The 72,089-nt window shown below is 44.4% G+C and overlaps 2 protein-coding genes and 1 non-coding gene across 3 annotated transcripts; 2 read left to right on the forward strand and 1 right to left on the reverse strand.

The window, feature by feature from the left end:
* Positions 1 to 11,313: 11,313 nt before the first annotated feature.
* Positions 11,314 to 12,440, forward strand: LOC125533039 (uncharacterized). The gene is made up of 2 exons (XM_048696840.2): positions 11,314 to 11,469; positions 11,799 to 12,440. The coding sequence occupies exons 1-2, from the start codon at positions 11,440 to 11,442 to the stop codon at positions 12,204 to 12,206; spliced, it is 438 nt and encodes a 145-aa protein (XP_048552797.2). The 5' UTR covers positions 11,314 to 11,439; the 3' UTR covers positions 12,207 to 12,440.
* A 534-nt stretch (positions 12,441 to 12,974) lies between these two features.
* LOC125537418 (sugar transport protein 8-like) lies at positions 12,975 to 14,863 on the reverse strand. The gene is made up of 3 exons (XM_048700734.2): positions 14,720 to 14,863; positions 13,661 to 14,616; positions 12,975 to 13,563 (listed from the first exon to the last, which is right to left on the reverse strand). The coding sequence occupies exons 1-3, from the start codon at positions 14,856 to 14,858 to the stop codon at positions 13,123 to 13,125; spliced, it is 1,536 nt and encodes a 511-aa protein (XP_048556691.1). The 5' UTR covers positions 14,859 to 14,863; the 3' UTR covers positions 12,975 to 13,122.
* A 3,895-nt stretch (positions 14,864 to 18,758) lies between these two features.
* Positions 18,759 to 18,830, forward strand: TRNAT-CGU (transfer RNA threonine (anticodon CGU)). The gene has a single exon. It is a non-coding gene; the product is annotated as a tRNA-Thr (tRNA).
* The last annotated feature ends 53,259 nt before the right edge of the window (positions 18,831 to 72,089 follow it).

The raw sequence follows: 72,089 nt of genomic DNA on the forward strand, positions 1-72,089 counted from the left end.
GTGTATATTTTGAATGGTGGGGCAGTAAGCTGGTGCAGTTGCAAGCAGAGCGTAGTGGCGGGATCTACATGTGAAGCGGAGTACATGGCAGCCTCGGAGGCAGCGCATGAAGCACTTTGGGTGAAGGAGTTCATCACCGACCTAGGAGTCATACCCAATGCGTCGAGGCCGATCAAACTCTTCTGTAACAACACTGGAGCTATTGCAATTGCCAAGGAGCCCAGGTTTCACAAGAAGACAAGGCACATCAAGCGTCGCTTCAACTCCATTCGTGAAAATGTTCAAGATGGAGACATAGATATTTGTAAAGTACATACGGACCTGAATGTAGCAGATCCGTTGACTAAACCTCTCCCTAGAGCAAAACATGATCAACACCAGAATTCCATGGGTGTTCGATTCATCACAATGTAACTAGATTATTGACTCTAGTGCAAGTGGGAGACTGTTGGAAATATGCCCTAGAGGCAATAATAAAAGGATTATTATTATATTTCCTTGTTCATGATAATTGTCTTTTATTCATGCTATAATTGTGTTATCCGGAAATCGTAATACATGTGTGAATACATAGACACCAACATGTCCCTAGTAAGCCTCTAGTTGACTAGCTCGTTGATCAACAGATAGTCATGGTTTCCTGACTATGGACATTGGATGTCATTGATAACAAGATCACATCATTAGGAGAATGATGTGATGGACAAGACCCAATCCTAAACATAGCACAAGATCGTATAGTTCGTTTGCTAGAGTTTTTCCAATGTCAAGTATCTTTTCCTTAGACCATGAGATCGTGTAACTCCCGGATACCGTAAGAGTGCTTTGGGTGTACCAAATGTCACAACGTAACTGGGTGACTATAAAGGTATACTACGGGTATCTCCGAAAATGTCTGTTGGGTTGACACGGATCAAGACTGGGATTTGTCACTTCGTATGACGGAGAGGTATCTCTGGGCCCACTCGGTAATGCATCATCACAATGAGCTCAGAGTGACCAAGTGTCTGGTCACGGTATCATGCATTACGGTACGAGTAAAGTGACTTGCCGGTAACGAGATTGAACAAGGTATTGGGATACCGACGATCGAATCTCGGGCAAGTAACGTACCGATTGACAAAGGGAATTATATACGGGGTTGCTTGAATCCTCGACATCGTGGTTCATCCGATGAGATCATAGAGGAGCATGTGGGAGCCGACATGGGTATCCAGATCCCACTGTTGGTTATTGACCGGAGAGCCATCTCGGTCATGTCTACATGTCTCCCGAACCCGTAGGGTCTACACACTTAAGGTTCGGTGATGCTAGGGTTGTAGAGATATAATATGCAGTAACCCGAAAGTTGTTCGGAGTCCCGGATGAGATCCCGGACGTCACGAGGAGTTCCGGAATGGTCCGGAGGTGAAGAATTATGTATAGACAGTGCAGTTTCGGCCATCGGAAGAGTTTCGGGGGTCACCGGTATTGTACCGGGACCACCGGAAGGGTCCCGGGGGTCCACCGGGTGGGGCAACCCATCCCGGAGGGCCCCATGGGCCAAAGTGGGGAGGGGAACCAGCCCATAGTGGGCTGGGGTGCGCCCTCCTTGGCCCACCCCATGTGCCTAGGGTTGGGAACCCTAGGGTGGGGGGCGCCCCACCTGGCTTAGGGGGCCTATATAAAGGGGGGGAGGGGGCAGCCGCACCCTTGACTCTTGGCGCCTCCCTCTCCCCTGCTACACCTCTCCCTCTCATAGTAGAACGGCGAAACCCTGCTGCGGTGACTCCTGCATCCACCACCACGCCGTCGTGCTGCTGGATCTTCATCAACCTCTCCTCCCCCCCCTTGCTGGATCAAGAAGGAGGAGACGTCACGCTGACCGTACGTGTGTTGAACACGGAGGTGCCGTCCGTTCGGCGCTAGGATCTCTGGTGATTTGGATCATGTCGAGTACGACTTCCTCATCCCCGTTCTTTGAACGCTTCCGCGCGTGATCTACAAAGGTATGTAGATATAATCCGATCACTCGTTGCTAGATGAACTCATAGATGGATCTTCGTGAAACCGTAGGAAAATTTTTGTTTTCTGCAACATTCCCCAACAGTACAAACATCATGGCCAGGAATATATTTTTTAAAAATTTACCCCGGTAACTTCTATGTAAATACCTTGATAATATGCACAGTACCGATATGATAATTTGCACACGAACACCTTGGTAACATTTTTGCCCCGAAGGAAAAAATATCGAAAATATACTCCCAGTAACTTCTGTGTAAATAGGATGATTATATACACATTGTATGCCTAGTAACTTACTTAGGCTATGTATAACTTTTGGCTTTGGAAAAAAATTGTTCAAGACCCCCCACCTTAGTAAATTTCGTGTTAATACCTTGATAATATACACACCACAGATATGATAACTTGCACACGAACACCTTGGTAACCTTTTGACCCGAGATTTTTTTGACAATATAACCCCGCTAACTTCTGTTTAAATAACATGATAATATATGCACGGTAGGCGTGGTAACTTACTTGGCGTAGGCGTGTAAATTTTTGGCCAGGGAAAAAATTTGTTTAAAAATGTATTACGGTAACTTATGTGTAAATACATTGATAATATGCACACCACATATATGATAACTTGCACATGAACACCCTGATAACTTTTTAACCCTAGAGGGAAAAATGTTTGAAAACATACCTCGATAATTACTATGTAAATTGCATTCTAATATACGCATCGCAGACTCGATAACTCACGGACAAACACAATGGTAATGTTTTTGACCGAGAAAAAGTAGTTGAAAACATACCTCATAACTTATGTGAAAATAGCACGATAATGTACGAAACACATACTCGATAACTTACATACAAACGCCACAATAACTTTTTTTGATAGGGAGAAAAACTTGTTGAATAATATAACCTCAGTAACTTATGTGGAAATAACATGGTAATATACAAATCACGTACATGATAACTTAGTACAAACACTGCGGTAACTTTTTAGACCGGGAGAAAAAAAAGTTGTTGAAAACGTTTACCCCAGATAACTTATGTGAAAATAACACGATAATATATGAACTGCATGCTCGATAACTTATGTATAACAACGCGGTAATTTTGACCAAAGGGAAAAAAGTTGTTGAAAAACATACCCCCTTCCTCATGGTAGCTTATGTGAAAATAGCATGGTAATATGTGAACCGTATACCCGACAACTTACCAGAAACACCGCGGTAAGTTTTTTGACCGGGAGAAAGAACATACCCCGATAACTAATGTGAAAATAATATGGTAAATATGAACCGCATACCCTGTAACTTATGTACAAATACCGCGAAAACTTTTAACCAAGGGGAAAAAGTTTTTGAGAAACATCCCCCGATAACTTATGTGAAAATAGCATGGTAATATATCAACCACATACCTACTAAATTAAGTACAAACACCTGCGGTAACTTTTAAACGGGGGGGGGGGGGGGAGGGGTTGCTGAAAAATATAACCCCGGTAACTTATGTGGAAATAGCACGGTAAGTTGCATACCATAGGCTTGGTAACTTATGTAGCCGAGGCGTGGTAACTTTTGACCCGGAAAAAAGATTCGTCGAAACACACCAACATGGGATCTAGTTTCAAAGATCTCATCGCGACAAATCTTTTATGTGAAGACGGTTTTTGCATCGGACCAACGGTTTAAGCTACAAAACATTTTGAATTTTTGAAATAGGAGAGAATCTAGGATGACATCAGCTTTTTTGTCCTCTAGTGCATGTATTTAATTAGAGAGAGGGACGGGCGTGGAAAGAGAGTTAGTCACACCCTAATCTATATCCTAATGCATGCATGCATGTATTTATATGGGAGGAAGGAGGAGTGTGGTAGTTTTGCTATCCATCACACATGTGTCAAATATCACGGTCCAATATTAATTGTATATTTTACAATCATGCGATTCATCTCATATTTTTAAGATCATAAAAAGAAAATGCATGTGTAAGGCATGTGAATAAGCTACACACATGAAAATTGATATTTTCAAAATATTGTGGTTCAATCAATTGCTTGAAGGATGGAACGGAGTCGCTAGCAAATCCCAAACAAGATATATTAAGGGTGTGTATAATAATTCAATCAGTTTTTTTCTAAAAGATAATTGTCCAAATGAAAAACATGGTATGTGAAGGATAGATTTGGGAGAAAGGTGTCGTAGTTGGAGTCCATAGAAATGCAACAATCCCCTTAGAAAAGGGTGGGTTGGAAAGATTCAAGCCCCTGATAAGGAATGGGACGAAGCATACCCACTCATTCTCTCAAGGATTGGGAGAGCGTTCTTGAAAGAAATCTTGATCGATTGCGATCAGCCATGGACGCGCGTAGGAGACTTCTGGTGGCGGCAGGTAACCAGCGCGAGATAGCCGGTCTAGTTGGCCTTGGGTCATGGTGCAATGCTCCCCCCCTCGATGATGTCGTCTGTGCGCGAGGATGAGGTAGTGGCGGAACCCATAGTCCGGAATCTCTTCTGTTGGCGGCGACCTGCCATTTGCGAGAAGCAAGGGTAGGAAGCAAAGAGATGGGGAGGACCTGAGAGAGCTCAAGGAGGAAGACCGGGGCCAAATAATTCTAAGAAGGTGTAAAATAAATTCTCCTCGCGGCCACACCCCTCTTATGCAGGGATTATTTGCGAAGCGGTGGCGGCACGCCCAAGCTTTGGGGCATTATTCCATAGTTTTCCCAAGCGTTTACATGGAAAATCGAGGCGACAGTAGGTTAATTACTGCATTGAAGCTCAATATCACTTTTTTGATAAGACGTAACAATGGGTGGGCCCCTTACCCACGTCCGGATTATGTTTCCCGTCGGGACGAGAACGCCTAGCCGACACATAGGCTGGCAAACAAGATTGTCCTGTGCTATCAGAGTGGGACCATATAAAGCGCAGGAATAGTTCACAGATAAGGATAAAACCGCGCGGGAAGATTTCCGACATCTAGACCGGTGCAAGAATGATGAGGTACTCATTGGAAGAAAAGCCGAGCATAGAAGCTCTTCGGATACACTTAAACGATCAAGAAGTCGGATATAAGGATAATCGTTGAACCAATTTTTAAGACCGACGATTGAAAATGAAGAACAGTTTCGAAGATCCGAGGAGCCTCTTTAACTTGAATACTAGTTTAGGGGCTACTAACAGTGTCCTGGATTAGGGGCATTGACCATCAACTCTCAGACAGGTGGGCTGAGCCAAGGCCTTTGATGGCGGCTCACTGATGGGCCATATTAAGGAGGCCCATGGCGCATAGAAGGAAGGGTTCCGAAGACTTGTCATATACTTCAAGACATTTAGAGGTTGTCTATAGTACTTTTTCCTTATACGTAACCGACTCGGTTGTAACCCTAGACCCCCTACCTATATAAACCAAGAGGTAGCGCTCGTAGACGACACGCAACGATCTCGTGGTAGATTTGTTGTACTTTGTACTCCATCTCAAATCAATACAACAAAAGCTTTTATCTCTTATGAGAGCCAGAACTTGGGTAAAACCTCATGTCTTTATTACCATCTTGTCAAAACTACTAGCTCAGGACCCCCTACCCCAGGTCGGCCGATTCGATTCCGTCACCATTGTCCTTGTCTTCTCTTAAACTTCCAGAGATCCGATGTGACTCTCAACAGAGCCCTCTCGCCTCTGTTGTTTCATAAAAGTGTAAAAGTTCCTCCACGAAGGAGCAAGCTTAGAAAACAATACTCCTGACAACAAACTTTTCTTGTGATACACACTTAAGAAGCTCGAGTTTGTTTGTCATCTTGTGTACCTCATTTGCTTGTTCAGCCACAGAACAGTTTTCAACCATTCTGTTGCCATTGAACTGCTCTATAACATACAGTTTACCACCATCACCAGTGGAGCCAAACTTGGATTCAAGTGCGTCCCATGATTTTTTGGCACTTTGGATATGTGGATATGCATCAACCAACATGTGACTCAACTCATTTTTTCTTTAACACATTACCAACACGGAGGTTTACTTACACGATAGCGGCCGGTTCTTAAGATGAACGAAACGCGGCCGGCAGCCCTGCACGTACGGCGTGGTTGGCTGGTTGCTGCTTTGTTCCACTTCCCGGTGCGAATTCTGAAACCTAAAATGGATAACCATCCTACCGCGTGCACCACGACAGTACTAACGCCGGCCATCCATCATCACAGAAAGAAAAAGAAAAAACGAACGCCGGCCATCAGGAAGCAGCAACCGAAAGGTGTCTCTCCGTTGGACATAGAAGGGCGCACCCATTCCGGGCACGGAACGCACGCGCGCGCGCGCGTACGGCACGGTGCCGGTGGCCGGTGGATGGTCACATGGGCAGGCGAACGGGACGGTCGGCGGCACAAAAGCAAACCGCTCCGGCCTCCGGGCGCGCGCCCCGCTGTTTGTTTCGGCCCCGCCGACCCTCGGCCGCCGGCGGCGGGCGCACGTGCGTCCAAGTGCACGGGCTAGCCAGCGCCTCCGGCGGCCGATCGAGGCAGTGGCATGGCAAGAACCCCATGATGCGGCCGACGGCGGAGGCGTCACGCACGGCGGCCGCGAGCCGCAGGAGGCCCTCGAGCTCCGTGACATGGTCCATCTTTCCCGTGCTTCGGTGCGTGAACCCCATTGATTGCCTGGAGCGTGGCGCGTACGCGTACGCGTCGCGTCTCAGATACGCCCCACTGACTGGGTCAGGCGTACGTAGTGATGCACCGTACCGCGAGCTGTACGGGCGAGTTAGTGCCATGCATCATGCATGCATGCTTCTGGACTCTTCTTCTTCTTTTCTTTGCCGATGGATGGTGCAATGCGTTCATGTTTCTGGACTCTTCTTTCGCCGAGCAAAGCACCCGTATACGACTAACTACTCCGATGATAAAAGTTCAGCGATACATGTGAACTAAACATAGTTAAGATGTTTTGATAAATTTGATTACGAGCCCGTCGTGGTTCAAGTGCTAGACTTGACACTCACACATACATTTTTCGTTGATATTCGTTCAGTCTTGTATTGTGTTACAATAAAGTTCACCAACACGTAATAGGAGCCGGATCCCCTGACGTACGCCCCCGCTGTTGGGCCGCTGACATGTGGGTCCGAACCCACACGTCAGTGTGTGGGCCGTACGTCAGACGAGCCGCGTCCCACGTAAATATGGGATGGAATTAATCTAAGTCAGACAGGCGCAGAGATTTCAGTGCCAAACATTTGGGCTATATCTAGGCCATTGCACGTAGATATCTAGCTAGCGTTAAACAAAGAGAGAGGAGAGGCACTTTGGGCCGACACCTTGTTTCCACAGCCCACTGCCTTCTGGCCCAGTGTGCAAAGTGGAAACTTGCCGGTTTTCTCCCAAGACGGTTTTATGCTTCTTTTGCGCGGACAGCTTTATGTTTTCTTATTGGTTGGGTTTAGCAACACAAGAGCACCTCATTTCCTTGCATCTCTTATTCCTCTGCCTCCAAGTTGCAAAAAAGGAAAAGAAAAACAGTTACCTTTTTTATTCATTGTGCAGTTTTTTTCGGGCATAAACATATATATAGGGAATAGGAAAAACCCATCCTATCACCGGGTGTAGCTACACCCATTTCTCATAGACTACCATGTGGTAGTATATACTTTACTTTATTATTTTTAATATGTTCATATGCTATATCTAAGATACTCCAAAGTGAGTTATATGAATCTTTTTTGCAAGTGAGCTCATAGTTTTATTGTATTTGTGAAATACGTACATATTTGTACACAAAATGGAGTATGCACAAAATATGATATATACTACCAAAAAAGCAATATATATACTACCTAAATATTCTTATATACTACATACTACGCGTACATACTCTCCGATATGATAGATACTACCTATAACATACGAAACAAAAGTGGGAGTAACTACACCCGGTAGTAGGAAATAATTGTCCTATAACATATGGTGTATCTCGTGAACCTTCTCAACGCCATTATGTATGTTCCGCACGTTAAAATAGAAGTCATGTGTAGTGATGATATATTTGTATCCATCACATGATACTTATTGTCGATTTTCTTCATGCTTTAATATTTGCGCATAGAAAAGTTTCGGCGAATGACCCAACAAATATACGTCACTCAAATAAAAGGTTTGGTACATAACCCTTGTCTATTTGAATTTGACAAAACCTCCCTTCTATGCGCCGGTGGCGGAGTGGCACTGGTGGTCCTGCCCACCTTTGTATATGTTCATGATATGTTCCGTAGGGTAAAATATGAGCTATATTGTTGAGACATCCTTATTGTAGTCATGTATGTTCATGTTATTTGTATCTATTACATGGTACATCTCATGAACATTTTCTATGCTTTATACTTGTGCAAGAAAAGGTTCCGCAGATCACTGCAGCAAATATACGTCACTCAAATGAAAGGTTTGGTGCATGACCCTTGTCTCTGAATTTGATGAAACTTCACGTCTATGCCGCGGGTGGCGTAGTGGCACCGGTGGTCCTTCCCACCTTTATATATGTTCATGATATGTTTCGTACGTTAAAACATGAGTTATATCGCTGAGACATCTTTATTGTTGTCATGTATGTTCATGCTATTTGTATCTATCGCATGTTACATCTCGTGAACATTTCTCGATGCTTTTATATTTGCGCAAGAAAAGGTTCTACAGATGACCACGACAAATATAGGTAACCTAAAGGAAAGATTTTGTGCATGACCCACGTCTTTCTAAATTTTACTAGATTTCCGTTTGTTCTTGACTATCGGTTTCAACACAATCTAGCCTTGATTACTACAGAGACTAAAATGTCTAAAATATCTAAAATATCTCCCGGATCCACCTAGATAGCAACATTTAGGACAACAACTCAAAGATACTATGGGCTGTCACTCGAAACATTGTAAGCTTTTTTGGAAGTGGTTTTGCCTTTTTTCTGAACTTTTTTGGATGTCCATGTGCTTCCAAAAGTAGATCTGTGCATGTGACTTATCCACTTCGCAACTATTCTCTAATGATAGCCTAATCCTCGGAAAATAACACTTGGACTAATGATGATAGTCTTGTAAGTTAGGAATTGTATATATTGGAGTGTTGCCAAAGTTGAATCGCACCTAGCCCCATACTAAATTATTTTGTTGACACTTCTAAATACTACATCCTTTGTCCCATAATGTACTCAAAAAACGTCACATTATGAGACGGATGGAGTATGTTTTTTCTGTAAAAAAGTCATGGAGACATGGACCACAAAATTAAGCTGCGGCCACGCTTGTCACGTCCGAACCAGAGAGACTTCGCATGTCTGACTACTGTAGAATGGCCCTCAGCTTCTAGGTAGATGCTATATATAGATTGCACACATTAAAGTTAGCTCGGCAAACATGCATGATCTGATCTCCGACCCCCTGAATCATTATTGAATTTATCAGTTGCTTCCCAGAACATCACAGCGGAGGCGTAACTCTTGTGAAGTCCCTACGTTCCGCACTGAATACAGGACCTAGTCAGTAGACCTCAGTTGGTGCATGCCACTAGATAAATGCTTGCAGCGTCCTACATCTTGGCACGCACACATTCCTTCGATGCATTGTCATTTAGAATACATGATATATGCAGGGTAGACACTGGTATGTGCGTACGCACGCACGTTGGTGCAGAATGCAGAAGAGTGAAAGTTTCAGGTGATCCCAAGGCTTAGGTGATGCCATGCAGAAGAAAAAATACAAGAAAAGGCATCACTCTTGAGCTCGACCGACACCACTAATCTACTTAAACCATCTCATCCATTTGATCGACACTTGGTCTTCTTTGGTTGAGAGGAATCTTATAGGAATTGCATAGGATAGAATTTCTGTAGGCAAAATTCTTTTAAAGCTCTTTGGTTTGTAGGAATGGAATCCTATTCCTATGAAAGAATTCTTCCTATCCTCCACATTTTATAGGAAAGTAAATATTAGTCTAGACTCAACGAAAAAAAATTACAATGTGAATTAAAAGGCATCATCTTTCTTATTCCTATTCATAGGATTTGAGATACGTGTCATCTCATTTTCTATGACTTCTGTATTTCTATGATTTTTTATCCTATGAAGCAAATGAGGCTTTAATATGGAACGGGAGTAGTAACTGACACCTGCAGGCTGCAGGGGCTCTGTCTAGAGAACTACGTACCCTACGAACGAATGACGTACCTACAGCCTATCGTATTCGCACGTACTACGTATCACCGGCTCGATCGAAAAGAGGGAGGGCCCGAGAAAAAAGGGGGAAAGCGCCGGTGATCCTGCCTGTGCCGGAGATCGGGTTAGGCGACGGAGCTCTGTCACGGCGAGATCGATCGTCGATGGATACATCACGCGGCCGATGCTCATCCCGTGAGCCGCTCACAGGCGCGCGACCTCGACAGCCCCTACCCGCGCTTGCATGAGGCGCACACAGATCGACCCATGACTGACGAACTTGACACCCCCGCCCTGACATCACAGAACTTAGTAAAGATTCAGGCCATCTTCCTATTCCGGGATAAAAAAGATCCGGACTAACGTGCATTTTCGATGTCGCCTTGCAACCACTTGCTCTGAAAATAACCTTTTAGCTGCTAGCTAAATACGCTACTACTTGCAGGGAGTGGATCGCATCATGGATAGATGAATGAATGGGCGATCGACACGGAGGCGGCGCCGCTAGATAGAGTGTCCTCATCCCCAGTCCAGTCAACAGTGGTAAGCGATGATAAGAAAATGAAGTAAAGTTATCTCCGGGCGGGCAGCCGCTAACTAATCCGCCCATTTTCCTCTTTTTCCTGTGCAAAACCAGTCTGCACTCACTGCACACCTCATTCAGAAAACAGTGCTGCAACAGTGCAACGCGTCGCGACCTCGACAGCCCCGGCCATCAAGCAGCTAGCCAGCTGAAAAGAAGATCTAGGCCGTATTTTCCTTTCCGGTAAATGCACGGGATGTATGCATATATCCTCGGGTAAATGCAGGGAATAAGCTCTAGAATGTATATTTTCATGGCGGGCTGCTTTTTACCTGGACATTTGGTGGGTCGGCCCAGCTAGCCGGCCGGCCGGCCGGTTCGCCCCCCCTTCGGCCGGCCTTTGGCGTCCGCCGGAAAACCAGCCACGCATGATCTCGATCAAGGGCGGCGTTTTTCTTGTGACCTATGGTGTGGTGGTGGTGGAGTTGTTACTGTGTGCGCGGGCAGGGGGCCGGCTAGCGTACGCCCCGTGCCTATAAATAGGGCCGGCCTACAGGTAGCTATGTACTGGCATGTGAACAGAGAGTCACAGACGCACGCAGGTGATCGATCTCGATAGCTAACCACTTAGTTAGAAGGTCATATACCGGAGGTGATTGGCTTCACAAGGAAGGAAGGTTCCAGAGTACTGCTCTGCTAGCGACTCCCTTCGCCGCGATGCCTTGGCGCCTGGCTAGACCCGTTGAGGTAACTAACTAACCAATGATCTCTCTCATCTTAAACGTGCGTGGTTCAATCCTGTCTACCGGTAGCATATATTCATGGATTGATCCTTGTGTTTGTGTGTAACTAGTAGTTACCGGGGTGTTAATTAATTTGTATTTTTACTGCCATGAAATAGTCGCTGTGTTAGTCAGTTAGCGTGTGCGTTTGTGTTGCATGGATCGATGCATGCATGCATGCATGGATGCACTTGCACTGCAGTACGATACTTCTCTGTGTACGCGAATTTGATCATGACATGCATGGCGATAACATCTGACGGCACCTACGTACGTACGGCGATGCGTGTGCAGGGCGAGGTGGTGGGGGAGGCGCGGAGCGTGCAGTGCGAGTGCTGCGGGATCGCGGAGGAGTGCACGCCCACCTACATCGGCCGCGTCCGGGCGCACTTCCACGGCAAGTGGGTGTGCGGGCTGTGCGCCGAGGCCGTCAAGGAGCGCCAGCAGCGGGACCCCGACCTCGCCATGGCCGCCGCCGTCGACGCCACGGCCGCGCTCTGCCAGCGCTTCAACTCCACCGTCCGCCTCAACCCCAAGCTGTCCCTCGCCAGCTCCATGCGCGACATCGCCCGCAAGAGCTGCCAGCACCGCGGCGCCACCGGATCAGCAGGCACATGCACCGCCGCCGGCGGGATCAGTTCCTCCGACGCCGCCTGCTGCGGCGCCGGCCGCGCCACCAGCTGCGCCCTGCGCTACGTCTGACGATCAGCAAACAGGTCCCCAACCCTAACTACAGAATACAGATCGATCGACCAATACATGCATGCATGCAAGCATGCCTCGCCTGCAGTGTTAATTTGATCTTGCATGTCTTTGTGATTTCAGATGATAGTACTTATTATTAACGTGATTTACGCATGATATGTTATCCATGCACCGTATGCACATGTGCATGCTGGCAGTGAGATGTAACTGAATTAATGTACGTGTGGCCCGGGTCTACCGGATACAAATAACAATATTTGACGTTGGACAAACTATAAGTAGAAAATGTCTTCAGATGAGCAGATGTTTACTGAAGATTTGTATGTCTCATGGCTCTCTATGATCAACTGAACTGTCAGTGCATGTGACAGGAGATATTTTAACCTGTCTTGCTAAGTTTATTGAGACTTTGCTATATCCGTGAGATTTTGCATTGAGATCCGTGTATTTTTTTCTATTCAATTTTTCTTTCTCTCTCTGGCATGTTATGTCATTTGACCGAGACTTGGTTAAATCGTAGTCGACTGAAATCTAGCCATACCCTGTTTTCAATGGTAATGTCAAATTAAACATATTTTCATTTATGTTTGCCGACGATGACAAATTTGCAGGCGAGCATGAAAAATCCGGCTTAGCTCATTTTTTAACTAGAAAATTGCTATTCCTGCGATAACATAAATTGTCATGAAAACTTTCGATTTGCCATGCCTAAAATCTGATGTCGGATTTTTAGGATTTCCGTTTTGAATTGCTATGTACCTACTCTAGTCAGTATGCCACATCACACACTGTTCATCACTTCTCGTCGAATCAAAAATAAAATTAAAAAAGGTGCTCAGTTTTCGTGATGTCGCTTGGAAGCAAGGCTTGTGGGACTTCACTTGACACAGCCATTATCGTCATCATCAGCCGGCTAGCAGTTATTAATCCTGGCCTCATCGGCGTCGCCGAAGAACCTCTTCCAGAACCAGTGCCGCCGCCACACCCTGTCGGCCATCTCGTCGATGGGCACGCCCTTGGTCTCCGGCAGCAGCGTGAGGACGAAGAGCCCCATGATGACGATGCAGATGGCGAAGAAGAAGAAGATGAAGGCCCGCATGGTGCACATCATGGACAGGAACGCCTGCGCGATGACGAAGGTGAAGAACATGTTGGCGCTCACCGCGCAGGAGAACCCCGCCGTCCGCGTCGCCAGCGGGAACGTCTCCGACGGGATGAGCCACCCCATGGGGCCCCACGACCACGCGAAGCTCGACACGTAGACGCATATCAGCACCACGATGGCCAGCGCCCACGAGTGGCTAGGGTTGTTGTTGTCTTTCACTTGCACCCACATGATCCCTCCCACCGTCACCTGCAGGGCAACGGATCATCCATCGTCATAATTCCAGATGGGCTTCAGATGTGAATGACGTGGGATTTTCAGGTGATTGATTAGTTAGTGGACGGACCTGGGCGATGAGCATTTGGACGCAGGCCTCGAGGAGTAGCTTGCGGCGGCCGATCTTGTCGACGAGGATGATGGACACCAGTGTGGAGATGACGTTGACGCCGCCGGTCACGACGGCGGAGAGGAGGGAGGCGTTGCTCTCGAAGCCCATGGTCTGGAACAGCACCGGCGCGTAGAACATGATGGCGTTGATGCCCGTGAACTGCTGGAACACCTGCATGAGGATGGCGATCACCAGCGGCGGCCGGCTCTCCCGGCGCCTGAGCCGCCGGAACGGCTTCTCCTCCGCGCACAAGGCGGCCGCCGTCTCGCACGCGGAGTTGATCTCGTCGAACTCTTCGTCCACCTCCTTAGTGCCGCGGATCCTCTCCAGCATGGCACGGCCGGCCACGCGGTGCCCGCGCTCCACGAGGCTCGTCGGCGTCTCGGTGATGACGAGCGACCCGAGGAACAGTATCGCCGCCGGGACCGCCGCACCGCCGAGCGAGTATCTCCAGCCGACCGGGTGGATGTTGGACGTGTAGTAGTTGACGATGTTGGCGACGAGGATCCCGATGGTGACGTTGAGCTGGAAGAGGATGTTGAGCGCCCCGCGGATGTGCGCCGGCGCGATCTCGGAGAGGAAGAGCGGCGCCGCCTGGTTGCCGAAGCCGACGCCGATGCCGAGGGAGATGCGGCCGATGATGAGCATGGCGATGTTGACGGCGCCCGCGCAGAGCCCGGCGCCGATGAGGAAGAAGACGGAGGCGGCCTGCATGGTGCGCTTGCGGCCGAAGCGCGTGCACGCCAAGGACGCCCCGAGGCTGGTGACGAGCGCGGCCAGGTAGAGCGACGACGTGAAGAGCTGCAGCCGCTGGTCGTCGAACTTGCAGTAGTTGTTCTCCTTGGCGCGGTGCTTCCGCGCGTACACCGTCGGGAAGAACCGCACCAGGAAGTCGTCCATGGCCGTCACACCCCCTGCTCATGCATGCACCAGCGTCATCAATGTCATCAACCCCACGCGCCGCCATGTTTGCCATTCTCCACACCAAATCAGATCACGGGACGAGTTCGTACATACCTGAGATACCAATGTCGTAGCCGAACATCAGCCCGCAGGTGGCGGCGATGATGCCACAGATCCAAACGTACCATGTGATTTTCCCTTTGAACTGCCGGTGGCCAGTCTTGCCGTCTGCAGCGACGAACCCCCCTGCCATGTCGATGATCTGTATCTCTCTCTGGCCGAGTAACCAACTGAAGTATGGCCGTGAGTGGATAAAAGAGAAGGATCAGCTGGAGTGTATATATATGCAGATGCATGCATGCGGTTGGATAAGGGAGGGGTAAACGAGAGTGCTGACTCGGTTATAACAGATGCGCCTGGTCAGATTTGATCCGCACAAAACATGGAATGTAAACCGTGTGTGCTCGCTCTCTGGTCAGTCACGCTGGCGTTAAAAGTGGATTAGGAGCCACCGATTGCCGCAGAACCGCTCGCCCGCCCCCTGTCCTAGCGGTGCACGATCCGAAAACCATGGAATCAATCGCCACGATCGCATGTGTGGAGAATCGAAGTTGTGCCTGCTTGTTTTCTTAACACACGGGCACACTGCAAATGTAGATACTCACGTACATGTACATACACTTAGACACACGCACGCGCAACCTACTCCTATGAACACCATCGAGATACCGAGCCGACATAACAGTCACCATAATCACCACTTTATCAATGGGAACGTCTCCTGCCGTTGAACGAACATCGTCAGAAAGACTGAAATAAATTCAAAAAATGTGTGCACTACTAGCCACCGCTTGGCTCATGCCACCTCGTCTCGACCCTCCACTGGTGGTTGGGCTCATGCCAACTTGTCTCGACCCCCCACTGGCGGCTGGGCTGGCAACGTAGCCGCAGCTCAACATCATCGGTAATACCACCGCCAACCCCTCCCCTTCCACCCAAGTTAATTAGCCCCCCTCCCCGCTAGATCTTCCCTTCCCCTAGGTCAATTTCTTCGGAGAGGCTCTCCTGGAGCTCAAATAAAGCGGAGGACGAGGGGTAGTCCCTGGAAAGCCATCGGGCCTTTAGATTCGGGAGCTTACAACCACGATTAGAGCTGCAAAAGACTTGGGCCGGTGCGACCAAGGTGGAGGTGATGGGGAGGTCAGGAGTGACTGTTGTGGGGCGTCTTCGCAGACTCCCACGGCGGGGTCCTACCCTGGTGCGAGTGCTAGTGGCGGGCGACCACTTCTACTGCAGGGAGGAGCTATTGTTTCGTCTTCCTCTACTCTGAGGCCCCGCCTCAAGTCAGTGGTAGTTCAAGACTGTGGTCTCATGTATGGTGAAGGTGTTTCGACTTTCGCAGATCATGGAGGATTGATTGAGGTGCGGGGGCGTAAGGAATGTGTGGATGTGGCCAGGAGCAGTGTTGTGCCTCCATCGTGTGCTTCAAAAACTTCTTGTTCAAAAAGTCCACGTGGAGTTGGCAGAAAATTACCCACCACTAGCACTGTCGGAGATGATCCTGGTAGATCCCTCGGTAAGGTATGCCAACGTGGTGACTAGGTCAGAGAGGAAACAAGGATATGAGTTTAGCCCGGTTCGGGCTCTCCGATAGAGGTAAAATCCTACTCTTACTCTATGTATGTTGCCATTGGGTGTACATGCTCTATCAACAAGCGCATCTCCAACTTGTATAAGATACCAAGGCCCTAGGTTTACATGGCTTCCAGAGTCTTTCTCCTGGAGGGACCATGGGCTGCCTTATGGCCCATGGTGTAACCAACCTGGGGGCGGGCGGGGGGGGGGGGGGGGGGGGGGCTCGGGCCGACCTATTTGGACCAGTAACCGACAAGGTGAGGTACCTGGGGCCGTAACACCGCCGGCCACCGGTAAGTGGATACTCCTTCGTTATTTGCCCATGTCACACATGCCCCAATAGACCCTTCCCGCCATTTTTTCTCATTCATGAAGCTGGTGCTAGCTGGAAAGCCAAATAGGATAAACTGCTCTCTGGTGGAGCTAGAACTCCTGGGTGGAATTGCTTAAAAGTGGATTTGATTTTTTTTCGAAAAGGAGGATTACCCAAAAGTGGATTTGATGGTGTGGAGCTGATTTAGTGGAGTGAAGCAGTCCCAAACAGACCCTAAATTAACTTGTTGCCGATTAATGCCTCATATCATGTCAGTGATCCATTCATAGCTTCGTCCGTTGAAATCTTGCAGGATCATATCCTCCTCTAGGGCATAATACTATAACAATACTCTTCTTTGGAGTTGAATCCACATAGGATGAAGTTTTGCTAATACAGTAACTACTTGATGGACTTGGTTGCCGACAAATCCTTATTTCATCTGCACCTAGTCTGATCATCTATGCGTACTCGGTTCCATGAAAACCCCTATCAAGGGATGTGCTGATATTATGAACCAACAACGCCCCTTTTGCCTAGACAGAGGGGCGTGACATATCTTATCCTACGCATGTTGCGTCAAGTTTTTTTATTTTTATATTTTGCGTCAAGTTACCTCTATAACACCCACACGCCTCTAGGCCAGCCCAGTTCTGATAGCTCGACACTAGGAGTGGTTCTATATCGCCAGGTTCTGCTGGTTTGTTGTGGCTCTTTGCTTCTCAATTTTTCTCGGTTGGTTTTTTCGTTGACATTCTTTTGGCTTCTCTTTCCTTATGTTTTTTTTCCTTCCTTTGTCCATTTCTCATTTCTGGTTTTTTGGGTGGTGGTGGATGTTACATGGACAATGATTTTGAAGTAACGGAATATTAAATCTAGTCATGCATGATTATTTCTTAATTCAATATTTTTTCTGATACATGAAAACTTTAAAGTATATATGGACATATTTTCCAGACACAACCTATTTTTCTTTCGGGGCCAAGAGCAGCTGGTTTTTCCCTTCATTTCAGGAGCGAACATCGCGAGGATTTTTTTTCATTGTCCTGCCAACATGACTTTGTGCCGTTATTTGCACAAACTGAAGATGCTATCGGCTGAAGAGTCGACACCGGGCGATATGCAAACATAAACAATAGGAAGGGAACGGGACATGCACACCGGTCGACCTAGTGGTCTCCGTCTCAGCTCTAGATGTAGTCGAACTTTATATGAATATAAGTTGTCGGCTTAAGTTCAGCGTGCACATAAGGGCATATATAATGATGCTATCTTAGGAGTGCCACATAGGATAAATGATGAGGTGGAGGAGAGAGAACTCATAAGAGAAGGCTTGTCTTCTCTTATTTAAGATAAGACAAGAGATGATCTTTTAGCACAATATGTCTCACTACATTTTTAGGAATTGCTAATTATTGAAGATAAGGCTAAAAGATGATCCATTGTAGACATTTTTCTTTGTCATCTCTAAATTACATGTAAAATTTAAGATAAGACTATCTTATCAATCATTGTACATGCCCTAATTAGCATGTCAGATGACACTTACTGGATCACTGAATGAGATGTTCATCATTGGTTCTTCTTGCTGATCTGTCTGTCAGTGCATCTATGCAGTTTTGAAGAAGTCTGAATTTGGGTACTACTCCAAAACTGCCGCTGGATCCAACTAAACAGATCAGCAAGAAGTTCAGAGAGTGCAGGTTAAGTTCAAAGTGCCAACGCATTTCACTGCCGCTGCATAAATAACGCTTACGGTTCGGCGCACCACGCAGGCGATAAGTAAACAGAAAGATGTGGTGGCGTCTCGTGGCATGCATGTACATGCGACACAAGATCAGGCTGTAACTGGTCTGTTGATCTCAAGTTGTGCACCTCTGAACTTTCGTTCAGTTTGTTGACCCACAGATATCGCGCAAACCAAACTCCAGAACAAGCCCTCACTGCATTTTCTTTTTGCGGAAAGGACCCAGATCTGATCTATTATGAAGGTTCATTCAGAGTAACTGCGGATCGGCACACAACTTCTGTCCGGCAGCTTAGGAGGCATTCACGGATGAGGCGCCGACGTCGCAGAAATGAGCCAGCTTATTCTAGCTAAGTTTGGCCTATCAGGTCTGTCGAGGAGGAGAAACTTCTGTCCGGCGGCCATTTGATTTCTGTCCACTCATAAAGTAAAACGACATAACAAAACTTGCACAGAATGCCTCCGTAGCATAGTGGTAGTGCGTTCCCTTCGTAAGGGAAAGGTCGTGAGTTCGATCCTCACCGGGGGCTAAAGTGTTTTTTTATTAAAACCCTTTTCGTGTTTTTTTTTATTAAAACCCTTTTCTTTCTTTCTGTAATATTCTTTTTTTAACTGCTCTTTTTGTTTCTTGCTCGTGTCCCACACGGTGGGGTAAGATCACCTAAAATGTTTTTTTATTAAAACCCTTTTCTTTCTTTCTGTAATATTTTTTTTAACTGCTTTTTTTGTTTCTTGCTCGTGTCCCACACGATGGGGTAAGATCACCTTGTTGAAGGTTCCCTTCATAAGGGAAAGGTCATGAGTTCGATCCTCACCAGGGGCTAAAAATGTACTCCCTCCGTCTCATAATATAAGACGTTTTTTAACACTAGCATGGTGTTAAAAAGTGTCTTATATTACGGGACGGAGGGAGTATTTCCTGTGAAAATCCTTTACTTGTTTTTTCCTTTCTGTAATATTCTTTTTTTATTAAAACCCTTTTCTTTCGTTCTGTAATATTCTTTTTTTAACTGCTCTTTTTGTTTCTTGCTCGTGTCCCACACGGTGGGGTAATGTCACCTTGTTGAAGGTTCCCTTCATAAGGGAAAGGTCATGAGTTCGATCCTCACCGGGGGCTAAAAATGTACTCCCTCTGTCTCATAATGTAAGACGTTTTTTAACACTAGCATGGTGTCAAAAAGTGTCTTATATTACGGGACTAAAAATGTTTTTTATTAAAACCCTTTTCTTTCTTTCTGTAATATTCTTTTTTTAACTGCTTTTTTTGTTTCTTGCTCGTGTCCCACACGATGGGGTAAGATCACCTTGTTGAAGGTTCCCTTCATAAGGGAAAGGTCATGAGTTCGATCCTCACCGGGGGCTAAAAATGTACTCCCTCCGTCTCATAATGTAAGACGTTTTTTAACACTAGCGTGGTGTCAAAAAGTGTCTTATATTATGGGACGGAGGGAGTATTTCCTGTGAAAATCCTTTACTTGTTTTTTCCTTTCTGTAATATTCTTTTTTTATTAAAACCCTTTTCTTTCTTTCTGTAATATTCTTTTTTTAACTGCTCTTTTTGTTTATTGCTCGTGTCCCACACAGTGGGGTAAGATCACCTTGTCGAAGGTTCCCTTCATAAGGGAAAGGTCATGAGTTCGATCCTCACCGGGGCTAAAAATGTACTCCCTCCGTCTCATAATGTAAGACGTTTTTTAACACTAGCGTGGTGTCAAAAAGTGTCTTATATTACGAGACGGGGGGAGTATTTCCTATGAAAATCCTTTACTTGTTTTTTTCCTTTCTGTAATATTTTTTTATTAAAACCCTTTTCTTTCTTTCTGTAATATTCTTTTTTTAACTGCTCTTTTTGTTTATTGCTCGTGTCCCACACAGTGGGGTAAGATCACCTTGTCGAAGGTTCCCTTCATAAGGGAAAGGTCATGAGTTCGATCCTCACCGGGGCTAAAAATGTACTCCCTCCGTCTCATAATGTAAGACGTTTTTTAACACTAGCGTGGTGTCAAAAAGTGTCTTATATTACGAGACGGGGGGAGTATTTCCTATGAAAATCCTTTACTTGTTTTTTTCCTTTCTGTAATATTTTTTTATTAAAACCCTTTTCTTTCTTTCTGTAATATTCTTTTTTTAACTGCTCTTTTTGTTTATTGCTCGTGTCCCACACGGTGGGGTAAGATCACCTTGTTGAAGGTTCCCTTCATAAGGGAAAGGTCATGAGTTCGATCCTCACCGGGGCTAAAAATGTACTCCTTCCGTCTCATAATGTAAGACGTTTTTTAACACTAGCGTGGTGTCAAAAAGTGTCTTATATTACGAGACGGAGGGAGTATTTCCTATTAAAATCCTTTACTTGTTTTTTTCCTTTCTGTAATATTATTTTTTATTAAAACCCTTTTCTTTCTTTCTGTAATATTCTTTTTGTTTCTTGCTCGTGTCCCACACGGTGGGGTAAGATCACCTTGTTGAAGGTTCCCTTCATAAGGGAAAGGTCATGAGTTCGATCCTCACCGGGGGCTAAAAATGTACTCCCTCCGTCTCATAATGTAAGACGTTTTTTAACACTAGCGTGGTGTCAAAAAGTGTCTTATATTATGGGACTAAAAATGTTTTTTTATTAAAACCCTTTTCTTTCTTTCTGTAATATTATTTTTTTAACTGCTCTTTTTGTTTCTTGCTCGTGTCCCACGCGGTGGGGTAAGATCACCTTGTTGAAGGTTCCCTTCATAAGGAAAAGGTCATGAGTTCGATCCTCAGCGGGGGCTAAAAATGTATTCCCTTCGTCTCATAATGTAAGACGTTTTTTAACACTAGCGTGGTGTCAAAAAGTGTCTTATATTACGGGACTAAAAATGTTTTTTATTAAAACCCTTTTCTTTCTTTCTGTAATATTCTTTTTTTAACTGCTCTTTTTGTTTCTTGCTCGTGTCCCACACGGTGGGGTAAGATCACCTTGTTGAAGGTTCCCTTCATAAGGGAAAGGTCATGAGTTCGATCCTCACCGGGGCTAAAAATGTACTCCCTCCGTCTCATAATGTAAGACGTTTTTTAACACTAGCGTGGTGTTAAAAAGTGTCTTATATTACGAGACGGAGGGAGTATTTCCTATGAAAATCCTTTACTTGTTTTTTTCCTTTCTGCAATATTCTTTTTTTATTAAAACCCTTTTCTTTCTTTCTGTAATATTCTTTTTTTAACTGCTCTTTTTGTTTCTTGCTCGTGTCCGACACGGTGGGGTAAGATCACCTTGTTGAAGGTTCCCTTCATAAGGGAAAGGTCATGAGTTCGATCCTCACCGGGGGCTAAAAATGTACTCCCTCCGTCTCATAATGTAAGACATTTTTTAACACTAGCTTGGTGTCAAAAAGTGTCTTATATTACGGGACGGAGGGAGTATTTCCTATGAAAATCCTTTACTTGTTTTTTTTCTTTTCTGTAACATTCTTTTTTTAACTGCTCTTTCTGTTTGTTGCTCATGTCCCAGACAGTGAGGTGCGATCACCTTGTTGAAGTTTAACGAATGTGATGCATGAATCATTGCAAAGTGCATATGCCATTTCACAACAGTATGTATTTATATACCCCTACATAGTATGTGAATACCTTTGAATGTCTGGCGCTGGATGAAGCCAATCCAACGGTGTAGAGGTGGCAAAGCCAAGCACTACTGGTCGTTGGATATCATGTTCACTACATCAGATTGTGCCACATGTACAATCTAGAATATTCTATGATTGAACTTAAGCATAATGCACAAATCTCAAAATAGAAGCATTTCTCCTTTGTTCTAGAACCTTCCATATTTCAATTATCCAAACTTTTTTTCTTCTATAAATGAGGTGTCATTCTTAGTTTTTACTTTGGGCTTTACAATGCACAAACCTTCAAATACATTAATACTCATTCTAGAATCTTCTACACTATAATCATGAAAATATTTTCACTTCTAAATGAATTACTATTCTTTTTTCACTTTATGATTTATACTGCACAATATGCACAAACCTCAAAACACAAGCACTTTCCTTTGATCCAAAATCTTTCACACTTTAATTTTTCAACCTTTTTTCCAAATGAATGACTAATCCATTTATTTTACTTTACAATTTGCAATGAATAATATGCGCAAACCTCACATCGTAGACACTTCTACCTTTTTGTAGACTTTTCCATACTTACCTCCGCCCTACACAAACACACACTACCACCACCACGACCGTTTTTTTTCTAATAGAATTGCCACTCACACCTTAATTTATAAGATTTTTGTTCCAGGCTATAACAACACGTTCATAAAATCTATTTGTCTTTGAAGATGCAATACTAGCTACTCAAAACAACAATAGGAGATACCTAAAGACAAATGTGCTGGATATATTCACATGAGTTTCGTGTAGTATTGTACCATGTAGTATTCAATATTTGTAGAACTAATTTGATTTTTAATGGGATGAACTCTTACAATTAAATCAACATATACACCATGCATTTTATGACTCCAAAGTTTCATATTTGCATCCTATAATGTTGTATCCAGTCATACTTTGGTTACCAAAGCTCATGCATGCAATGCACGTGTACCTTACTAGTATCAATATGGATCACAAAGATGTCCTCCGTTAGTATTGCTTTTATCGGTAGCATCTATATTGGTATTCATGCATCACAATGTCATTACGATGGATGTGGACCCTTCCGTTTTTTTGAAGCCTGGTATTATATTATATATTAAAACGGTAAGTACAAGTAACAAGAAATGAGGAAATAAAAGCTAGCCAATACCAAGTCTAGGGAACATATCAAAAATCAGAGGTTTGCTACAATCCAGTCTCTAATCTTTTCTGCTTTACCAGGTTTAGCTCTGTAAACTGCTGCCATGAGTGTGTCTTTCAAGTAGAATTCCCAGGTCCTCAGGTGTGGTGCAACATTCCTAAATATTTTGTCATTTCTGACAAGCCAAATGCTCCAACAGCTTGCCAAAATGATATCAAGAGCTATATCACAAGGAAATGCTTCCAATCTGATGCAGATCTCATCCACACTGGAAATGCCCCGAGGCCGGTGCGGAAGAACCTTATTCCAACAAGACCAAGCAAAACCACAATCCCAAAAAAGATGCAGAGACGTCTCTTCCGTATGATCAGCACAGAGGGCACAGTTATAGTCTTCCAGGTACATGGATCTCCTTTTCAATAGATTCTTTGAGTTAACTCTGTCATATAATAACAATCAGAAGAAGAATTTGTGCCTCAGTTGGGCTGCTGTTTTCCACAAGGTTTTGAACACTGGATGGCAACTGCTGGGTCCTATCAAGCTTTTGTACATCTTAGTGACTGAAAAACCTTGATTTTTCCCAAGGGAGCTCCATTTATCTCTGCCTTGAAATTGACTTCTATCTAGAAGTTGATTCTGAATCTGCAGGAGCTGTTGGTATGCTTGTGTGGACAGGGGTAACTGAAAGATCTCTTCAATGTTTGGTAGATCCAGGACTTGAAGCAATGACATGTCCATGTTTATGCAGTAAGATGCCAGTTGAGGGTGGCTGTGTTGCAAATCTGGACCTGCCCATTTGTCTTTCCAAAAAGCAATGGTAGTCCCAGAGCCAGGCTCACATAGAGAGTGGTTTTTATAAATAGGAAGCAGTTTGAGGACAGCTCTCCACCAGAAAGACCCAACTGCTCTGCCATCAGGAAGCTGCTGAGTGTAATAAGATTCCCAGATAATCTTTACCCAAGGTATGTCCTCCCTGTTCATGAATTTATGTAGATACTTCAGTAGTAGGGCTTGATTATGAGTTTCAATATTAAGAACACCCAGACCTCCATGTGATTTGGGAAGACATGCTTTATTCCAGGCAATCATGGCCATACCTCTGTCCTGTGACCCAAATTTCCTCCAAAGGCAGTGTTTTAAGTAAGAGTTGATCTGATTGACTAATGACTTGGGTATCATGAGAGTGGACATGAAGAATGTAGGCATACTGGAGAAGACAGATTTGACCAAAGTGAGCTTATCTCTAGTGGATAGTAAGGTGTTACAACCTGACAGTCTGGAGGCAATTCTTTTGAGCAGAGGCGAGTAATCCTCAACTCTGGGTTTAGTCAGACCCAATGGTAAACCCAAATAAGGCAGAGGGAAATGATCAATTTGACAGCCCAAGAGATGGGAGAGCTCTTGCATCTTGAGAACAGGGGTGTTGATTGAGATCAGAGTGGACTTATCATAGTTGACCTTTAAACCAGTGTAAGCAGCATAGTGGAGCAAAATGTTCTTCACATGTTGTAACTGAACAAGTGAGGCAGGTAAAACCAGAAGAGTATCATCTGCATATTGTATCACAAGGAAGGTGGTGCAAGAATGGAGTTGTAGAGGAACTTGGATAAGCTGATGTGCTAAGGCTTCATTCAACATGGATTGCAATAAGTCTGCAGCTAGCACGAAAATAAGAGGGGACAGAGGATCTCCTTGTGTGACACCTTGCTTACAAAGGAATTGCTTGCATGGCACCCCATTTAGTAGCACCGAAGAGTAACCAGTGGAATAGATTTGCGTGATCCAGTTGATCCACTTACTGCCAAAATCTCTTGCTGACAGAATGTCAAAAATGGTGTTGTGATTCAAGAGGTCAAAAGCCTTTTCAAAATCTAACTTTAAAAGCACAATCTCCTGTTTAGACTGGTGACATTGATGAATGTATTCATATGCCCAGGCAAGGCAGTCTTGAATGCATCTGTTATTAAGGAATCCATGTTGATTTTCATGAACCATCTTCAACATTAACTTTTGCAGTCTGTTGGCCAATAACTTGGTGATGATCTTTAAAGTGCAATTAAGCAAGGAGATGGGTCTGAAGTCTCCAGGAGTGATGGCAGCTTCTTTTTTAGGGATCAAAGTGATAAAGGAGTAGTTAATACTCTGAATGTTTGCCTTCCCTTGAAAGAAATCAAAAATAAGTCTGTAGAAATCAGGAGCAAGGATGTCCCAACAGTGTTGTAGGAAAGCAGCATTGAAACCATCAGGGCCTGGTGATTTATCAGCAGGTAACTTTTTAACCACCTCATCAATTTCAGCAGTAGTAAATGGAGCTTCTAGGTCTTGCATGTTTGAAGTTTGTGGAACCATATGATTTAGCTGAAGAGGGTTGACTGCCTCAGAAGAAGTGCCCAACCTGTTTTTGAAAGCTCTATAAAGAACATCAACCTTAGCTTGATGATCCTGCACTTCCGCACCAGTTTCATCCAGAAGTACTGCAATGAAGTTGTTTCTACGCTTGATAGTAGCTTTGGCTTGAAAAAACTTGGAGTTTGCTTCTCCAAATTGAATGTTTCTAATAGTGGCCCTCTGCTTCCAATAAATTCTCTGGAAGTGCAAAGTTTGCTCAAGGTGTGCTTTCAGAAGGTCTCTGCCCCATTTTTCTTCAGCTGACAGGTCTCTGAATTCCTCCAAATGATCAAAAAACAAAATGACCTCATTTGAATTACTGATGATTGTTTTGAGGTCAGATAGACCCCTAGACAATTTTTGAGCCCTTTCCTTAATCTTTTAAACTTGGCAGCTATAATCTTTGCACTATCAGTCTCTTGGACAGGTTGTTCCCAAATGTCTTTGACCACATTTTTGAAATCAGAATGTTCCAACCAGTAGTTTTCAAATCTAAAAATCTTGGATTTGGGGATAGAGGTTCCAATTTTTATGACACAGGGTGTATGATCTGATGTTGTTTTGGCCAAAGCAGTAGCCATAGTGTCAGGGTAAGCAAGGGCCCATGATTCAGAAGTGAAGAACCAGTCAATTTTCTCCAAGAGTGGGGCATCTTGCATATTGCTCCAGGTGAACTCTCTACCTTTAAGAGGGATCTCAACCAACACTAGCTTACTAATTGCATCATTGAACTGCATCTATCTTGAAAATTTCCACCCCCTTTGTTCCTGTTAGATGGATACCTCATATAATTGAAATCTCCTATGACTAGCCAGTCCATGTCATCATCTATCTGAAAATCTTGAAACCAATTGAGAAACTCCATTCTTTTATCTGGTTGACAAGGACCATAAATATTGGTAAGAGCCCATTTGTTCCCATTAAGTTTATAAGTAAACTCAATGGTTAAGGAGAAATCATTTATGTGAATAGTCTGTCTTGTGAATAACTGTTCGTTCCAAATTGTGATGAGACCTCCAGAAGCACCTACTGATGGCACATAGTCAAATTTGCTTAATTTTCTCGGACGGAATTGCTTGATGTAAGAGCTATCAAAAGATTCCCTTTTAGTTTCTTGCAATGTGAGAACCGAGCAGTCAGATTCAGGGATTTTATTTGCAATCGTCAGCCATTTCTTATCATCATTGATGCCTCTAATATTCCAGTTTAAAACACTCCAGTTTCGGTTCATTTAGGGAGGGAGTGGAACAGAAACAGCACAGGGCATTACTGCTGAAACTCAGGTACAGAAGACAAGCAGTACACAGTTCATAACTAATAAGTGCCTTACAACTGTTCAACATCAAGGACACAGACAGCAAAATACTCCTCTTGCAAGACAAACAGGAGACATAATCCATAGTAAAACAGGAACGTTAATAGGATCCTTGACTAGCAGCCTCAGCTCTTGGAGCTGCTCTTCTTCTTGTTCTCCTTCAGGCTGTGCTTCGAAGCAGCAACTTGTCTCCCCGTCTTCAGTTTCTTAGCACCCTCACTTTGAGGTGCATCCAGCCCTTCAGAGCTATTGACCTTGCAAAAGGAAGAAACCAGGTTTTTAACCACTTTGGTAGACACTGGAGGTGGCTCAGCATGGCAAGGTAAACAATTTTTATCCAAACAAGTTTTCTTTTTAAAATCTTGGTGTAATTCCAGCAATCTATTACTTCTCCTTACCTCTGTTTCAACTAGAGGCCGCTTGTCCTTCCTTTTTTTAACAATGTGCACAGCAGAGGTGGAGGAAGCAGAAGTGCCCACCACAGATGTAACACTAGCTGGAGTAGCAATCTTACTCTGAGCATCTTCATTCTGCATGAGACATGAGGGAGCTATGAATGAAATCGGCAGTTCTGGTATCGCAAATGGTTTGTGAGTCTTGGAAACAGAGCCTTGTACAATATATCCCCAGACTTTAGACTTTACAAATTGCTTAGCCCACTCAAACTTTTCTGGTGAAAGTAAAAGAACAGACAAGAAATTCACCCATTCAACAGGCACTTGAATTACCTCTCTGCTGTCTGCCTTAGGAGCAAAATTCTCCTTCCAAATCTTTGCACCCTCTTCTCCCAAGAGTTGCTCATCTATAGGAATGGTGGAGACCACCTCCTTCTCTGCAATCATTGGATCTATGTCTGGAGTTTGAATCAGAGCCATACCAACTTGAATGTCAGTGCAACTGTCCTTATAAAGAGGTTCAGGGAAACCAGGTGGTGCAGAAGTTTCAGAAATCTCACCTCCAGGAGAAATACCATGTTGCGATGCTTCAGCAGGGAATTCAGGCAGGTGAAATGCTTCAAGATGGGGTGCATACTGCTCTGAAGCTTGATGTTCAGTATTGTGCCTTGGAGAATTATTCTGAATATGGTGCTCTGCTAACTCCAACTGAATGAGATCTATGAACTCTGCTGGGCTGTCAACTTGATAACTGGCCAAGATTGCTTCCAGATTATGGTCCAGGGTAGGAGGAGGCATGCCCCTTGGTGCAATCTGTGGTTGCAACAGTTCAGGCCCCTGCACCAGGGGGAGCATAGTAGGTAGTCCCTCTTGAAGGTTCAGGTCAGGAAGTACCTGGATCTGTTGCATTGGCCCATTGGCCGATTCTGCAGATGGAGCTGAATTGTGTGAGGCTGCCAAAGACAGAGTAATGTTGCTTAGGGGATCTGCTTGTTGAAGGTGTTCTTGAATGATCAGTGCTTCTTGTTCTTGCAAAGGTGCCATGAGGTCATTAAGCTCAAGGAATTCACCAGGGTGCAGTTCCTGGTCAGCCAAGTTAGCTTGCGGCAAGGCCAGTGCCCCCACCCAGGGAGATCCTCATCCACATCCATTTCCTCCTCAGCTGCCACATTGTGAGGGAGTGCCAGCTGTAGTTGAAAGTCAGGTATTTCTTCATTCAGATCAGGAACAATTGGGTCTCCATTAGGATTATGCAGAGGCAATGGACCAATCATATGATTCACTTGGTTTGGATGACAATTGGCTTGATCAGGTACAGGGTGGGGATTCCCATCTGCACGGATGGGGTCTTCATCAGGCGCCTCAGCACCCAGAATGTGATCTTGTAGAATAACCACAGGTGCAGTCTCAGAATCTGACTGGAAATCATTACCTTCTCCTATGACAATGCTTGCCGGGATGTCACTAAGAGATTCAACTCGGACCTTAATCAACAGACTCGCTCTATTACTTTTCACTCTGTCCCACTGCAATAAGATTCCAAAACTGCTGACCGCATTGAAAAGTTCATGCATACAATGCCTATCAAATGAGAAACCACAGAGCAGAAGCCAAACTTCTCTGTTGAGAACAAATCTACGCCAGTTCAGACCCTCATTGTGCTTTTGAAAGACAAAGTGTACATCGGTATATGGATAAGGACCGTTTTGCACCAGATCATCTCTATCAAAAGTGCTGTTCAACCTAACGTAGGCTTGGCCAAAAGGGCAGGGAGCAATTTCTAAAAAACCCATGTGCTTGACATCTGTGAGAAATTCAGAGACTACCTCTCTAATGTTGTTGAAGTGGACCGACAGGTCCGACATGGGGATGATGGAGACGATCGCCCACTCCTCATGAGTCGGTCTCACAGTACCAGCAGCAATGCGCACACGAGCCGGCCTTCCTTCAATCTCCAGCGCCTGATGCCCCGCAGGGATGAAAGGGGTGGGGTCGAAGGGAAAGGTTGCCATTGCTGGCAGATCAGAGTTTGTGGATGAAGATGAAGGGCGAGCAAGAGGAAGACATACAAGGCATGGAGGGGGAGGACTAGTGTGGTTAGAGGAATTCCGAGCGGCAGCGTAAAGACGGGCACCTACCATAGGGGCAGCAAAACGAGGAAGGCAACCCGTGCCATTAGTGGCAAGAGCGCTGACAGGCGGCTGATTGATTTGACTCGACACGAAGGTGGTGGATTGCCTCAGAATCGTAGGGGTCATGTTGGGCCGGTGGGCGTTTTGGGCGGAAGTGGGCCGGCCTTGTGGAGTGGGCTGCGCGATATCCTTGCTTGGCGAGAAAAACAATCTTTAGCAATGTGTCCCCATTTCTTACAGGCATGACATTTGATACGGTTTGTGCAGCTGGGCCTTAAGTGGCCGGATTCTAGGCAACGAACGCAGAAAGGCTGACCTTTCGGGTTGGGCCTGCGGGCCGAATTTTGAATTAGCGCATTTCCCTCCCTTGCATTGAAAGACACTGATGGTTCCAAGCGATGATTTCTCTCAGGCGCGGCATCACCGGAAGAAACTTCTGCATTAACTCCATAGGAAGAATTTGATCGATTGGGGAAATGAAAAATTGCAGGAGATTGGAGTGCTTGAGCATAGGATTTCCTAGGATGCGAATGAAACACATGTGTCCATGCATCTGCTTTCTCTTTGAGATAGAGATCAAGCTCTGCTTCCGAATTGGGTCCGCCCTTGATACGTCTCCAACGTATCTATATTTTTATTGCTCCATGCTATATTATCTACTATTTTGGACTATATTGGGCTTTATTTTCCACTTTTATATTATTTTTGGGACTAACCTATTAACCGGAGGCCCAACCCAAAATTACTGTTTTTTTTGCCTATTTCAGTGTTTCGGAGAAACAGAATATCATACGGAGTCCAAACGGAATAAAATCTTCGGGAACGTGATTTTCTCACCGAACGTGATCCAGGAGACTTGGACCCTACTCCAGGGAGTCAAAGAGGAGGTCACGAGGGTGGGGGTAGGGCGCCCCCCTGCCTCGTGGGCCCCTCGGTGCTCCACCGACGTACTCCTTCCTCCTATATATACCTACGTACCCCCAAACGATCAGACCGGGAGCCAAAAACCTAATTCCACCACCGCAACTTTCTGTATCCACGAGATCCCATCTTGGGGCCTGTTCCGAAGCTCCGCCGGAAGAGGGCCGTCATCACGGAGGGCTTCTACATCATTCTAGACCCTCCGATGAAGTGTGAGTAGTTTACCTCAGACCTTCGGGTCCATAGTTAGTAGCTAGATGGCTTCTTCTCTCTCTTTGAATCTCAATACAATGTTCTCCCCCTCTCTTGTGGAGATCTATTCCATGTAATCTTCTTTTTGCGGTGTGTTTGTTGAGACCGATGAATTGTGGGTTTATGATCAAGTCTATCTATGAATAATATTTGAATCTTCTCTGAATTCTTTTATGTATGATTGGTTATCTTTGCAAGTCTCTTTGAATTATCCGTTTGGTTTGGCCAACTAGATTGGTAGTTCTTGCCATGGGAGAAGTGCTTAGCTTTGGGTTCGATCTTGTGGTGTCCTTACCCAGTGACAGAAGGGGCAGCAAGGCACGTATTGTATCATTACCATCGAGGATAACAAGATGGAGTTTATTTCATATTGCATGAATTTATCTCTCTACATCATGTCATCTTGCTTAAGGCGTTACTCTGTTTTTAACTTAATACTCTAGATGCATGCTGGATAGCGGTCGATGAGTGGAGTAATAGTAGTAGATGCAGAATCGTTTCGATCTACTTGTCACGGACGTGATGCCTATATACATGATCATGCCTAGATATTCTCATAACTATGCTCAATTATGTCCATTGCTCAACAGTAATTTTTTCACCCACCGTAGAATACTTACGCTCTTGAGAGAAGCCACTAGTGAAACCTATGGCCCCCGGGTCTATTCTCATCATATCAATCTCTATTACTTTAATCTTGCTTTGCTTTTTACTTTGCTTTTACTTTTTTACTTTGCATCTTTATACCAAAAATACCAAAAATATTATATCTATCAGATCTCACTCTCGTAAGTGACCGTGAAGGGATTGACAACCCCTAATCGCGTTGGTTGCGAGTAGCTATCGGTTTGTGCAGGTACGAGGGACTTGAGCGTGGCCTCCTACTGGATTGATACCTTGGTTCTCAAAAACTGAGGGAAATACTTACGCTACTCTGCTGCATCATCCCTTCCTCTTCGGGGAAAACCAACGCAAGCTCAAGACGTAGCAAGAAGAATTTCTGGCGCCGTTGCCGGGGAGTCTACGCAAAAAGTCAACATACCAAGTACCCATCACAATCCCTATCTCTCGCATTACATTATTTGCCATTTGCCTCTCTTTTTCCTCTCCCCCACTTCACCCTTGCCGTTTTATTCGCCCTCTCTCTCTCTATCCTCCCTCTCTATTTGCCTCTTTTTGCCCGCTTGCCTTTTTGTTTGCTCGTGTGTTAGATTGCTTGTTTATCGCGATGGCTCAAGATAATACTAAATTGTGTGACTTCACCAATACCAATAATAATGATTTACTTAGTACTCCGATTGCTCCTCTTACCGATGCTGAATCTTGTGAAATTAATACTGCTTTGTTGAATCTTGTTATGAAAGATCAATTCGCCGGCCTTCCTAGTGAAGATGCCGCTACTCATCTGAATAGCTTCATTGATTTATGTGATATGCAAAAGAAAAAAGATGTCGATAATGATTTTGTTAAATTGAAGCTATTTCCTTTTTCGCTTAGAGATCGTGCTAAAGCTTGGTTTTCGTCTTTGCCTAAGAATAGTATTGATTCATGGAACAAGTGCAAAGATGCTTTTATCTCTAAGTATTTTCCTCCCGTTAAGATCATCTCTCTTAGAAACGATATTATGAACTTTATACAACTTGATCATGAACATGTTGCACAAGCTTGGGAGAGAATGAAATTAATGATACGTAATTGCCCTACTCATGGTTTGAATTTGTGGATGACCATACAAATTTTTTATGCCGGATTGAATTTTACTTCTAGAAATCTTTTAGATTCGGATGCGGGAGGCACTTTTATGGAAATCACTTTAGGAGATGCTACTAAAATCCTAGATAATATTATGGTTAATTATTCTCAATGGCATACTGAAAGATCTTCTAATAAAAAAGTGCATGCGATAGAAGAAATCAATGTTTTGAGTGGAAAGATGGATGAACTTATGAAATTATTTGCTACTAAGAGTGTTTCTTCTGATCCTAATGATATTCCTTTGTCTACTTTGATTGAGAATAACAATTAATCTATGGATGTGAATTTTGTTGGTAGGAATAATTTTGGTAACAACGCTTATAGAGGGAATTTTAATCCTAGGCCATATCCTAGTAATCCTTCTAATATTTATGGGAATTCCTACAACAACTCTTATGGAAATTATAATAATATGCCCTCTGAATTTTAGAATAGTGTTAAAGAATTTATGAATTCACAAAAGAATTTTAATGTTTTGCTTGAGGAGAAATTGCTTAAAGTTGATGATTTGGCTAGAAACGTTGATAGAATTTCTCTTGAGGTTGATTCTTTAAAGCTTAGATCTATTCCTCCTAAGCATGATATCAATGAGTCTCTCAAAGCCATGAGAATTTCCATTGATGAGTGCAAGGAAAGAACCGCTAGGATGCGTGCTTCCAAAGATGCCTTTATTAAAGCGTCTTCTTCCAATTCCTATGAAAATCAAGATGAAGATCTAAAAGTTATTGATGTGTCCCCTATTAAATCTTTGTTTTGCAATATTAATCTTGATGAAACTGAATATGATCTTCCTTTTCCTAGAAGGCGTTCTAAAAATTCGGAGTATTTAGATCTTAATTATGAAATTGATGAAAGTGGGATTGAAAGAAATAAAAATCTAGATGTTGCTAAACCCACTATATTGGATTTCAAGGAATTTAATTATGAAAGTTGCTCTTTAATTGATTGTATTTCCTTGTTGCAATCCATGCTAAATTCTCCACATGCTTATAGTCAAAATAAAGCCTTCGCCGAACATATTGTTGTTGCCTTGATGCAATCTTATGAAGAAAAACTTGAGTTGAAAGTTTCTATCCCTAGAAAACTCTATGATGAGTGGGAACCAACTATTAAAATTAAAATTAAAGATCATGAGTTTTATGCTTTGTGTGATTTGGGTGCTAGTGTCTCTACTATTCCCAAGACTTTGTGTGATTTGCTAGACTTCCGTAATTTTGATGATTGCTCTCTAAACTTGCATCTTGCGGATTCCACTATTAAGAAACCTATGGGAAGGATTAATGATGTTCTTATTGTTGCAAATAGGAATTATGTGCCCGTAGATTTCATTGTTCTTGATATAGATTGCAATCCTTCTTGCCCTATTATTGTTGGTAGACCTTTCCTTAGAACGGTTGGTGCGATTATTGATATGAAGGAAGGGAATATTAGATTTCAATTTCCATTAAAAAAGGGCATGGAACACTTTCCAAGAAAGAAAATAAAATTACCATATGAAACTATCATGAGATCCACTTATGGATTGCCTACCAAAGATGGCAATACCTAGATCTATCCTCGCTTTTATGCCTAGCTAAGGGCGTTAAACGATAGCGCTTGTTGGGAGGCAACCCAATTTTATTTTTATTCCTTGCTTTTTGCTCCTGCTTAGTAATAAATAAATTATTTAGCCTCTGTTTTGGTTGTGTTTTTTTGTGTTTAATTAGTGTTTGTGCCAAGTAGAACCGTTGGGAAGACTTGGGGAAAGTCTTGTTGAACTTGCTGTAAAAAACAGAAACTTTAGCGCTCACGAGAACTGCTTTAATTTTTATTTCAAGAGTGATATTTAGTTAATTCCTTTTTCAGATGATTAATAGATAAATTACTCACGTCCAGAAATTTATTTTAGAATTTTTGGGGTTCCAGATCTTGCTCTAGCTACAGATTACTACAGACTGTTCTGTTTTTGACAGATTCTGTTTTTGTGTGTTGTTTGCTTATTTTGATGAATCTATGGGTAGTAAAATAGTTTATAATCCATAGAGAAGTTGGAATACAGTAGGTTTAACACCAATATAAATAAAGAATTAGTTCATTAAAGTACCTTGAAGTGGTCTTTTGTTTTCTTTCGCTAACGGAGCTCACGAGTTTTCTATTTTGAGTTTTGTGTTGTGAAGTTTTCAAGTTTTGGGTGAATTCTTTTGATGGATCATGGAACAAGGAGTGGCAAGAGCCTAAGATTGGGGATTCCCATGGCACCCCTAAGATAATCCAAGGACACCAAAAAGTCAAAGCTTGGGGATGCCTCGGAAGGCATCCCCTCTTTCATCCACTTCCATCGGTAATTTACTTGGAGCTATATTTTTATTCACCAACATGATACGTGTTTTGCTTGGAGCGTCTTGTATTATTTGTGCCTTTGTGTATTAGTATTCCACAATCATCCTTGCTATACACACCTTTTGAGAGAGCCATACATGAATTAAAATTTGATAGAATACTCTATGTGCTTCACTTATATCTTTTGATCTATGTAGTTTTACGCTACGTGCTTCACTTATATATTTTGAACTAAGTAGTTTTGCTCTATGTGCTTCACTTATATCTTTTGAGCTAAATAGTTTTGCTCTATGTGCTTCACTTATATCTTTTGAGCTAAGTAGTTTTGCTCTATGTGCTTCACTTATATCTTTTGAGCGTTATAATTTTGCTCTATGTGCTTCACTTAGATCTTTTAGAGCACGGTGGTGGATTTGTTTTAAAGAAACTATTGATCTATCATGCTTCACTTAAATTATTTTGAGAGTCTCTTAATAGCATGGTAATTTGCTTAATAATAATATGCTTGGTATTCAAGATTTGTGAAACTTTCTTTTGAGTGTGTTGAATACTAAGAAAAGATTGAAGCATGATAATTGTTTTGAGACATGGAGGTGATAATATTAAAGTCATGCTAGTTGAGTAGTTGTGAATTTAAAGAATACTTGTGTTGAAGTTTGTGATTCCCGTAGCATGCATGTATGGTGAACCGTTATGTGATGAAGTCGGAGCATGATTTATTTATTGATTGTCTTCCTTATGAGTGGCGGTCGGGGACAAGCGATGGTCTTTTCCTACTGATACGTCTCCGTCGTATCTACTTTTCCAAACACTTTTGCCCTTGTTTTGGACTCTAACTTGTATGATTTGAATGGAACTAACCCGGACTGACGCTGTTTTCAGCAGAATTACCATGGTGTTGTTTTATGTGCAGAAAACAAATATTATCGGAATGACCTGAAACTTCACGGAACATCTTAGAAAAAACAATAAAAAATCCTCGCCAAAGATGAAGACCAGGGGGCCCACACCCTTCTCACGAGGGTGGGGGGCGCGCCCCCTACCTCGTGGGCCCCTTGGAAACCCTCCGACGCCAACTCCAACTCTATATACTTGCTTTCGGAGAGAAAAAATAGAGAGAAGAAATCATCGCGTTTTACGATACGAAGCCGCCGCCAAGCCCTAAAACCTCTCGGCAGGGCTGATCTGGAGTCCGTTCGGGGCTCCGGAGAGGGGGATTCGTCGCCGTCGTCATCATCAACCATCCTCCATCACCAATTTCATGATGCTCACCGCCGTGCATGAGTAATTCCATCATAGGCTTGCCGGACGGTGATGGGTTGGATGAGATTTATCATGTAATCGAGTTAGTTTTGTTAGGGTTTGATCCCTAGTATCCATTATGTTTTGAGATTGATGTTGCTATGAATTTGCTATGCTTAATGCTTGTCACTACGCCCCGAGTGCCATGATTTCAGATCTGAACCTATTATGTTTTCATGAATATATGTGAGTTTTTGATCCTATCTTGCAAGTCTATAGTCACCTACTATGTGTTATGATCCAGCAACCCCGAAGTGACAATAATCGGGACCACTCCCGGTGATGACCATAGTTTGAGGAGTTCATGTATTCACTATGTGCTAATGCTTTGTTCCGGTTCTCTATTAAAAGGAGGCCTTAATATCCCTTAGTTTCAAATATGACCCCGCTGCCACGGGAGGGTAGGACAAAAGATGTCATGCAAGTTCTTTTCCATAAGCACGTATGACTATATACGGAATACATGCCTACATTACATTGACGAATTGGAGCTAGTTCTGTGTCACCCTATGTTATGACTGTTACATGATGAACCGCATCCGGCATAATTATCCATCACTGATCCGGTGCCTACGAGTTTTCCATATACTGGTTTACGCTTATTTACTTTCCCGCTGCTACTGTTACAATCACTACAAAATACCAAAAACATTACTTTTGCTGTCTTTACTTTTGTTGCTACTACCGCCACTATCATATTACTTTGCTACTAAACACTTTGCTGCAGATACTAAGTTTCCAGGTGTGGTTGAATTGACAACTCAGCTGCTAATACTTGAGAATATTCTTTGGCTCCCCTTGTGTCAAATCAATAAATTTGGGTTGAATACTCTACCCTCGAAAGTTGTTGCGATCCCCTATACTTGTGGGTTATCAAGACTAATTTCTGGCGCCGTTGCCGGGGAGCATAGCTCTATTCTTTGAGTCACTTGGGATTTATATCTGCTGGACACTATGAAGAACTTGAGAGATCCAAAAACCAAGATTTGTCCCTCAACTACGAGGGGAGGTAAGGAACTGCCATCTAGCTCTGCACTTGATTCACCTTCTGTTATGAGTAAGTTTGTGACACCTACACCTACTTCTGCTATTCGTTCTGATATGTCGCATGTTATTGATGATGCCACTTCTGCTATGCATAATACTTATGATGAAACTGCTTCTATGCCTGATACTACTGTGCCCCTTAGTGAATTTCTTGATGAACAAATTGCTAGGGCTAGAGAAAGAGAAATTATTGATTCTGCATACGATGATGATAGTGGTGATGAAAATATGCCTGTTATTCCTGGGGGTTATTTATTTGATCAAGATGCTTCTTTAGCTATTTTAGCTTGCAGAGATAGATATGAGCTTAAGAGGTTATTAATTAAATGGAATAAAGAATCACTTAGAGATAAAATGAGACCCGACCCTGCTTTTGCTACTTCACCTATATGCGTTCCTGATAAGGATTATGAATTCTCTGTTGACCCTGATATAATTACTTTGGTTGAATCTGATCCGTTTTATGGCTATGAATCTGAAACTGTTGTGGCACATCTTACTAAGTTAAATGATATAGCTGCCCTATTTACTAATGATGAGAGATCGCGTTACTTCTATATACTCAAAATATTTCCGTTCTCATTAAAGGGTGATGCTAAGATATGGTTTAATTCTCTTGATCCTGGTTGTGCGTAGTCCCTAGGATATGATTTATTACTTCTCTACTAAATATTTCCCCGCTCATAACAAACAAGCAGCTTTGAGGGAAATATACAACTTTGTGCAAATTAAAGAAGAGAGTCTCCCACAAGCTTGGGGGAGGCTTCTCAAGCTACTTAATGCTTTGCCTGATCATCCTCTTAGAAACCTGAAATACTTGATATCTTTTATAATGGACTAACTGATGCTTCCAGAGATTACCTGGATAGTTGTGCTGGTTCTCTTTTCAGGGAAAGAACACCTGATGAAGCTGAAATTCTATTGAATAGTATGTTGACAAATGAAAATAATTGGGCACCTCCTGAGCCAGCTCCTGAGCCATCTCCTGCTCCAATTACTGAGCCTATTCTTAAACCAACTCCGAAGAAGAGAGGTGTTCTATTTCTCAGTCCCAAAGATATGCAAGAGGCAAAGAAATCTATGAAAGAAAAAGGTATGAAAGCTGAAGACGTTAAGAATTTACCTCCTATTGAAGAAATACATGGTCTTAATATACCGCCTGTTGAAGAAACATATGATCTTAATTATTTATTTACTGAAGAACCTCCTGATCCCGATATCCCGACACAGGTAGTAAAGGTAAACTCTCTCTACAGATATGATAAAGCTGAAGTCCCTCCTACTAAAATTGCTAGTCAGTGCTTGGATGAGTTTGATAACTTTATGTTTAAGCAAGACGACTTCAATGCTTATTTTGGTAGACAATTAAAAGAAAATGCTTATATGATTAGACGCTTGGGTGATTATATGGATGATATTAAAGGTGAACTTAAACTTGTTAGCAAACATGCTTCTATGGTTACCACTCAAGTAGAACAAGTACTTAAGGCTCAAAAAGAAGTGCTTAATGAAATGAATGGTAAGAAAAATGATTATGCTGTTAGAGTGGCTACTAGAACTGGTAGAATGACTCAGGAACCTTTGTATACTGAAGGCCACCCTAAGAGAATCGAGCAAGATTCTCAAAGAAATAATATTGATGTTCCTAGTTCTTCTAAGAAGAAGAAGAAGAAAAATGATAGAACTGTGCAAACTTCTAGTGAACCTATTGCTGAACCACCTGATAATCCAAATGATATATCTATGTCTGATGCTGAAATTGTTGGGTTTCGTAGTAATTTCAAAAATTTTCCTACGCACACGCAAGATCATGTGATGCATAGCAACGAGGGGGAGAGTGTTGTCTACGTACCCAACGCAGACCGACTGCGGAAGTGATGACACGACGTAGAGGAAGTAGTCGTACGTCTTCACGATCCAACCGATCAAGCACCGAAACTACGGCACCTCCGAGTTCGAGCACACGTTCAGCTCGATGACGATCCCCGGACTCCGATCCAGCAAAGTGTCGGGGAAGAGTTCTGTCAGCACGACGACGTGGTGACGATCTTGATGAACTACAGCAGCAGGGCTTCGCCTAAACTCCGCTATAGTATTATCGAGGAATATGGTGGCAGGGGGCACCGCACACGGCTAAGGAATAGATCACGTGGATCAACTTGTGTGTTTCTGGGGTGCCTCTGCCTCAGTATATAAAGGAGCCAAGGGGGAGGGGGGGCGCCGGCCAGGGAGAGGGCGCAGGAGGAGTCCTACTCCTTCCGGGAGTAGGACTCCCCCCCCAATCCTATTCCAACTAGGATTCCCAAGGGGGAAAGAGGGAGAGGGGTGGCCGGCCACCTCTCCTAGTCCTAATAGGACCAGGGGAGGGGGGAGGTGCGCAACCCCCTTGGGCTGACCCTTTCTCCTTTCCACTAAGGCCCATGAAGGCCCATATGGCTCCCGAGGGGTTCCGGTAACCTCCCGGTAACCCAGTAAAATCCCGATTTCACCCGGAACACTTCCGATGTCCAAACATAGGCTTCCAATATATCAATATTTATGTCTCGACCATTTCGAGACTCCTCTTCATGTCCGTGATCACATCCGGGACTCCGAACAACCTTCGGTACATCAAAATGCATAAACTCATAATGTAACTGTCATCGTAACCTTAAGCGTGCGGACCCTACGGGTTCGAGAACAATGTAGACATGACCGAGACATGTCTCCGGTTAATAACCAATAGCGGGACCTGGATGCCCATATTGGCTCCTACATATTCTACGAAGATCTTTATCGGTCAGACCGCACAACAACATACGTTGTTCCCTTTGTCATCGGTATGTTACTTGCCCGAGATTCGATCGTCGGTATCCAATACCTAGTTCAATCTCGTTACCGGCAAGTCTCTTTACTCGTTCCGTAATACATCATCTCACAACTAATCATATTAGTTGTAATGCTTGCAAGGCTTATGTGATGTGTATTACCGAGAGGGCCCAGAGATACCTCTCCGACAATCGGAGTGACAAATCCTAATCTCGAAATACGCCAACCCAACATCTACCTTTGGTGACACCTGTAATGCTCCTTTATAATCACCCAGTTACGTTGTGACGTTTGGTAGCACCCAAAGTGTTCCTCCGGTAAACGGGAGTTGCATAATCTCATAGTCATAGGAACATGTATAAGTCATGAAGAAAGCTATAGCAACATACTAAACGATCGGGTGCTCAGCTAATGGAATGGGTCATGTCAATCAGATCATTCAACTAATGATGTGACCTCGTTAATCAAATAACAACTCTTTGTCCATGGTTAGGAAACATAACCATCTTTGATTAACGAGCTAGTCAAGTAGAGGCATACTAGTGACACTCTGTTTGTCTATGTATTCACACATGTATTATGTTTCCGGTTAATACAATTCTAGCATGAATAATAAACATTTATCATGATTATAAGGAAATAAATAATAACTTTATTATTGCCTCTAGGGCATATTTCCTTCAGTCTCCCACTTGCACTAGAGTCAATAATCTAGATTACACTGTGATGATTCTAACACCCATTGAGCCTTGGTGCTGATCATGTTTTGCTCGTGGAAGAGGCTTAGTCAACGGGTCTGCAACATTCAGATCCGTATGTATCTTGCAAATCTCTATGTCTCCCACCTGGACTAGATCCCGGATGGAGTTGAAGCGTCTCTTGATGTGTTTGGTCCTTTTGTGAAATCTGGATTCCTTTGCCAAGGCAATTGCACCAGTATTGTCACATTGGACCTGATGCATTAGGTATGACACCTAGATCGGATATGAACTCCTTCATCCAGACTCCTTCGTTCGCTGCTTCCGAAGCAGCTATGTACTCCGATTCACATGTAGATCCCGCTACGACGCTTTGTTTAGAACTGCACCAACTGACAGCTCCACCGTTTAATGTAAACACGTATCCGGTTTGCGATTTAGAATCGTCCGGATCAGTGTCAAAGCTTGCATCAACGTAACCTTTTACGGTGAGCTCTTTTTCACCTCCATATACGAGAAACATATCCTTAGTCCTTTTCAGGTATTTCAGGATGTTCTTGACCGCTGTCCAGTGATCCACTCCTGGATTACTTTGGTACCTCCCTGCTAAACTTATAGCAAGGCACACATCAGGTCTGGTACACAGCATTGCATACATGATAGATCCTATGGCTGATGCATAGGGAACATCTTTCATATTCTCTCTACCTTCTGCAGTGGTCGGGCATTGAGTCTTACTCAACTTTACACCTTGTAACACAGGCAAGAACCCTTTCTTTGCTTGATCCATTTTGAACTTCTTCAAAATTTTGTCAAGGTATGTGCTTTGTGAAAGTCCAATTAAGCGTCTTGATCTATCTCTATAGATCTTAATGCCTAATATGTAAGCAGCTTCACCGAGGTCTTTCATTGAAAAACTTTTATTCAAGTATCCCTTTATGCTATCTAGAAATTCTATATCATTTCCAATCAGCAATATGTCATCCACATATAATATCAGAAATGCTACAGAGCTCCCACTCACTTTCTTGTAAATACAGGCTTCTCCGAAAGTCTGTATAAAACCAAATGCTTTGATCACACTATCAAAACGTTTATTCCAACTCCGAGAGGCTTGCACCAGTCCACAAATGGATCGCTGGAGCTTGCACACTTTGTTAGTTCCCTTTGGATCGACAAAACCTTCCAGTTGCATCATATACAACTCTTCTTCCAGAAATCCATTCAGGAATGCAGTTTTGACATCCATCTGCCAAATTTCATAATCATAAAATGCGGCAATCGCTAACATGATTTGGACGGACTTAAGCATCGCTACGGGTGAGAAGGTCTCATCGTAGTCAATCCCTTGAACTTGCCGAAAACCTTTTGCGACAAGTCGAGCTTTGTAGACAGTAACATTACCATCAGCGTCAGTCTTCTTCTTAAAGATCCATTTATTTTCAATTGCTTGCCGATCATCGGGCAAGTCAACCAAAGTCCATACTTTGTTCTCATACATGGATCCCATCTCAGATTTCATGGCTTCAAGCCACTTTGCGGAATCTGGGCTCACCATCGCTTCTTCATAGTTCGTAGGTTCATCATGATCTAGTAGCATGACTTGCAGAACAGGATTACCGTACCACTCTGGTGCGGATCTTACTCTGGTTGATCTACGAGGTTCAGCAGTATCTTGATCTGAAGTTTCATGATCATTATCATTGGCTTCCTCACTAACTGGTGTAGGTGTCACTGAAACAGTTTTCTGTGATGTACTACTTTCCAGTAAGGGAGCAGGTACAGTTACCTCTTCAAGTTCTACTTTCCTCCCACTCACTTCTTTCGAGAGAAACTCCTTCTCTAGAAAGGATCCATTCTTGGCAACGAATGTCTTGCCTTCGGATCTGTGATAGAAGGTGTACCCAACAGTTTCCTTTGGGTATCCTATGAAGACACATTTCTCCGATTTGGGTTCGAGCTTATCAGGTTGAAGCTTTTTCACATAAGCATTGCAGCCCCAAACTTTAAGAAACGACAACTTTGGTTTCTTGCCAAACCACAGTTCATAAGGCGTCGTCTCAACAGATTTTGATGGTGCCCTATTTAACGTGAATGCGGCCGTCTCTAGAGCATAACCCCAAAACGATAGCGGTAAATCAGTAAGAGACATCATAGATCGCACCATATCCAGTAAAGTACGATTACGACGTTCGGACACACCATTACGCTGTGGTGTTCCAGGTGGCGTGAGTTGCGAAACTATTCCACAATTTTTCAAATGTACACCAAACTCATAACTCAAATATTCTCCTCCACGATCAGATCGTAGAAACTTTATTTTCTTGTTACGATGATTTTCAACTTCACTCTGAAATTCTTTGAACTTTTCAAGTGTTTCAGACTTATGTTTCATTAAGTAGATATACCCATATCTGCTTAAATCATCTGTGAAGGTGAGAAAATAACGATATCCGCCACGAGCCTCAATATTCATCGGACCACATACATCGGTATGTATGATTTCCAAAAAATCTGTTGCTCTCTCCATAGTACCGGAGAACGGTGTTTTAGTCATATTGCCCATGAGGCATGGTTCGCAAGTACCAAGTGATTCATAATCAAGTGGTTCCAAAAGTCCATCAGTATGGAGTTTCTTCATGCGCTTTATACCGATATGACCTAAACGACAGTGCCACAAATAAGTTGCACTTTCATTATCAACTCTGCATCTTTTGGCTTCAACATTATGAATATGTGTATTACTACTATCGAGATTCAATAAGAATAGACCACTCTTCAAGGGTGCATGACCATAAAAGATATTACTCATATAAATAGAACAACCATTATTCTCTGATTTAAATGAATAACCGTCTCGCATTAAACAAGATCCAGATATAATGTTCATGCTCAACGCTGGCACCAAATAACAATTATTTAGGTCTAATATTAATCCCGAAGGTAGATGTAGAGGTAGCATGCCGACCGCGATCACATCGACTTTGGAACCGTTTCCCACGCGCATCGTCACCTCGTCCTTTGCCAGTGCCCGCTTATTCCGTAGTCCCTGTTTCGAGTTGCAAATATTAGCAACAGAACCAGTATCAAATACCCAGGTGCTACTGCGAGCTCTAGTAAGGTACACATCAATAACATGTATATCACATATACCTTTGTTCACCTTGCCATCCTTCTTATCCGCCAAATACTTGGGGCAGTTCCGCTTCCAGTGACCAGTCTGCTTGCAGTAGAAGCACTCAGTTTCAGGCTTTGGTGCAGACTTGGGTTTCTTCTCCTGAGCAGCAACTTGCTTGCCGTTCTTCTTGAAGTTCCCCTTCTTCTTCCCTTTGCCCTTTTTCTTGAAACTAGTGGTTTTGTTAACCATCAACACTTGATGCTCCTTTTTGATTTCTACCTCCGCAGCTTTCAGCATTGCGAAGAGCTCGGGAATAGTCTTGTTCATCCCTTGCATATTATAGTTCATCATGAAGCTCTTGTAGCTTGGTGGCAGTGATTGGAGAATTCTGTCAATGACGCAATCATCCGGAAGATTAACTCCCAATTGAATCAAGTGATTATTATACCCAGACATTTTGAGTATATGCTCACTAACAGAACTGTTCTCCTCCATCTTGCAGCTATAGAACTTATTGGAGACTTCATATCTCTCAATTCGGGCATTTGCTTGAAATATTGACTTCAACTCCTGGAACATCTCATATGCTCCATGAAGTTCAAAACGTCGTTGAAGTCCCGATTCTAAGCCGTAAAGCATGGCACACTGAACTATCGGGTAGTCATCAGCTTTGCTCTGCCAGACGTTCATAACATCTGGTGTTGCTCCAGCAGCAGGCCTGGCACCCAGCGGTGCTTCCAGGACATAATTCTTCTGTGCAGCAATGAGGATAATCCTCAAGTTACGTACCCAGTCCGTGTAATTGCTACCATCATCTTTCAACTTTGCTTTCTCAAGGAACGCATTAAAATTCAACGGAATAACAACACGAGCCATCTATCTACAATCAACATAAACAAGCAGCATACTATCAGGTACTAAGTTCATGATAAATTTAAGTTCAATTAATCATATTACTTGAGAACTCCCACTTAGATAGACATCCCTCTAATCTTCTAAGTGATTACGTGATCCAAATCAACTAAACCATAACCGATCATCACGTGAGATGGAGTAGCTTTCAATGGTGAACATCGTTTATGTTGATCATATCTACTATATGATTCACGCTCGACCTTTCGGTCTCCGTGTTCCGAGGCCATATCTGCATATGCTAGGCTCGTCAAGTTTAACCTGAGTATTCTGCGTGTGCAAAACTGGTTTGCACCCGTTGTAGATGGACGTAGAGCTTATCACACCCGATCATCACGTGGTGTCTGGGCACGACGAACTTTGGCAACGGTGCATACTCAGGGAGAACACTTCTTGATAATTTAGTGAGAGATCATCTTATAATGCTACCGTCAATCAAAGCAAGATAAGATGCATAAAAAGATAAACATCACATGCAATCAATATAAGTGATATGATATGGCCATCATCATCTTGTGCTTGTGATCTCCATCTCCAAAGCACCGTCATGATCACCATCGTCACCGGCGCGACACCATGATCTCCATCGTAGCATCGTTGTCGTCTCGCCAATCTTATGCTTCCACGACTATCACTACCGTTTAGTAATAAAGTAAAGCATTACATCGCGATTGCATTGCATACAATAAAGCGACAACCATATGGCTCCTGCCAGTTGCCGATAACTCGGTTACAAAACATGATCATCTCATACAATAAAATTCAGCATCATGCCTTGACCATATCACATCACAACATGCCCTGCAAAAACAAGTTAGACGTCCTCTACTTTGTTGTTGCAAGTTTTACGTGGCTGCTACGGGCTTAAGTAAGAACCAATCTCACCTACGCATCAAAACCACAACGATAGTTTGTCAAATAGACTCCGTTTTAACCTTCGCAAGGACCGGGCGTAGCCATACTTGGTTCAACTAAAGTTGGAGAGACAGTCGCCCGCAAGCCATCTATGTGCAAAGCACGTCGAGGGAACCGGTCTCGCGTAAGCGTACGCGTAAGGTTGGTCCGGGTCGTCTCGTCCAACAATACCGCCGAACCAAAGTATGACATGCTGGTAGGCAGTATGACTTGTATCGTCCACAACTCACTTGTGTTCTACTCGTGCATATAACATCAACATAAATAACCTAGGCTCGGATGCCACTGTTGGGTTTCGTAGTAATTTCAAAAAATTTCCTACGCACACGCAAGATCATGTGATGCATAGCAACGAGGGGGAGAGTGTTGTCTACGTACCCAACGCAGACCGACTGCGGAAGCGATGACACGACGTAGAGGAAGTAGTCGTACGTCTTCACGATCCAACCGATCAAGCACCGAAACTACGGCACCTCCGAGTTCGAGCACACATTCAGCTCAATGACGATCCCCGGACTCCGATCCAGCAAAGTGTCGGGGAAGAGTTCCGTCAGCACGACGGCGTGGTGATGATCTTGATGAACTACAGCAGCAGGGCTTCGCCCCAACTCCGCTACAGTATTATCGAGGAATATGGTGGCAGGGGGCACCGCACACGGCTAAGGAATAGATCATGTGGATCAACTTGTGTGTTTCTAGGGTGCCTCTGCCTCAGTATATAAAGGAACCAAGGGGGAGGGGGCGCCGGCCAGGGAGAGGGCGCAGGAGGAGTCCTACTCCTTCCGGGAGTAGGACTCCCCCCCAATCCTATTCCAACTAGGATTCCCAAGGGGGAAAGAGGGAGAGGGGTGGCCGGCCACCTCTCCTAGTCCTAATAGGACTAGGGGAGGGGGGAGGTGCGCAGCCCCCTTGGGCTGCCCCTTTCTCCTTTCCACTAAGGCCCATGAAGGCCCATATGGCTCCCGGGGGGTTCCGGTAACCTCCCGGTAACCCGATAAAATCCCGATTTCACCCGGAACACTTCCGATGTCCAAACATAGGCTTCCAATATATCAATCTTTACGTCTCGACCATTTTGAGACTCCTCGTCATGTCTGTGATCACATCCGGGACTCCGAACAACCTTCGGTATATCAAAATGCATAAACTCATAATGTAACTGTCATCGTAACCTTAAGCGTGCGGACCCTACGGGTTCGAGAACAATGTAGACATGACCGAGACATGTCTCCGGTCAATAACCAATAGCGGGACCTGGATGCCCATATTGGCTCCTACATATTCTACGAAGATCTTTATCGGTCAGACCGCATAACAACATACGTTGTTCCCTTTGTCATCGGTATGTTACTTGCCCGAGATTCGATCGTCGGTATCCAATACCTAGTTCAATCTCGTTACCGGCAAGTCTCTTTACTCGTTCTGTAATACATCATCTCACAACTAATCATATTAGTTGTAATGCTTGCAAGGCTTATGTGATGTGTATTACCGAGAGGGCCCAGAGATACCTCTCCGACAATCGGAGTGACAAATCCTAATCTCGAAATACGCCAACCCAACATCTACCTTTGGTGACACCTATAATGCTCCTTTATAATCACCCAGTTATGTTGTGACGTTTGGTAGCACCCAAAGTGTTCCTCCGGTAAACGGGAGTTGCATAATCTCATAGTCATAGGAACATGTATAAGTCATGAAGAAAGCTATAGCAACATACTAAACGATCGGGTGCTCAGCTAATGGAATGGGTCATGTCAATCAGATCATTCAACTAATGATGTGACCTCGTTAATCAAATAACAACTCTTTGTCCATGGTTAGGAAACATAACCATCTTTGATTAACGAGCTAGTCAAGTAGAGGCATACTAGTGACACTCTGTTTGTCTATGTATTCACACATGTATTATGTTTCCGGTTAATACAATTCTAGCATGAATAATAAACATTTATCATGATTATAAGGAAATAAATAATAACTTTATTATTGCCTCTAGGGCATATTTCCTTCAGAAACACAATCTGGTAATGAACATGAACCTAGTAAAAATATTAATGATAATGTTCATGATGATGCTCAACCTAGTAATGATAATGATGTAGAAATTGAACCTGCTGTTGATCTTGATAACCCACAATCAAAGAATCAATGTTATGATAAAAGAGACTTTGTTGCTAGGAAACATGGTAAAGAAAGGGAACCTTGGGTTCAGAAACCCATGCCTTTTCCTCCGAAACCATCCAAGAAAAAGGATGATGAGGATTTTGAGCGCTTTGCGGAAATGATTAGGCCTATCTTTTTGCGTATGAGATTAACTGATGTGCTCAAAACAAATCCTTATGCTAAATATATGAAGGATATCATTACTAATAAAAGAAAGATACCGGAAGCTGAAATTTCCACCATGCTTGCTAATTATACTTTTAAGGGTGGAATACCAAAGAAACTTGGAGATCTCGGAGTACCTACTATACCTTGCTCCATTAAAAGAAATTATATTAAAACTGCTTTATGTGATCTTGGAGCCGGTGTTAGTGTTATGTCTCTCTCTTTATATCGTAGACTTGACTTGAATAAGTTGACACCCACTGAAATATCTTTGCAAATGGATGATAAATCAACTGCTATACCTGTCGGTATTTGTGAGGATGTGCTTGTTGTGGTTGCAAACGTTACTATTTTAACGGACTTTGTTATACTTGATATTCCCGAGGATGATAGTATGTCTATTATTCTTGGAAGACCTTTTCTTAATACTGCAGGGGCTGTTATTGATTGCAACAAAGGCAATGTCACTTTTCATGTTAATGGTAATGAGCATATGATACATTTTCCGAGGAAACAACCTCAAGTTCATAGTATCAACTTTATTGGAAATTTTTCATGGATTATATTTGGAGGTTTTGAATTTCCCCTTCCTACTGTCAAGAAGAAATATGATATTCTTATTATAGGGGATGTGCATATCCCTGTTGAGGTAACTTAGTGTTATTCAAAATTTCTCCAGTTTCATGATTATCGGAACGGGTTTGTTAACAAGACTTGATCAACCTTGTTAGTGGATTCTTTTTGATGAGCATGAGATGGATGAAACTAGAAGCACAAACTTCTGTACCCTCTCTATACTTTCTGTTATTTATATTAAATAAAGTAAAAATAGTATTTTCTGTTTGTTTCCTGACTTATCAGTGCAATATAAAAATATCCCAAAAATAAAAGTCCTCAGAATGCCATGCCAATTTAATATGATTTTTTCGGGAATATTTGAGGATTTACTGTGCAAAAATTACCGCGGGAGGAGCTGCCAGCTGACCACGAGGGTGGTGGGCGCCCCCCTCTAGGGCGCGCCCCCTGCCTCATGGGCCCACGGTGGCCCTCCTCCACTTATCCCAGCACCCATCTTCTTCCTCTATCTCACACAAACCCGAAAAACCAACTCAAGCACGAGTTCCAGCCACTTTTGCTGTGATTTTCGAGCTCCTTGCTCAAAGCACCTATCACAAAACTGCTTGGGGAGATTGTTCCTTGGTATGTGACTCCTCCATTGGTCCAATTAGATTTTATTATAGTGCTTTATTCTTTGCAAATTTGTGCTGCATAGGTGACCATGTTCTTGAGCTTGCATGTCAAATTTATATGGTTCCAAGTAGTTCTAATGCTTGATATAGGCTCTAGGCACTTGTAGGAGTAGTTGCTATCAATATTATTGAAGTTGGTTCATTTTTGTTTTAAGTTACTAAAAATTTCAGATTGTTTCAGAAAAATAATGAGGAGATTTTTGAGGGGCTCATCGAGCCAAAGCTCGAAGGAAAAGGCACCGAAGCCTAAGTATAATTTGCCGCGCACCGCAGAGATTCGGGCGTGTGAATGGCCTTCCGAAGATTTCTTGAGAGCAGCCGATATCTATGAAGATTTTCCTGAATTGGCTCACAATGCAGGCCTCACCGCTTTCCTCCATGACAAATGCGATCAGTATCTCTTACTCACAAATACCTTTGTGCAAAACTTTCATTTTCATTCTAGGAACTCACCACCTACGGTGGAGTTTCATTTATATGATGAGCATAAGGAGATGTCACTTTATGATTTCTGTCGGATTTGTTTAGTCCCTTTTGGGGGCAAGACAGAAGAACCACATCATGAGGATGTGGGTGGGTTTATTGATAATATCACTGTAGGAGAAACCAGGAAGGTTTCCGACGCACGAATCACTAGCATACATTTTCCTGTTTTGCGTTACTTTGCATTATTTGCTAGTCATTGTTTAATTGGACGCGGAAATTCTAGAAACCTTAGTATCCCTGATTTAATTATTCTACTCCGAGGTTTATACAGTGATAACACTTTTAGTTTGGGCGGTATTATTGCTAGACGGTTAAATATGAACCGTACTAAGGGCCCCATCTTTGGAGGCATCTATGCCACACGCCTAGCCGCACATTTTAACATACCTATTAGGCATGCTGAGAAGGAAGAAAAGGTGCTGCCCCGTGTTTATCTAGATCATAAAAGTTTGGTGGCACATGATTTTATTGTTAAAAATAGGGCAGGGGAGCTTAAATATCAATTGTTCTTTAATAAACATCATCCTGAGACTATTACCTTGCCTGCTCCTTCTTTGTTTGATTTGACTGCAGGCACGTACCTTGTTCCGTTGACGGCTATTCACGCCTACCGGAACCCTGCACCAGTCGAGGAGCCAGAACATGAACCACAAGATGAGCCTCCACGACAATCTGTTTATTCTTGGGATCCAGAGATGGCTGTCAGCCAGTGGCAGTCAGAGTCTTCTTCTTCATCACAGTATGATCCCAACTATTCTTTGTCGCAGTACGACCCCAACAACTATTATTATGGGTATCCGCTAGGCCAGCCGTGGCCATAGACCAACTTAGGCCAAAAGCCTAAGCTTGGGGGAGTACGTATTTCTCACCGACATTACATTTATGTTCACACACACACATTACCAGATGTCGGTGCTCATACTTTTTCACTGTAATATCCATGCTAGTTTATTTTCTTTTTCCTGCTTTCTTCTTGTGTGTTTGTTAAACCTTAAGAAAAACCAAAAAAATTAGTAGTAGTTTATTTCTCTGTTGTAGTAGGAATAATTAAAAAGAAAACCCAAAAATATTTCCCGTTCTTATTTTTCTTGTTGGGAGCTTTCCCGTGTAAATAGTTTTATTTCTTTTCTTTTATTTGGGGGTCAGTAGGAGAAGACCATAATTAAATTGTTGAAGTGGCTCTTATATGCATTATTGTTGATTTTACCAAGAGCCCATATTGCCTTGTCTTCTCCAGTTGTCACAATCCCAGTTCAGCCCTTGCTTGACTTTGCTTGTTCTTCACGCCATCATGTTTTAATTCCAAAGAAACTTGAAATGGGGATTGTTGAAACCCTAGCACCAAATGAAATTCACTAGGTTCAATTAAAAATATTCTCAGTGAATCCAAATGGTTTTCAAAAATGTTCATCATTTCTGGAAAATGCTGGAAGCAATAACCAGAGGTGTTGCACATTTTTCCATGACATATTTGGGCTCCGAATTAAATCATATTATATTTGCATTTGGGCATTTAAATGCTATAAAATATTTTAAATGCTCAAATAATCATAAACTAAAATGTTTACTGTTGGATATATTATAAACAGTAGCCATGATTAGTTTCATGATTTTTGGAAATGTCTTAGCATTATAATTAAGTCAAAACAATTGCAGAAAAATAGAAAACAGAAACAATTTAGAAAAGAGAGAGAGAGAACACTTACCTCGCCACCTACCTGTGCAGCCCACCAAGGCCGGCCCAGCTGGCTAGCCAAGCCCACCAGGGGCACGCTTGTCTTCTTCCCCTTGCCAGCGCATGAAGCAGTTCGGTGGCGAGCGCCGACGTCGTGCCTGGCCATCTCCTGCTTGCTGCCGCCTCCCGACGTCGCCCTGGAGACGCCACGTGCCCCCAGGCCCTCTCAACCTCTCCCCGAGCTCCCCTCCTCCTCTAGCTCTCTCGCATGCAAACCACCGAGCGCTGTCGTCGCCGCCGACGAGCGCAACCGCGGCCATCGCCTCTCCCTTGCCTCTCCGTGATGTCCAGAGGCTCCGCCTCGACGCCACGGAGCCCCAAGACGAAGCACGCGCCCGCGGAACGCCCGAAGCGACGCCATCATCCTCATCCTCGCTGTCGGACGCCGGAGATCCCCCTCGCTGCCCCGCTCGCTCCGGCGCCTCCCCGAGCTCGCTGACCTTCCCTAGATGATCGCCGTGAGCTTCTGCTCCCAACCTGTCTCTCCTCCCACTCAATTCCTTCCTCTAACCCGCCGGCCACCGCGGCCGAAGCTCGCCGCCGCCTGCCTTGTCGTGCGCCGCCACTGCAGCCCGCGCCCATCGTTGCTGGGCATGGCAATGAGCTCCTGGTGTTTCCAGGAGGCCGCCTATCCCTTTTGCCAGCTCGCCCGTGCCCCGTAGCACCGCTGCCCGTGTGTACCCGAGCGCCGCCGCCGCCCACCTCGATGCCGGCGACGCTACAGCCCTCCCCTGCAGCTGCCACTTGCACCATCCGACGCGCCTCGACGCGCTGCTTCCGTAGAGCCCAGCCGCGTGAGCTCCCGTCGCCGGAGTTGGCCGGACGGGCAACCCCGTCATGTCCTATTTAGCGCCGGCGGCTAACCGCCGTTTTGGATGATGTGGCACGTCATTAGCCACTAATGACCGTGACTAATTAACCCCCTCTCTCACTGACACAAGGGCCCCACGCCTAATTAACACCGGGCTTATTTTCTATTTTGTTTAGTTTATAACCCAGCAGGACCCACCTGTCATTGACCTAGGATGCACTGGGTCACTGACCAGTGGACCCCACTGGTCAGGTTTGACCTGGATGGCGCCTGTTGACCTGTTGAGGTCAGCATGACGAAATGCTGATGCAATAATGTAATTTCTGGATTTATTTCTATTCAGGAAATTCCAGAAAACGTTATTAACTTCTAAAAATCATATAAAATCAACCGTAGCTCAGAATGAAATAATCTATATATGAAAAATTATTAGAAAAATTCAAGGAATCGGTTTACGGCATTTTCATGCATGTTAGAATAACTTATGGCGGCTGTTTAGGCCAATTCATATAAATGGAATTTAAACTCTCACATATGGAGTTTGAATTTGAACCTAGGGTTCAAACCAACTCCATTTAACATGTTGCTAGTTGCATTAGCTCAAACCACATCATATTGACATGTCATGATCATGCATCATATTGTGCATTGCGTTGATTGTGTTTCTTTCTCTGTTGCCGGTATTTGTCCCCTCTCGATAGACGTGGTTTCGACGATGAGATCGATGACACCGACGAAGAACTATAATTATCTTCAGGAGTGCCAGGCAAGCAAAACCCCCTTGTTCATTCCGATACAAACCCACTCTCTCGCTCCTGCTCTCTTTTACTGCATTAGGACAACTACGATTCAACTGTTACATGCTGTGGTAGTCGAACCCCTTTCCTTTGCATGACTTGTCATTGCCACGGTAAATAGATGAAACCCACTAGCATGAGTAGGAGTTGTTTGAGCCCTGATGTGCCCACTCATTCATGTTTGCTTGTCATGCCTGCTATTGCTTAGAGTTGTGTCAGGTCTGATTCACCGGGGATGAATTGGAAAGTTGTGAACATGTCCTACTGTGTGTGAGCTAAGTGTGTGAACATGATTTGGTAAAGGTAGCGGTGAGAGGCCATGTAGGAGTACATGGTGGGTTGTCTCATTGAAACCGTTCTTAGGAACTGAGTTTTGTGTTTGTGATCCATGAAACAGCTACTACCACACATTGGGCCCTGAAATATAACCCCGCTCGACTTACTGACCCCTCTCATCCTTTGTCCAGGAGTTGCAATTAGTTTCTGGTGTTTATAGGATATGTGTTGGCGGCCGTGCGTAGCGCTGACCATAGGGGTGGGCTATGATGCGGTAGATACACCGTGGCACGGTGTACCGGGCGCCCATTTGGTGTCTCGGGAACCCTGCACACATCGTTTGGGGCTGTGAGCGAAACTCCGGCCAGATCTCCTCGCGGATGGAACCCGAATAGGCGATAAACCCGGACTAGAGACTTGTGCGGTTAGTCAGGTCGTGGTCTACACCCACGTCGGCTTTCGCTTGAAGTCTGCCGAGCACATGTCGTGTGCAGACGCTAAGTGGTGGAAACATGTGTGACGAAGTACACCCCTGCAGGGTATAAAACTATTCGAATAGCCGCGTCCGCGGAAAAGGACTTCTGGGTTGCCTATAACAGTTCATAGACAAGTGAAAGTGGATACTGTAAAATGCGCAAGATAAGAGTGAGTCCTATGGATGGCGTTCTCGTAGGGAGACGAGAGCGGATCCATAGTGGTGTATTGATATGGTGAATATGTGGACTCGTGTGCGCCACCTCAAAAGAGTTACTTGCAGTCGTAGTTTAAGATAGCCACCGAGTCAAAGCTGGCTTGCTGCAGTTAAACTCCACCACCCCTTGTTGATACCGATGCATATGTAGCTAGTTCTATTGTAAGTCTTGCTGAGTACTTGTGTACTCAAGTTTTCTTAATTTATGTTTTGCAGAGAGACTTCAGTCTCGCTAGTAGTTTTGCATGGACTTCGACGTTTAGCTTGATACCTCAGCTACGATCTTGTGCCCTCAACAGGATCTGGTAGATAGTCAAGCTTCTCAGCCTTTTTCATTTGTAGATGTCTGTACCCAGACATGTTAAGCTTCCGCATGTGCCTTGATTTGTATGCTCTGAATGATGGGTCATGAGACCCATGTTTGTAATATCTCGCTCCTCGGAGCCTAATGAATAAATATTTGAGTCGTAGAGTTATGTTGTGATGCCATGTTGTATTTACACATATCGAGCATATTGTGTGTATGATTGAAATGCTTGATATGTGTGGGATCCGACAATCTAGTTGTTTATCCTTGGCAGCCTCTCTTATGGGGAAATGTAGTCTAGTGCTTCCATGAGCCATAGTAGTCCGCTACATCCCGGTTCACCGGAGTCCTGCTAGCCCAGCACTGCTGCTCAGGACACTTGACTGGCCGGCATGTGTTTCACTTGGTTCCTGTGTCTGTCCCCTCGGGGAAATGTCACACGGTGACATCCGGAGTCCTGGCTAGCCTGCTACAGCCCGGGTTCCCGGAGTCCTGTTAGCCTAGTGCTACAGCCTGGATTCACACGCTGCTGACCGACATGCTCGATGTGATTCATGTATGCCTGTCCCCATAGGTTAGTGCCGCTTTGGGTTCATGACTAGCCATGTCGGCCCGGGTTCCCTGTCATATGGATGCTAGCGACACTATCATATATGTGAGCCAAAAGGCGCAAATGGTCCCGGGCCATGGTAAGGCGACACCCGTGGGAATACCGTGCGTGAGGCCGCAAAGTGATATGAAGTGTTACCGGCTAGATCGATGTGACTTGGAATCGAGGTCCTGACAGCTTTGGTATCAGAGCCTGACTGCCTGTAGGATTACCAAGCCAAGCTGGTCGAAGTTGAGTCTAGAAATGCTTTAGTTATATAAGGTAATTGATTGTGGAAGGGAACGTAAGGATCTTTTTACTCCTTATGCCCTTCTGATCTGAGTCAACCTCTTCTTCTCTACGGGGATTAAGAACTAGGCCTTCTCATCTATCTATTAGGATGACGAGTTACTATGTTAGAGACTTATAGGATTGTTGGTTCCAGGCCTCAATTCAGTTTCTACTACTTTTAGTATGTTGTCAGCTGAACCAGAACCTTGATATGATGATGTTGAGTGGTTATGCCACCATTTTTGCAGGTTGTCTCAAATCTTTTGAGCAATTACAGCCGTTATGTTGTCCGAGTCATTCCAGGTTACTAAATAGTCTGATGCATTTGCAAACCCCTTCCTCCTGTTCCTGATGTCCATTTGGGCCAGATTAATCACACTAATTGGTGAGTTGAGGTACTCTGTCGCCTCGACATATATGTTGGAGCTATTATTATGACCCTAGGTGTTTTAGGGAGTCACCTAGTAATCTAGCCATGTTTTGTGTTCCGGTGTGATGATTCTGGCCACCATTCTCGAAAGCATCCCGTGCTGCCATTTAGTAGTAGGTATTCTATTCCTGGGTTCTTGAACCCGAGATTCACCCTACTTACCTCCTATTGATAGTGTTTGCTCGTTCCTTTAGGATATTAGTAACCTTGCGACAGTCCTCGAGGTCCGTGGTATTTCTTTCTTCCAATACCATGAACCATTAAGGCAGAAGTTCTTTGAACCAAAATATCATAATCAGAGTACTCTTGAGGAGTTCTCCATTCATAATTGTGATTCTGCCAGTCCTACCTTCCTGCATGGGTTATCTGGAAGAAACTTGTTGAACTTGGTTTGACATATTAATCTATGCATCCACAACTCAGAAAGGTATAAGTCCTCTTGAGTTGTCCCTCTTCATTTGTATTCCGACCATTGCCTATCAATTGATAGTCAGGAGTAATTGTGCATCCATGTTATCGATGCTTATTATTCTTGTGGTCCGTTAAGCCATTCTATTTCAGAATGACTAGGAGAAACAAACTCCAGTACCTCATCCATATCCAGGATTGGGTCAAAGTAGTTGAGTTCTGCAGATCAAATGCCAATCCAGCTTTTGCTCTATTCTATCCTGGAGTATTACCCCCTTTATGTCAGGATTGTCATGAGAATTGCACCATCTCTTATACATTCTTGACGCAGTGATACTTCTTACCATCATTTTTCTTTCCTCGGTTCCCGTGTTATTGTAACCGGAATGTCGACAAGTGAATCGTGATGTGTGAAATCAATACTCCGAGCAACTCGTTGCTTGGTAGTAAATGGACAATATTCTCATTCTTAGCGTGTTGGTTATTGAACTACCATTCTAAGATTAATCTTGCTACCTAGTCAATTTTCCTGGTGCACGCTTCAATCAAGAGTTGGGACTGTGTCTATCCTTGCTTATTTGATCATATCACCTTGCCCTGAAAAGCAAGATTGTTCTCGAGCTTAGTGGCATATCGGTGGTTCGTGATTTTCCGAATATCTTCTCGGAAGTGTTACCAGGTTGTCACCTGACCGCTATGTTGAGTTCGTGATCAAGTTGGTTTCTTGTAGCCACGCCTTTTCTCCAAGAATCGGTGTTGGATACCCCTGAGCTAGTTGGTTAAGCTAAACAACAACTTGGATAGTTGGAAGATAAAAGCTTGTCTGTCCTAGTTCATGTTAAGGGATATTTTTTGTGTGTGTGTACATGTGTTGAAGAAAGATGATATCTTCACCAATTGGTCCTCGTGATCAGTTGTTGGATTTATTGTCTTGTCAAAACTTTGACTTGAGTATGGGCTATCGTCATGTCAAATCAGAACCAACGATGTTCGTAATGTTGTCTTACTCGTGGTTGATCCCTCGAGCAAACACCATTACATCTTTTGGTCTGACCAATGCTATCACCGTGTTCACATGATGGTGGAAGTCTAGTGATATGGAAACTCCGATGAGTAGATGTTGAGCCCATCAGCAACATTTTGTCTCCCCCATGATTCATGTTGAACATTAAGCTACTATTGGGAACTTTGTAACCATTGCCTTCATGTTGCATTCATGAGGTATATGTTTGGTGCAAGAAGTGGCTTTCTCCAAGTTCACGTGCATTAGGTGCAAGTTGCCGTCGTGAATTCGAGAAATTTAGTTTTTGCTTCCTCGGGAATCATCCCAAGTCAGTCATGCACGTGCGAAGTATACTATGGCTTGAGAGATTAGCTACCTCCATTCCATTGGTATTTCCTAGCACACCAAGCCACTGATTGATTTGTTCAAAGAAAAGAAGTTCATGCGCTAACCCTGAAGGGCTCGGACGGATATGCACAAGACTTCGTTATCCCAATGATGGTTCCCAACTAGAACTCGATAGTGTTTTTATTATAAGACTACTACGTGGTTATTCTTGTCTTGGACAACCTTCTCACATGTATGTAGCAGAACCGGCTCATGTTTTGGAGCCTGCTATCGTAGTTCATATCCCGAGAATCTCGCAACGTCATCTCGTAGATTTGTGTTGCAAACTTTCTTTCGGACATGCTAAGTCTGGAATATCCTGGCACTAACCAGATCTGAATCTCAGGCAGATACGATGGTTGGAACTTTCCCAACAGTTGCATTTTGTTCCCAGTTTGCACCGCCATTGTGCCAATTCCCCATGGGATGCCTTCTCGGTAGTTGCTATGCATGATCATCTTCAAGAGTGGTCCTGTCATGGGTCCCATCCATTTTCGGTGATAAGCAAAAGTCATCCATTGCGTTGTCTTCAACAAGGTAGTCCACATCATCCATCCTAGTCCGAGTATGCAATTTCTTCGAGCTCTTTCAAACAATCAATTGTAATTTGCCTTAAGCTGGTATGAAGAGTTTCAATGATCTATGGATCAAAAGTAATTCTTTTTGCCACTTAAGGGAACAGTCCAACGAGTCACCTTTCCCAAGGTGCCCCGTTACGGGATCATGGCAATTATTTCCTCCCCACCTTGACACCATCCACCATCTTTCTAAGCGTGGAATTGTTGCCCACCAAATCAAACCCTGTCATTGTTCTTCCATCCCTCTCGATGTGTTTTGTGTCTCAACTCGAGATTTTTCAACATCTCATTCTGCGAGTGATATTGTATAGCTCGATCTTCAAGAAGACCAATCCTAGTAGGGTTTCTTTCCGTTGTCATCGCGTGGATGAAGATCTCAAAAGCGAGGATGTCAAGATCAACGTATGCAACGAATCAACAACCTTATGAGGTGCAGCTTGGATCGAGAAGACTATGATAGTTTGTGACCTTCTTTCTTCTTACCTCACGTCTTGAATCTCGGGACGAGATTCTTGTTTAGTGGGGGTGAGCTGTCACAGCCCCAGTTCAGCCCTTGCTTGACTTTGCTTGTTCTTCATGCCATCATGTTTTAATTCCAAAGAAACTTGAAATGGGGATTGTTGAAACCCTAGCACCAAATGAAATTCACTAGGTTCAACTAAAAATATTCTCAGTGAATCCAAATGGTTTTAAAAAATGTTCATCATTTCTGGAAAATGCTGGAAGCAATAACCAGAGGTGTTGCACATTTTTCCATGACATATTTGGGCTCCGAATTAAATCATATTATATTTGCATTTGGGCATTTAAATGCTATAAAATATTTTAAATGCTCAAATAATCATAAACTAAAATGTTTACTGTTGGATATATTATAAACAGTAGCCATGATTAGTTTCATGATTTTTGGAAATGTCTTAGCATTTTAATTAAGTCCAAACAATTGCAGAAAAATAGAAAACAGAAACAATTTAGAAAAGAGAGAGAGAGAACACTTACCTGGCCACCTACCTGTGCAGCCCACCAAGGCCGGCCCAGCTGGCTGGCCCAGCCCACCAGGGGCACGCTTGTCTTCTTCCTTGCCAGCCATGAAGCAGCTCGGTGGCGAGCGCCAACGTCGTGCCTGGCCACCTCCTGCTTGCTGCCGCCTCCCCGACGTCGCACTGGAGACGCCACGCGCCCCCCCAGGCCCTCTCAACCTCTCCCCGAGCTCCCCTCCTCCTCTGGCTCTCTGCATGTAAACCATCGAGCGCTGTCGTCGCCGCCGACGAGTGCAACCGCGGCCATCGCCTCTCCCTCGCCTCTCCATGATGTCCAGAGGCTCCGCCTCGACGCCACGGAGCCCCAAGACGAAGCACGCGCCCGCAGAACGCCCGAAGCGACGCCATCATCCTCATCCTCGCCGTCGGACGCCGGAGATCCCCCTCGCCGCCCCGCTCGCTCCGGCGCCTTCCCGAGCTCGCTGACCTTCCCTACATGATCGCCGTGAGCTTCTGCTCCCAACCCGTCTCTCCTCCCACTCAATTCCTTCCTCTAACCCTGCCGGCCACCGCGGCCGAAGCTCGCCGCCGCCTGCCTTGTCGTGCGCCGCCACTGCAGCCCGCGCCCATCGTTGCTGGGCATGGCAATGAGCTCTTGGTGCTTCCAGGAGGCCGCCTATCCCTTTTGCCAGGTCGCCCGTGCCCCGTAGCACCGCTGCCCGTGTGTACCCGAGCGCCGTTGCCGCCCACCTCGACGCCGGCGACGCTACAGCCCTCCCCTACAGCTGCCACTTGCACCATTCGACGCGCCTCGACGCGCTGCTTCCATAGAGCCCAGCCGCGCGAGCTCCCGTCGCTGGAGTTGGCCGGACGGGCAACCCCGTCGTGTCCTGTTTAGCGCCGGCGGCTAACCGCCGTTTTGGATGACGTGGCACGTCATTAGCCGCTAATGACCCCGACTAATTAACCCCCTCTCTCACTGACACGAGGGCCCCACGCCTAATTAACACCGGGCTTATTTTCTGTTTTGTTTAGTTTATAACCCAGCAGGACCCACCTATCATTGACCTAGGATGCACTGGGTCACTGACCAATGGACCCCACTGGTCAGGTTTGACATGGATGGCGCCTGTTGACCTGTTGAGGTCAGCATGACGAAATGCTGATGCAATAATGTAATTTCTGGATTTATTTCTATTCAGGAAATTCAAGAAAATGTTATTAACTTTTAAAAATCATATAAAATCAACTGTAGCTCAGAATGAAATAATCTATATACAAAAAGTTATTAGAAAAATTCTAGGAATCGGTTTATGGCATTTTTCATGCATGTTAGAACAACTTACGGCTGCTTTTTAGGCCAATTCATATAAATGGAATTTAAACTCTCACATATGGAGTTTGAATTTGAACCTAGGGTTCAAACCAACTCCATTTAACATGTTGCTAGTTGCATTAGCTCAAACCACATCATATTGACATGTCATGATCATGCATCATATTGTCCATTGCATTGATTGTGTTTCTTTCTCTGTTGCCGGTATTTGTCCCCTCTCGATAGACGTGGTTTCGACGATGAGATCGATGACACCGATGAAGAACTATAATTATCTTTAGGAGTGCCAGGCAAGCAAAACCCCCTTGTTCATTCCGATACAAACCCACTCTCTCGCTCCTGCTCTCTTTTACTGCATTAGGACAACAACGATTCAACTGTTACATGCTGCGATAGTCGAACCCCTTTCCTTTGCATGACCTGTCATTGCCACAGTAAATAGATGAAACCCACTAGCATGAGTAGGAGTTGTTTGAGCCCTGATGTGCCTACTCATTCATGTTTGCTTTTTATGCTTGCTATTGCTTAGAGTTGTGTCAGGTCTGATTCATCGGGGATGAATTGGAAAGTTGTGAACATGTCCTACTGTGTGTGAGCTAAGTGTGTGAACACGATTTGGTAAAGGTAGCGGTGAGAGGCCATGTAGGAGTACATGGTGGGTTGTCTCATTGAAACCGTTCTTAGGAACTGAGTTCTGTGTTTGTGATCCATGAAACAGCTACTACCACACATTGGGCCCTGAAATATGACCCCGCTCGACTTACTGACCCCTCTCGTCCTTTGTCCAGGAGTTGCAACTAGTTTCTGGTGTTTATAGGATATGTGTTGGCGGCCATGCGTAGCGCTGACCCTAGGGGTGGGCTATGATGCGGTAGATACACCGTGGCACGGTGTACGGGGCGCCCGTTTGGTGTCTCGGGAACCCTGCACACATCGTTTGGGGCTGTGAGCAAAACTCCGGCCGGATCTCCTCGCGGATGGAACCCGAATAGGCGATAAACCTGGAATAGAGAGTTGTGCGGTTAGTCAGGTCGTGGTCTACACCCACGTCAGCTTTCGTTTGAAGTCTGCCGAGCACATGTCGTGTGCAGACACTAAGTGGTGGAAACATGTGTGACGAAGTACACCCCTGCAGGGTATAAAACTATTCGAATAGCCGCGTCCGCGGTAAAGGACTTCTGGGTTGCCTATAACAGTTCATAGACAAGTGAAAGTGGATACTCTAAAATGCGCAAGATAAGCGTGAGTCCTATGGATGGCGTTCTCGTAGGGAGACGGGAGCGGATCCATAGTGGTGTATTGATATGGTGAATATGTGGACTCGTGTGCGCCACCTCAAAAGAGTTACTTGCAGTCGTAGTTTAAGATAGCCACCGAGTCAAAGCTGGCTTGCTGCAGTTAAACTCCACCACCCCCTATTGATACCGATGCATATGTAGCTAGTTCTGTTGTAAGTCTTGCTGGGTACTTTTGTACTCACGTTTGCTTAATTTATGTTTTGCAGAGAGACTTCAGTCTCGCTAGTAGTTTCGCGTGGACTTTGACGTTTAGCTTGATACCTCAGCTATGATCTTGTGCCCTCGGCAGGATCTGGTAGATAGTCAGGCTTCTCAGCCTTTTTCATTTGTAGATGTCTGTACCCAGACATGTTAAGCTTCCGCATGTGCCTTGATTTGCATGCTCTGAATGATGGGTCATGAGACCCATGTTTGTAATATCTCACTCCTCGGAGCCTAATGAATAAATATTTGAGTCATAGAGTTATGTTGTGATGCCATGATGTATTTACACATATCGAGCATATTGTGTGTATGATTGAAATGCTTGGTATGTGTGGGATCCGACAATCTAGTTGTTTATCCTTGGCAGCCTCTCTTATGGGGAAATGTGGTCTAGTGCTTCCATGAGCCATAGTAGTCCGCTACAGCCCGGTTCACCGGAGTCCTGCTAGCCCAGCACTACTGCTCAGGACACTTGACTGGCCGGCATGTGTTTCACTTGGTTCCTGTGTCTGTCCCCTCAGGGAAATTTCACGCGGTGACATCCGGAGACCTGCCTAGCCTACTACAGCCCGAGTTCCCGGAGTCCTGTTAGCCCAGTGCTACAGCCTGGATTCACACGCTGCTGACCGACATGCTCGATGTGATTCATGTATGCCTGTCCCCATAGGTTGGTGCCGCTTTGGGTTCATGACTAGCCATGTCGGCCCGGGTTCCCTGTCATATGGATGCTAGCGACACTATCATATACGTGAGCCAAAAGGCGCAAATGGTCCCGGGCCATGGTAAGGCGACACCTGTAGGAATACCGTGCGTGAGGCCGCAAAGTGATATGAAGTGTTACCGACTAGATCGATGTGACTTGGAATCGGGGTCCTGACACCCGTTTATTGAATGCTCGCAGATTCCAGCTTAGTCCAATGCACATACACTCTTATTATTATTCACACCGTTTGGTCGTGCGAGTGAAAGGCAATTATGATGATATATGATGGACTGACTGAGATGAGAAAAGCTGGTATGAACTCGACCTCTTTTGTTTTTGTAAATATGATGAGTCTCTCGTTCTTGATTCAGCTTATTATGAATAAACATGTTTGCAATGACAATTAGAGATCATAGTTGCTTGTGCCATGCTTGATTAGCTATGAGTTATAATGATTTACCTTGTATGTCAACATGCTATTGAGATGATTATAATGTGGTATGATGGGGTGGTATCCTCTTTTGAATGATTTAAGTGACTTGACTTGGCACATGTTCACGCATGTAGTTGAAACAAAATCAACATAGCCTTCACGATATTTATGTTCATGGTGGATTATATCCTACTCATGCTTGCACCCAATGTTTATTTATTTTAATGCATGTACATGGCTGTTGTCGCTCTCTAGTTGGTCGCTTCCCAGTCTTTTGCTAGCCTTCACTTGTACTAAGCGGGAATACTGCTTGTGCATCCAATCCCTTAAACCCCAAAGTTATTCCAGATGAGTCCACCATACCTTCCTATATGCGGTATCTACCTACCGTTCCAAGTAAATTTGTATGTGCCAAACTCTAAACCTTCAAATAAACATTCTGTTTTGTATGCTCGAATAGCTCATGTATCAACAAAGGCTGTCCTTATCTTCCGTGTTAGGCGGGTTATTCTCAAGAGGAGTGGACTCCGCTCCTCACTCACGAGAAAATGGCTGGTCACCAGGATGCCCAGTACCATGCTTTATGCAAACTAAATCACAATTAATTGCAAACAAAACTCCCCCTGGGACCTGATGTATGTTGGAGGCACTCGTTGTTTCGAGCAAGCCATGGATTGATGCTTGTTGGTGGAGGGGGAGTATAAACTTTACCATTCTGTTTGGGAACCGCCTATAATGTGTTTAGCATGGAAGATATCGCCATCTCTTAGTTGTTACGTTGACAATGAAAGTATACCGCTCAAAATACAATTAATCTCTATTGCAAAACCGAGCTCTGGCACCTCTACAAATCCCTGCTTCCCTCTGCGAAGGGCCTATCCATTTACTTTTATGTTGAGTCATCACCCTCTTATTAAAAAGCACTAGCTAGAGAGCACAGCTGTCATTTGCATTCATCACTGTTAATTTATATTGGGTATGACTATGATTGGATCTCTTTTACCATGAATTACAATGTCTAGTCAGTCCTTGATCTTTAAAGGTGATCTGCATTTATGTTTTGCGGTCTCAGAAAGGGCTAGTGAGATACCATCTTGTTATATCATATTATGATTGTTTTGAGAAAGTGTTGTCATCCGAGATTTATTATTATGACTTGCTAGTTGATTATGCTATTGATATGAGTAATTATGAGACCTGATAATTATTTGAAATGTGGTTAGTTATGATCTATGCTGAAAACTTGAATGCTGGCTTGACATAGTTACAACAACAAGAGCAAACAGAGTTTGTAAAAGTTTTTCTTTCTTTCTTTTAGTTTGTCAACTGAATTGCTTGAGGACAAGCAAGGGTTTAAGCTTGGGGGAGTTGATACATCTCCGTCGTATCTACTTTTCCAAACACTTTTGCCCTTGTTTGGGACTCTAACTTGTATGATTTGAATGGAACTAACCCGGACTAACGCTGTTTTCAGCAGAATTACCATGGTGTTGTTTTATGTGCAGAAAACAAATATTCTCGGAATGACCTGAAACTTCACGGAACATCTTAGAAAAAATAATAAAAAATCCTCGCCAAAGATGAAGACCAGGGGCCCACACCCTTCTCACGAGGGTGGGGGGCGCGCCCCCCCTAGGGCGCGCCCCCTACCTCGTGCCCCCCCTGGAAACCCTCCGACGCCAACTCCAACTCTATATATTTGCTTTCGGAGAGAAAAAATAGAGAGAAGAAATCATCGCGTTTTACGATACGGAGCCGCCACTAAGCCCTAAAACCTCTTGGGAGGGCTGATCTGGAGTCTGTTTGAGGCTCCGGAGAGGGGGATTCGTCTACGTCGTCATCATCAACCATCCTCCATCACCAATTTCATGATGCTCACCGCCGCGCGTGAGTAATTCCATCGTAGGCTTGCTGGACGGTGATGGGTTGGATGAGATTTATCATGTAATCGAGTTAATTTTGTTAGGGTTTGATCCCTAGTATCCATTATGTTCTGAGATTGATGTTGCTATGAATTTGCTATGCTTAATGCTTGTCACTAGGGCCCGAGTGCCATGATTTCAGATCTGAACCTATTATATTTTCATGAATATATGTGAGTTCTTCATCCTATCTTGCAAGTCTATAGTCACCTACTATGTGTTATGATCTGGCAACCCCGAAGTGACAATAATCGGGACCACTCCCGGTGATGACCATAGTTTGAGGAGTTCATGTATTCACTATGTGCTAATGCTTTGTTCCGGTTCTCTATTAAAAGGAGGCCTTAATATCCCTTAGTTTCCAATATGTCCCCGCTGCCATGGGAGGGTAGGACAAAAGATGTCATGCAAGTTCTTTTCCATAAGCACGTATGACTATATACAGAATACATGCCTACATTACATTGACGAATTGGAGCTAGTTCTGTGTCACCCTATGTTATGACTGTTACATGATGAACCGCATTCGGCATAATTATCCATCACTGATCCGGTGCCTATGAGTTTTCCATATACTTGTTTACGCTTATTTACTTTCCCGCTGCTACTGTTACAATCACTACAAAATACCAAAAACATTACTTTTGCTGTCTTTACTTTTGTTGCTGCTACCGCCACTATCATATTAGTTTGCTACTAAACACTTTGCTGCAGATACTAAGTTTCCAGGTGTGGTTGAATTGACAACTCAGCTGCTAATACTTGAGAAAATTCTTTGGCTCCCCTTGTGTCGAATCAATAAATTTGGGTTGAATATTCTACCCTCGAAAGCTGTTGTGATCCCCTATACTTGTGGGTTATCACCTACCAATCTATCCCCCTAGGAGCATGCGCGTAATACTTTGCTTTGATAACTTCTAGATTTTTGCAATACGTATATGAGTTATTTATGACTAATGTTGAGTCCATGGATCATACGTACTCTCACCCTTCCACCTTTGCTAGCCTCTCTAATACCACGTACCTTTCGCCGGTATCATACACCTACCATATACCTTCCTCAAAACAGCCACCATACCTACCTATTATGGCATTTCCATAGCCATTCTGAGATATATTGCCATGCAACCTTCCACCATCTAGTTCATCATGACATATTCATCATTGTCATATTGCTTAGCATGATCATGTAGTTGACATAGTATTTGTGGCAAAGCCACCGTTCATAATTTTTTCATACTTGTCACTCTTGATTCATTGCATATCCCGGTACACCGCCGGAGGCATCCATATAGAGTCATACTTTGTTTTAGAATCGAGTTGTAATCATTGAGTTGTAAATAAATAAAAGTGTGATGATCATCATTTAATAGAGCATTGTCCCCAAAAAAGAGAAAGGCCAAGGAAAAAAAAGAAGGCCAAAAAAATAAAAATAAAAAGGGGCAATGCTACTATCTTTTTTTCCACACTTGTGCTTCAAAGTAGCACCATGATATAGCGAGTCTCATATATTGTGCTTCAAAGTAGCACCATGTTCTTCATATAGAGAGTCTCATATGTTGTCACTTTCATATACTAGTGGGAATTTTACATTATAGAACTTGGCTTGTATATTCCAATGATGGGCTTCCTCAAAATTGCCCTAGGTCTTCGTGAGCAAGCAAGTTGGATGCACACCCACTTAGTTTCTTTTTGAGCTTTCATACATTTATAGCTCTAGTGCATCCGTTGCATGGCAATCCCTACTCACTCACATTAATATCTATTGATGGGCATCTCCATAGCCCGTTGATACACCTAGTTGATGTGAGACTATCTTCTCCTCTTTGTCTTCTCCACAACCACCATTCTATTCCACCAATAGTGCTATATCCATGGCTCACGCTCATGTATTGCGTGAAGATTGATTTTTTTTTGAAAAAGGTAGAGTATGAAACAATTGCTTGGCTTGTCATCGGGGTTGTGCATGATTTAAATACTTTGTGTGGTGAAGATAGAGCATAGCTAGACTATATGATTTTGTAGGGATAACTTTCTTTCGCCATGTTATTTTGAGAAGACATAATTGCTTTGTTAGTATGCTTGAAGTATTATTATTTTTATGTCAATATAAACTTTTGTCTTGAATATTTCTAATCTGAATATTCATACCACAATTAAGAAGATTTGTATTGAAATTATGCCAAGTAGCACTCCGCATCAAAATTTCTCTTTTTATAATTTACCTACTCGAGGACGAGCAGGAATTAAGCTTGGGGATGCCTGATACGTGTTCAACGTATCTATAATTTTTGATTGCTCCATGCTATATTATCTATTGTTTTGGACTATATTGGGCTTTATTTTCCACTTTTATATTATTTTTGGGACTAACCTATTAACCAGAGGCCCAGCCCAGAATTGCTGTTTTTTTGCCTATTTCAGTGTTTCGAAGAAAGAGAATATCAAACATAGTCCAAACGGAATAAAATCTTCGGGAATGTGATTTTCTCACCGAACGTGATCCAGGAGACTTGGACCCTACTCCAGGGAGTCAAAGAGGAGTTCACGAGGGTGGGGGGTGATGAAGCTATGTACCTAGGATAGGGTCATGGACCTGTCCGACATACCCTACCCAAGGACATCTCTACAAAGAATCAGAAGCAGTCAAAGAGAAACCATCGTCCACTCGACCATGAAGATGTGCTCACTCGACCACCTTGAAGACACTCGACCACCTTGAAGACACTCGACCGCCAGAAGATGAGAAACTCTCCACTCTGCAACGGTCAATACTTAAACCATAGCTTTATGGGCATTTATAGCACTTTATTGCAGATGTTACCAGTAACGCCCCTCCTTTATGAACATTGAACCCTGTGTAATGGAGGGGAGTTGGGGTCCTGGCGCACTCTATATAAGCCACCCCCTCCTCTAGGACAGGGGTTCACACTTTCTGTAATTCACACACACATATTCAGTCGACCGCCTCAGGGCTCCGAGACGTAGGGCTGTTACTTCCTCCGAGAAGGGCCTGAACTCATAAACTCGTGTGTACAACTCCTCCATAGCTAGGATCTTGCCTCTACATTCCTACCACCCTATTCTACTGTCAGTCTTAGGACCACGACAGTTGGCGCCCACCTTGGGGCAGGTGTCTTAGCGACTTATTGGAGAAGTTGCAATTTTTCCGATCCCCTTCATCATGGTTCCAGGTGGAGGTTTGGCTGAGGGTGGCGAGATCCGTCTCGGCGCGCTCGTGTTTGTCGCCGACGACTCCACTTGGCTCCAGGAGGCACCACTCAACGCCGACGCGCTCCCCGCCCGCGGGGCAGTGCACTTTCACGCGTGCGTCCGCGGCGTCCTCCTGCGGCAACCGTCGACCCAGTACCAGTCGACTCCAGCAGCTTTCCCCCTTCCTGCGACCCGCCGGAGCAAGCGCACTGGTTGGTCGAGGCTTCAGCGATGGGTGAAGCATGCGGTGGCCCGCCAATGGGCCACCCCTCGAGTCACGGTGATCGAGCCCAACGAATCTCTATACGGCCTGCTCGATCTGTCGACTGGCTCCGTAGAGACCGCATCCGAGTGCGGCAGCAGTGACTCGGCGGCGGAAGTCCTGATGGTCAATGGACCACGCAGACCTCCTGGCTTCAATCGCGAAGACGGAGGTGACGGGAACGGCAATCCGTCGCGCATTCACGAGGAGTACCGCCCCGAACCTCTCTCCTCGCAGCAGAGGGAAGAACTTCGTCGCCGGAACATGGATGCTCTGTACACTCCTATAGTTGGAGAAACCCCTGAGGCCCAGGCCTTGGAGCAGGCGCACTTGGCCAATCTGGCTAAGCGCACTCGACTGGAGAACCTCCAGCGCGCACTCGACGATCGCGCTCGACAACATGCTCCTGAGTCCAGTCGACGCCAACTTTTTCCACCTCCAACTCAGGTATACCGAACCCCGATCCAGAATCTAGCTGCTGCTGCCCGGATAGCGGAGTCAATTCAACCCTCCCAGTCAGAAGCTGGTCGAGGTCTGGTGCAGATTCGAGCCTTGCTCCGGGTAGCGGGAGAGCAGAATACAGTTGTATCTCAGTCGCGGGATAGGATCCACAGCAGATCTGTGATGGCAGACACAGTTCAGTCGGCCCGTAGCCCAAGATCGCCTCCGAGGCATGAGAGACGAGGGGATCGACGAGATCAGTGCAGAAACCGAGAGCAGTATGATCACCAAGTCGATCATGATGATCGCCGTCGAGTGCCCATGCCTCCCTCGAGGAGCGGGTCGTATGTGCCTCGACAGCATGAAGACAGACGCCCTCACAATGTTGGGTGGGGTATTCCAATCGACCCCAGGGAGCCAGGCTTTGGTGCGAGATCTATTCTCGTGCAGGGCTTGGTCGACAAAAACAGAGCTCACCGGGAGGGCCATGATGGAGGTCCACAAACCAGCAACAGGGTGCATGTCTCTGGTGCAGAGTGCTTCAGCAGAGCTATCAGAGCTGCTGTGATTCCCCCAACTTCAGGTTGGCGTCTGGAGTTAGTAAGTTCACCGGGGAGTCCAAGCCTGACACTTGGCTTGAAGACTACCGAGTGGCTGTCCAGATTGGTGGCGGCAATGATGAAGTGGCCATGAAGCACCTTCTTCTGATGTTAGAGGGCTCGGCTAGAGCGTGGCTGAATCAGTTAGCCCCTGGCAGCATCTATACTTGGGAAGATCTCGCCCGAGTGTTTGTTAGAACATTCGAGGGCACGTGCAAACGGCTGGCAGGTTTGACAGAGTTGCAGTGTTGTGTTCAGAAACTGAATAAAACTTTGAGGGATTATATCCAGAGATGGATCACCCTACACCACAAAGTAGAAGATGTGTCAGATCATCAAGCAATTTGTGCCTTTAAGGAAGGTGTCAGGTATCGAGAGTTGAATATGAAATTCGGCCGGACAGGGAATATGACTCTGGCTCGGATGATGGAAATTGCCACCAAATATGCCAATGGTGAAGAAGAAGAGCGGCTCCGGAGTGGCAAGCACAAAGCAGTCGCCCACGAAGCCGGAGGAGGAAACTCCGGTCGGAAACAGAAGCGCAAGGCCGAGCCAGCTGCTCCGGGCAAAGCCTTGGCTGTGGTTCAAGGAAAGTTCAAGGGGAAGCCCAAAGGGCCGTGGAACCCCAAGAAAGTAAAAGATCAAGATGGAAATGACATGTTGGATCTGCTATGCCATATCCACACCAAAAAAGATGAAGAAGGTAATTTCATTTACCCGAAGCACACCACTCGGCAGTGTCGGCTCCTAATCCAGCAGTTCCGAGAGAAACAGCCCAAGGAAAAAGAGAAGGAGGCAGACAAAGCTGAGGATGAGGAAGAGGATGACGATGGTTATCCCCACGTGAATTCCACTCTGATGATTTTTGCTGACGTTGAGAGCAAAAGTCGATTGAAAGTCATCAACAGGGAAGTGAACATGGTCGCTCCGGCGACACCCAGTTACTTGAAGTGATCGCAGACTACCATTATGTTTGACCAGTCTGATCATCCAGCGCACATCGCCACCCCTAGGAGGCAAGCACTGGTGGTCGACCCGGTGGTTGAAGGCACTCGACTGACAAAGGTCTTGATGGACGGTGGTAGTGGCCTGAACATACTATATGCAGAAACGTTGAAAGGAATGGGCATTCCGATGTCCAGACTCAGTGAAAGCCATATGAGTTTCCATGGTGTCATTCCAGGCAAGAAGGCTGCATCCCTCAGCCAGATTGCACTCGACGTGGTTTTCGGTGATTCCAAAAATTACCACAAAGAAAAGTTGACGTTTGAAGTTGTGGATTTCTAGAGTGCTTATCATGCAATTCTGGGCAGGCCAGCTTATGCACGATTTATGGCTCGACCATGTTACGTCTACCTCAAACTGAAGATGCCTAGTCCCAGAGGAGTGATCACTATCTCTGGTAATCGGAAGAAGGCAAAAGAGTGCTTCCAGAAAGGCTCAAAGATCGCCGATGCCCAGATGGCCGTGGTAGAATTGCAAGAATACCAGAAAAATGCAGATCTGAGTGACTTGCTGCGAGCCAAGAAGCCAGCCACAGATTCAACATTCCAGTCGTCTGGTGAAACAAAGTCGATTCACATTCACCCGACAGATCCCAATGCTGCTCCAACTCACATTTCAACCTCACTCGACTCCAAATAGGAAGAAGCGCTCATCCAGTTCCTCCGTGAGAACTGGGACATCTTTGCATGGAAGCCTTCTGACATGCCGGGTGTTCCCAGGGGACTGGCTGAGCATTGTTTGAGAGTCGACCCGAAGGTGAAACCAGTTAAAGAGCATCTTCGACGGTCTGCCATCCAGAAAAGAAAGGCAATCGGTGAAGAGGTGGCTCGGCTTTTGGCAGCCGAGTTTATCCGAGAGATTTATCACTCCGAGTGGTTAGCCAATGTTGTCATGGTCCTGAAGAAAGACGACTCACTTCGTATGTGTATTGATTTCAAGCATATCAATCGGGCCTGCTCGAAAGATCACTTCCCTCTCCCTCGCATCGATCAGATAGTCGACTCGACTGCAGGGTGCGAGCGTTTGTCCTTTTTAGACGCCTATTCCGGGTACCACCAGATCCGTCTGTACGGGCCCGATGAAATAAAGACAGCTTTTATCACCCCGTTTGGGTGCTTCTGTTATATCACAATGCCATTCGGTTTGAAGAACGCCAGAGCCACATTCATGAAGATGATTCAGAAGTGCCTGCTCACTCAGATCAGTCGGAATGTGGAAGCATACATGGATGACATTGTGGTCAAGTCACGTAAAGGTTCTGACCTACGGACTGACCTTGCTGAAACCTTTGCCAACCTCAGAAAGTATGATATCAAGCTCAATCCATCAAAGTGCATGTTTGGAGTTCCAGGCGGAAAGTTACTCGGTTTTCTTGTTTCCGAACGAGGAATTGATGCTAACTCAGAGAAAGTAGGCGCTATACTCCGAATGAAGCGCCCTGTGCGTGTGCATGATGTCCAGAAGCTTACTGGTTGGTTGGCCGCCCTAAGTCAATTCATTTCTTGCCTCGGTGAAAAGGCGTTGCCTCTTTACCGACTGATGAAGAAATCAGACAAGTTCGAGTGGACCCCAGAAGCTGATGCAGCGTTTGCAGAGCTAAAAGCCCTTCTTTCCACCCAGCCGGTGCTTGCTGCTCCAATCAGCAAAGAGCCTTTACTGCTTTATATAGCAGCCACTAGACAAGTCGTCAGTACAGTACTTACGGTCGAGCGGGAAGAAGGAAAAGCTTATAAGGTTCAATGCCCAGTTTATTATATTTCTGAAATCCTGACCCCGTCAAAGCAGAGATATCCTCATTATCAGAAGCTTGTCTATGGGATTTATATGACCACGAAGAAGGTTGCACACTATTTCTCGGATCACTCTGTTACAGTCATCAGCGATGCTCCATTGTCAGAGATTCTGCACAACAGAGATGCAACTGGTCGAGTGGCCAAATGGTCGATTGAACTCCTTCCCTTGGATATCAAGTTTGA

The sequence above is a fragment of the Triticum urartu genome, chromosome 1A (assembly GCF_056163025.1).
Source record: "Triticum urartu cultivar PI428250 chromosome 1A, HENAU_Tu73, whole genome shotgun sequence".
NCBI classification, from domain to species: Eukaryota; Viridiplantae; Streptophyta; class Magnoliopsida; order Poales; family Poaceae; genus Triticum; species Triticum urartu.

Bases quoted from the DNA above. Each gene is read 5' to 3' on its own strand.
- LOC125533039 (XM_048696840.2), top strand. From the start codon at position 11,440: ATGCCTTGGCGCCTGGCTAGACCCGTTGAG. The intron at 11,470-11,798 runs GTAACTAACTAA...ATGCGTGTGCAG, and splicing joins GCCTGGCTAGACCCGTTGAG to GGCGAGGTGGTGGGGGAGGC.
- LOC125537418 (XM_048700734.2), bottom strand. From the start codon at position 14,858: ATGGCAGGGGGGTTCGTCGCTGCAGACGGCAAGACTGGCCACCGGCAG. The intron at 14,617-14,719 runs GTATGTACGAAC...ATGCATGAGCAG, and splicing joins CTACGACATTGGTATCTCAG to GGGGTGTGACGGCCATGGAC. The intron at 13,564-13,660 runs GTCCGTCCACTA...GTTGCCCTGCAG, and splicing joins TCCAAATGCTCATCGCCCAG to GTGACGGTGGGAGGGATCAT.